The sequence below is a fragment of the Dermacentor andersoni genome, chromosome 1, assembly GCF_023375885.2.
Source record: "Dermacentor andersoni chromosome 1, qqDerAnde1_hic_scaffold, whole genome shotgun sequence".
NCBI classification, from domain to species: Eukaryota; Metazoa; Arthropoda; class Arachnida; order Ixodida; family Ixodidae; genus Dermacentor; species Dermacentor andersoni.
This window is the reverse complement of record NC_092814.1, coordinates 362552473-362624561: the sequence shown is the minus strand read 5'-3', so window position 1 is coordinate 362624561 and position 72089 is coordinate 362552473. Positions and strand designations below refer to the sequence as shown.

The following is a 72089-nucleotide window of genomic DNA, read 5'->3' as shown; positions in this document are numbered from 1 at the left end:
AGCTTTGAAAAAAGTTCAAGTTTTTGGTTTGGATTATGGGCCACAATGCCACACATTACGCAGGCATTCAATGGAAAGATCTGCGTTATTTAGGTGTGCCTCTCTCACAGTATAGAAATAGCAACGCTCATTGGTCGGGAGAAGTTGGCAAAATTCAACGTAAAGTGAATTCATGGCGAGGGCGGAATTTGTCAATGTTCTTTCGTGCTGAAGTGTGTAACGTTTTCTTAGCTTCCCGTCTTATGTATGTGCTGCAAGTACTGCACTGCTCACGACTTCGCCTTCAGGCACTGCATCGCGTATTTGCAACATTTATTTGGAGTTCCAGTTGTGAATCGATGCGGCGCGACAATCTGTTCCTCCCTCTTGAACGTGGCGGTCTAGGATTAGTCCACCTCTTCATCAGGCAAATTATTTCACGCCTGTTTTTCTTTCGAGACAATGACCATCCATTCTTGCATGAAATGTTGCAACTCCGTTTAGTTCATTATATTCCTAATATAGTAGTGTCATCAAATGCCAAAGATGTCCCACAGGCCCCTTGGGGCTTTCTTAAGGAGGTTGTTGACACATTTCTTTTCTTGAGAGTTAGATTCAGCCTGGAGTACGTGTTCACTGCGAGTCGAAAAGCAATTTCTGCGGCACTGGTGGACTCTATTTTCCCAGATCCTTTGTATCGTGCACCTTATTTAAGCAGACCTTATCAGGATATACTTAAGCGCGTCCGAAAAATGTGTGTACCTCCTGGAGTAAAAACATTTTTCTTTAAGTTACATTCGGAAACACTCCCTGTTAAAGGGAAGCTGAAGCGGTTTTCAATTTCCATGAATTGCTGGGGTTGGGAAGAACAGACCTATTCATTTGCGGTTCTGAAATATTTTTCTTTGTTTTGTTAATATAAGGGGCAGAAATAGCTTTCTAAATCCACCCGTGGACACGCCCCCGTCGCTTCCCGGAGCGCCGGGTGAGGTGGTTGCCAGAGGAGAGAACCGGCGAGAGTGACGTCACTCGCGGGGACCGTACTGCCGGACCGGCGTGCTGGCATGTGCTGGCATGTTTCTTCCCGTCCTGCGCTTTACTAAACGACCCTACGAGAGATATGCCGCCGCTGACGTTTGTTTTCTTTTGCGATTTTCGTGAACTGTGCTTGCTTTCTGTGCTGCGTGAGTCCCTACAGCCAAGGGCGCCTAACCTGCCCTCTTTCTGTGCACATTCGGCTGTGCGAACACAGGCGGCCGAGACGATGTGGTGTTTCACATGTTCCCGAAGGACAAGAAACTTGCAGCGCAGTGGGTCCGTGCGGTGAGGAGAGATAATTTCGTGCCGACGAAATAAACTGTGCTGTGCTCGGAGCATTTCCGCGACAGTGGTTATCATCGGAGCTTGACAACGATGCGGGCAATCGGTATTCCAAATAAATCGGCGCGACTGAAGCCCGGCGTTGTTCCGTCTATATTCTCCCACAAGACAAACACCTCGCCACCTCCAAGAGCGGCCTTCGTCAAGAGGAGAAAGGGTGAGGTAAGGGTTTTAATGTGCACACGGGCAATGTTTTAAACAGATGATCACCTGACTGTCGAACAAACGGCCTTACAGCGGCCTTTGACGGCCGCTGTAAGGCCGTTTGATGTGCATATTCCCGGCTGTCGCACATCAAACGGCCTTGCAAACAGCTTGCCGTTTTCATCCTGTTTTTCCTCTCCGCTGTGTCACGGAACACTGTACCACGGCTGTTTGTTCGGTGCTGTTTTGATACGGTGAAATAACTGACCGGGGGTACGCTTGTGCATTACGTGATATTTGCTATTCTTCCTACCACGCGGTGCCCGCAGGTTTAGCTGTTCAGCATTCGTGTTCAAATCGCACGACATGAGGCGTTACGGTAATATTTTCATGCTCGCGATACAGTAGTTGAACTCGGCGTGTAAAAACTTCGTTCCGTAGATTTCGCACTCACAGCTTGCTACCAGCAGCGAAATGCCGCAAAAACAAGCGTCGGCACAGCCGCGCCCGTGGCAAGGCGAACGGGCTCAAATAATGAAGTAACGTTGTGAGGTCTAGCCCAATACAGGCATCGCTGCTGCACAAGAAATGTTTTCTTGCCTTTGTACCTACGGAACTAGCTATGTATCAGGCATGACAAAATTATTATTTGAAAGTAATTATATTACATTACTCATTACTTTCTTATTACAATCATCGATTTGAATTACATTACCGATTACCGCTTTCAAAAATTGTATTACTTTACGATTGCTTCCAAAAAGTTTTCATGCATACAAGAAGCAAAAAGCATAGTTTAAAGGGACGCCAACCTTTCTTCAAGGTAACATACACTTGCCAACATTTCATGCCCTCCCCCCCATGTTCCTCCACGACACCTCACGACACTACCAACGTTTTGGCACCGTACACAACTTACTGGTGCATATTTAACGCAATTAATAAATTACTTCAGCCATGAAATTACAGCCACCAAATAATTCACATTGCTAAATCACTAGACAACTAATCCATCACATAAATTACTGAAAAAGTATTTCAATTACTGGAAGTAATCCAACTGTTGTCATGTTTGCTGATATGAATGATATGCTGAAATTCATCACATCCATACCTTGCACTCTTTCAGGTTCTAGCAGAGCACCTAGAGAACCGAGCCCCTGATGAACCTGTTCCACTACCATCACCAATCGAAGAGTTTGAAGCAGCCAGTGTGACACAGGCAGATAATGTTGAAGAGCTTGAAGTAGCTAAACGCGGCACTTATGTTCGCGATCATGTATCAACACGCAACAAACCATGGAACTTTAGACAAGCAGCGGCAAGGTGCTTGACACCGCGTAATTGCACCCGTGTTTACAATCTAATGAGAAGTTAGTGCTTCGGCTTTCTTCCAGCAGCAAGTTCCCAGTGACACTTTAGCGCATTTTTTCTCCCGTCATTGGAACGTGCAGCTACATGAAAAAGAAAAAAAAACATACGTACCAGCTAAGATTTCCAACGCGCGAGAATGTGCACACATCGCTCTCGCTGTTGGCACACTCAACATCGTCGTTGCCGCCATCGTTTTCCGTATCAGCTGTCGGTTCGAACATGTACGGCGAAAGCAGAAGCTGTCCGAGACAGCGAGAACGTTCCATAATGCTTACAACTCAGCCATAGAATAAAGAACAACTTTGACTCAGCTATGAAGCCAGAACAGAACAGCGTGCTACGCTCTGAAACGGCGGCGCCGACCGGCGACTGCCGCGAATGACGTCACAGCGGCCCCGACCAATCACGGGCAACAGCGGCGTTCGCGCGATGCCCTGAGGCGCTGGTGCGCGTTTTCTTGGAAAAACAGCCGCTTGCGTTTGTTTCCGCCCTTTTTGAACCAGATATTCGTGTTCAGGGGACTCAAAACTGTAGAATGCCGCAGAGAACTCATTTTTTTCGAAAAGTGTTTCAGCTTCCCTTTAACACTTGGTTGAATTCGAGGGGTTGCTTTGTGCCGTGGTCAACAAACTGTCGGCTCTGTCCACGTGCCAAAATCATAGATCACTGCTTCATAGACTGTAGGGATGCTGTATTCTTTTGGGACATTCTCCAACGGACGTTTAAAAAGGACATTGACATGACTCCATATACAATTAGGTTTCTACCGTTTAAGGTTACGGGTTGTCCTCCCTATGACATGTTCATAGTACTTGGTTTACATAGCCTATGGAGAAGTAGACTGTGTGACCGCCATGCCGAAAGCCCGCGATCTACAAAGTCCTGCTTTCGCGACAGTGCTGCTTATGTAAGAAGTGTCTACGCTGCGCAGGAACCTCCGCCAGACTGGATGCACTTGTTGGATGCGTGTGTGTGTTTGCCTGAGTTTTAAGTGTGTAGTTGTGTCCACTTTGTAATACACCTTCAGTTTTCTTTTCCATGTAACAAAGAAAAAAAAAACGGGGCGCGGTGCAGAGGTAGAGTATCTGCTTCCCACGCAAAAGATCGCACGTGGTTCGAATCTCAGCAAGGGGAGGTGCTTTTCTCTTTTTTTTTAATACTTCATGCGTTGATATTTATGTTATTTATACGGCTGCTTAATGCTTGCTTCCGTTGCTATCTAATGAAACAAATAGTCACACATAACATGCTGGAATAACAACAAAATAATTTTTTTTTAACGTTCAACGATAATTATTGCAGCGCCACCTCACGGGCATGAACAAAACTATCCCAACTAAAACATGGCCTCCGAGACCCGCACGCATACACAAGCCTGCCGACGCGCGTGCGTAAAAAATTCCTCACGTGACTTAGATCCTAGGTGCCTAGGGACAGGATCATTTAGGGATTTTTGAGAAGGCGCGATGGTGGCGCCGAGCGACGCCGTGGCATGTTCGTTCTCGGCGTGATCCGACCGCGCGCTGTTCAATGTTGCTTATGTGATTGTGCTTGCGTAGCTTGTGTATTGGTTGTAGGTTTTGTTTTACTTGGCAGAAAGCCGTGAGCAGTGGTGGTGCGGCTTTGGCCTCGGTGAGCTCTGACAGTGCAGAATCTGCGTTGTGTGATCTGTACTTCCTTAATTGACAACTCAGCGGTGGTGACAATTGAAATGTCGAAGCGGCCTAGTGGCTAGCGCCTCGGAAGCGAAGTTCTGCGAACGGCGATGTGGCGTCGCCGTGTCCGACTTTGCTTAACGGATATCGAGGGATGTGCTGCTCGCTACGAGTCATGTAAATGCGACTGCATCGACCGCCCACTGTTCAGCGCTGAATGTGTGTATGGTGTGCTGTGCTTTAAACGAGTGGTGCATCCGTGCAGCCGGAGGAGCTGAGTGGCTTAGGGGTTCTATTTGCGAGTTCACAAGTCTCATTAGCGGCTGTCGCGGGATTGTGGTGAGCTCCTTGCCTAGTATGAAGTTCACGATGCTAACACACAGCGTGTTAACGTTTTTCCGTGCTATATGTCATTTGCATGACGACCGAGTTGAAAACGAGGCATACGTTTGTGTTCTTTGCATTTTTGTGTTGTAAATTACTTCTATTGTGGAAGTTCTGGCAGTATTATTACGCAAGGAGTACGAAAGTAAACATGTAAATATATTTCTGTGTGTGAAATTTTGAATTGTCACGTGGTGGTGACGTTGAAGAACACAGTAGCAATACTGTGAAAGGCAAAACTAGCTTTTATTGGGCGAACCTGTGCCCGCAAAACAGGCTACACTTAAAGCACAACGAGAGCGGCGAACACAGTCGGCGATCGCCGAGAATCTGGGGACGTATTCTGAAACGTTCGCCGCCGCGAAAGTCACATTCGATAAGCCGACCGCCTGCTCACTCGTGACGTCAGCGTGCACTACAAGCGCGCGCTCTCGAACGCTTCACATCGCACGAGAGATCAGAGAGATCGCGCCCGGCGAGTGTAGAACGACTCGGGTGTGTCGTAATCGAGTGCAGTGGCCGTCGCTCGGTTCTGGGCACTGGCCACGGTTGGCTCCGGCCGCTTTATGTAAAGGGAATGGGAGAAAAAAGTGAGAAATGTTATATTTCAATGAATAAATTGTGCTACAACTGACATAGTTGCGAAGCAACATTTGGGTGATATCATAAACCGACGGTTTTTGTTTCTGCGTGTGTATGTCAGTCATCAAGCACCGCCAGAGGGGCGTCGTGTCAACATGGCGCCCTATTTTGAAAATGGGTAGAGCTAAGCAAACACGAAAGGAACCGGCGTAGCGCGTGTGCGAGTTTTATTGTGGCCGTTTCATTTTGAGAATGGGTGTGTGCAATGTTTTCGGGCACCGCCAAGGTCATGCAAAGAATGGCAAAGCTTCAGCGGAGCCCTCGAAGAAGACGCGCGGGACCCCGCTGTATAGTCGTCTGCTGCCCTTCTGCTGCCGTCCGAAAATTCGGTAAGTGTGCGTTGCAAGCGTTGAGTTGTGTAGAGACGGCAGTGTTCATGAGCGTTGTTTTTCTCCGAAATTGCAGGTTTCAAAAGAAAATATAGCAGGAGGCTAATTATTTGTCGGAAATAAAGGCTACCATCCCAGAAAATGTGTTCATTTACTTGGCGGTCTTGCTCGCAGACGGCCAGTTTGCCTGTGTTTGTACATGGACGAAGATCATCACAGCACCATGCCTGCGCGTCAAATCACCATTCGGCAAAAAGAAATTGTGGTAAATTTCATGGAAAGTAACCCCCGGCTTGCTAGTAGGTCGGGGGAATTCGGTGGGGAATTTTCGGCCGCTAAAAGGCAGGATTTATGGAATCAACTGGCGGCACTTCTCAATGCAGAAGGGCCGCCAGTTAAGAAAGAGCGAGAGTGGAGGCTGTGGTGGTGCCAGTTCGTGTACAAATGCAGACGTGACGCGGGGAATCTTTCGGCCGAGCAGAGGTGAGTGAAAAGTAGGCTGTAATGAATGCGGTTCGTATTCTTACGAGCGCACTGTTTCCTTGCAGGGCAACTGGCGGCGGCTGACTCGGGGGCATAAGAGGCCGCGTCCTGCAGCTTGTTGGGGGCGGCTGCACAAGAGGCCTCGGAGAGCCCTTTTTCGTGTCGAGCAGCTCGGAGGTGAGGATACTATTTTGCAAGTGTACTCTTGCGTTTTGCTTTTTGATGGTGATGCCAGTGCCTAAGAAGGTCAGGGAAGTGCACTGTGGTTGCACACAGCAGGAAATACAGAGCAGCCTGAGGTGTGCACAATATGCCATCGTGGTGGACAACACATGCCCTGCGTTGTGCCGTCTACATCCTCTTAACTACTCGACCAATGAAGTGGTAGTGCAGGGTGAAGCAACTCGACCTTGTGTTGAAATTTAAATTGTGTTGTCTGTAGCTGTACACTTTTCAAGAGAGGGTGCAGGTGTGATGCAGTGCAAAGTAGTAGCATATCGCATCTGAAAGGCAGTGTACAGGTGTTACAAAGTCTCCTTCCTTATGTTGGCATATTACTAGGCCAGCGAAACACCATCCGCGGCGCTGGAGACCACAGCCGAAGAGCCGCAGCCGGGCCCCAGTGGGCCAACAGGGAGGCGTCATTCGGCAAGACCCGCCCGGCCACGAAGGTCAAGGCCCAGCGAGGGTAAGCCACTATACGTATCACTTGTGGACACATGCAATGAGCACAACAAGCGTAGGTGTCGTATGCAATCTTTTTTTTTTTTTGCCTGGCCAAGCCGTAGGGTGCAGTTGCGCAAGAGGAGAGCTTATGGTGATGTCCGCACAATGCGTTACACGAAATGTACGCACAGTGTCGTGCATGCTCCAGCAGTTAGTCGTGCCGGCAGGCACGACTAACAGCTGCATTGTTTGGAGGAAAAGCCTGAAAGGGTAGTGATGTTGAGGAAGTTAACATGATGCAAAAAGTTTTGCTTTAGCAATATGTCTAGTTGTTGTCCACTGTCCAAGCTGAGGTAGGCGCAAACCGAAGAGTGCACACAAAGTATAATTTGGAAACGTTTAAAAGAATGGACATGACAGTCAAAGCCTCATACTGGCGCCGCTGACATCGTGATAATCTCTTAAGTCCAAAAAATGAAGTCTTGTATAGTGTACATTGTTTAGCATGGAACTTGTTTCTTCAGAAACGCTCCAATATTATACAGTTTATTGCAACAACGCAGACAGCCTAGGGAGGAGGAGCTGTCGGAGTAACCTGAGCCTCGTTAGCTTTGCACAACCACCAATTAATGAAAGAAGCTATGTAGCAGTGCAGATGACACAGTTTTCTGGATACCGAGCAATGTGCAGGAACTGCCGCTGTTGATTACATTTTCGCTTTCCGACCACCTTGACAGGCTAGAAAGAAGTTCAGTTATTGTATACACTCTTGTGCTAGGGAACTACACTGCCTACATATAGCAACGGACTACTGAGCCGAGGCACCAAATAATTCGCTTGTGTCGCGCTTGCAGTAGAAGTAATGCACATCGACAGTTGGAAGGATTATATGTCCTGTCACTGTGTGAGCCTCTGATGTGTCACGCATGCTCATTCTCCCTATATTTGCAAGCATTCACCACATGTTTCACCATTTTTTTTAAAGCAGCTGGCACACGGAGCAGGGGACCGACGTCAGAAGGAGAGCTGCTCCAGCAGGCAGTGCTGGATGGTGCGCGAACTGTGCATGTTGCGCAGAGCCAAGCCACCACCCAGCGCGAATTGCTTGCGGAGTCCAAAAAGGTATGCACTTCTCATGAGTAATGGTTCATTCAGTATAGTCAGCCATCATAAGCAGTGCTTTCGTTAGGTGCCTGCCTTGAGCACAATTCTTTAAGGGAATGTGTGCTGGAAGGAGGATGGCAGTGACTGGCAGTGTAGTGGTTGGTACTGAGCAGTAGTAGTGCCGTAAAGATTGGTATGTGGTGCGACCAATAGGTTGTAGTGGCATTCGGCAAGTGAAAGACCACAGGGATAGCAGTAACATGTGCTCTCATCGTGCAGTGTTTAGCAGATCTGTGAGGTTAGTGAAATTACAGGCACCAAGTATGTGCGTGGATGAGAGGTTGGATGGCGGGATGTGCTGCAGTGTGAGGACGACACTGTTATTTTGCTGCATGGAATGAATGCATAAGGCGGTTAGTTGCACTGTACGAGGAGCTTGTATTGCTGTTTTATGCATCCCACAAGCCGTGCACTTGTAAGCACGTTATGTAGACTGCAGGATACATCTGAGGGCAGCGCCTCAATGAGTTTGTATTGTTCTGGTAAAGTGGGGTTGGTATGTGCGATTCACATTTGGACGAACGCTGTTGTTGAAAACGAAACAATAACATGAAATATAATTCTGTAATAGCGCTCCTTTGATATGCAGGTCCCACATATAACCAGAACTACTGGCCGAAGTGTGCCAGACATGTTCAGCAACTTACATTGGCAAGTGTGGTCCTAGACGCAACTAGCTCAGTGAAATATTGCAATGCGGGTCTGTAAATGTGGCACGAATAAATTTTGTATTACACCTGCTACCTTAACCTGCGTACCGCTTAGGAGAACGCACTGATATCCATACAGCAAAAACATGTCACTGAACGTTCACACTGGCATTTCCAGAAGTACACCCACTACGACACGTGTAACATAACTGTGAGGCTGCAAGAGGGAACAGTGCAAGTTGGTTCTGTGTGAATACAACAAATCGGACAAGGTAGACTTGTAAGTGCATGACGTAACATTACATAGGTTCTGCAAACCAAACGAACACAGCAGTGAACCCGCGTGAGGACACACCGTATGTGAAGTGCCCTTTTTTCCCCCCTCCTCTCACAGCAAAGGGCCGCAATGGAGAGGATCGCCGACTGCTTAGAACGACTGGGCGGGATCATGGGGCGGCAGGAAAGCCATCTGCAACTGCTCCAGGAGCAGTTCGCCCCAGTGAGCACGCTTGCTGCGGCATTGACAGTTTTCCTGCGGCAACAGAACCTGCCGCAGGGGAACCAGCCGCAGCAGCCCCAGTAATTTTTTTTCCCGTTCATTCCTCCTGTGTCAGCAGGACCTGACACAGGAGGCCATTTATTTGTAATTTATAATTATTGTTACTAATCAATCGCAGCACCTTATGTATTTATTCATTGCTTATTGTTTCTTTTCGTTTCGTGTTGCATGTTCCTTGTTCATTGCTTGCGTGTTCGTTCATGTATCACATCGAATAGGCCTGTACTGTTTGTATTGTTGGAAACATACGTTGGTGTTGGTTCTTTACTATAAACTGCTTGGATGAGCCTTTTCGCTGCACAACAGCGGTGTGTGTACACAGCAGTGCAACATATAAAACCGATGATGCCCTGACCAAAGACAAATGCACTTGTCGAAACGTTGGCTTCCGCTTTCAACATATGTGTACTGGAAAAAGACGAGGCCACTTGCCAAAATGTTGCCTCCTGTGCTCACCTTGTTCTCATTATGCTCATTGAAATGAATGTCCATGTCTCGCGCTCACCCTGTTTTTGTCATGTTAGTGTGACAGCATTACGAGATTTTCGTATAGAGGTATGCAGATTCGTAATGAATTGTAAATGCACAGACACGGGCCATATTCGCAGCAAAGAGGGTCTGCGATGTGTCACGCCATGTAACGCTTCGTTTATTGCGTGTGCACATCTTTTGTGGAGGCACAGCAGTGGAAAAGTTTCGTGCTGCAGGAACATGTCTTTCGTACCGTGCGCAACGTTTGGTGTGTTTTTTTTTTTTCAATGTACACACTGCTCAATGACATTGCAATACTGCACAACAAGAGCGTGTTATTGCTCAGCCGTCGGTATGACTGTGCAATGTTTGTATCGCTGGTAGACGTTGTTCTGCAGTGCGCTGCAGAAATGCAATTATTTCTTTGTGAATGGAATCAGCCTTCGCCTTACATGCATGTGTGTGTGTAGCATCTGCACGGGACGCTTTGGAGTACTTCGTTGTACTTTGTAATTATTTCGTGAAATTTGCATCCATTAGCGCCCACTATTACATACTGTACATACCGGTTTTAACCCTTGCATTTCTTATTGCCACTATGCATCAATGCAAACCACGGTGCCTATACTTGTGCAGCAGTGAACATGTATGCACACATATTCACATGTCGCAGGAGCAAGCAATTTTGCTTTGGCAGCATTTTGAAGTGAGACGTTCGCTTACCACGTAAGTGCACAGATGCATGCAAGCAGTGGGGGTGGCAGGATAAAAGCAGCATAATGCCACCTTGATTGGCCCCACCTCCCCGTAAACAGCACGGCGAGGTGGGAGCAGTCATACATCATCTCCTTTGTGCGTTTCGCATGACCGGTGGACGTTTCGGGTTGCATTAAGGACGTGTTTGCGTCTTGCTTTGCAATGACCGACAAACATCAAAATTTCCTTATCTGTCCTGCTTGGACAGCTGTAACCCGTTGCATGCACGTATTCAGGGAGCGCCATGTCCATGTATGTTTACATGAAGCTGCACCACCTCTGAACATGTTTATATACCGGAACCTCTGCCGGAAAGCTTCGGGCGACAATTTGTACTTCCGCAGTAGCGCTTCCTTCACATCACTGTAGCTCTCAAACGCCTCTTTCGATAAGCAAGTTATTACGTCTGATGCCTTCCTAGGAAGCAAGGCTAACAGATTCTGTGCCCAGAGGGATCGCTCAATGCTATTCCGTTCGCACACGTGCTCAAATTTCACGAGGTATTTGGCCATATCCTCTCCGACGACAAAGGGTGGAAGTTGATCGCGTATTCTTGGAACGTTAGAAGTGAGACTAGGCGCCGGCGAGCTATTTCGGGTCTCCAACTCTTTCATTTTAAGCTCGTGCTCGCGACGTTCCCTTTCTGCCTGCCACTCCCGACGTTCCTTTTCTGCCTGCCACTCCCGACGTTCCTTATTTTTTCCTTTCCTCCTCGCAACGTTCCTTCTCCCTCTTTTCCTCCTCGCGACGTTCTTTTTCTTTCCTCCTCGCAACGTTCCTTCTCCTCCTTTTCCCGACGTTCATTGATATCCGCCCAGGCCTCTTCGGCTTCCTCAGCCGTTACGTCCCCAGTCCTCATGACCTCAAGGATCGCATTCTTTCTTTTGGTTGAGCCCAACTCAATGCCCAACTCCTCACAAATTTGGAGAAGTTCCTTGACCTTGTACTTCTCCATCGTTCACACTGTCCTCCTGCTGTTTACCCTTTTTGAATATACCTGCCGTACGCTACTATAATGCTACTAGTAAGACATATGCAAGTATTTCACCCACTGCCCTGTTTACCCTCTCAGCATCCCCTGGTTTTCAAAACACTCTCACTAGGCTTGAAACACACAAGGTTAACACAATGCAACACCAAATCCTTCCCTAAGCTACTATAACCTGTGTCGGAGAAAGTCTGGTGTTTGAGGTAAACTTCAGGCACTCACCGCGCCAAGGTAGCCGATGCCGGTCAATCCCGTAGCTGCCATCCACTGTTACGACTTTGCACCGGTGCCACCACTGTTACGACTTTGAGGTGGTCCCGTAGCGCTCGTCACCCGTTTCGTGACAGAGCGTTGGTAGCGAAGACTCCGAGTCAGGCGTCGGTCAGAATAACAAAAGGGACTTGATACACTATATACAGGTCATTATACAGGACATGAAGGGATCGGCACTGGGGCCGAGAGCTCACAGCAAACGCGACTGTTCTCGCACGGCGACGTCCGGCGAAAACGCGTGACACATCTCACTCCAGTCGAGAGCGGCACTCAGCTCCCGGTGGGTCGGCGGATCCGGTTTTTACAGGCGGCGCGCCCCGGCTTATAAGCCCCCAGAAACCATTGTCACTCAAACGGCCCAATACAAAGTGAGCACTCGACGGTCGTCCGAGAGGTCCAACCAGCGACCGCGCTGGCCACCCCGTTCAAAGTTGGCGGGCGCGGTGACCTCCAGGCAAGGGGAGGTACGGCGCCGGGCTGTCTGGCACTTGGCGACACGTTTGAACATGTTGCCCGCCGATGCTTCTCCGGCGGATACCACTGCCTGACGGCTCAGCATCTTGACTTGTCAAGGGAGAATTAGGGCGCTGTGCCTTTCGGCGCAGCCCCGGGTTTGTCCAAAGGGCGCTCGCAGGATAAATTCTGCATCTTGCAGATTCGGAATCCGGGCTTGTGGTAATGGCACAACACTGGCGAACGATGCCGAACAGGTGCTCTACTGGATCTGTGCTAAGCCGTGAAGTCATTAAATATTTGAACCCAAGGCTCTGTGTGAGGTATTCCAACAATGAAAGGGTACTGGCTATCGTGACCCTTAAACCTGTTGCAGTGGATTCACTAAGAAAGTGCCGCTCGTCGGGATCACACGCTTCCCACTTCTCGAGGTAGTCAGGAAATTCAGCCAAAAATGCAGTATCAGAGGAAGCTGGCCTGAGTGCTTCGGCGCGAAATCTTGATGTCATCACGGTGATCAGTGTGTTGATCTTGCTGGTTAAGAAATTGAAGAAATGCACGTCAGAATTGTTATCATGTGTGTGTGTGTGTGTGTGTGTGTGTGTGTGTTTTAATTACGTTATGTGAATTACGATCGCTTAATATGGGTGCATGGGCGCGTATAGGTACTCATGCAGTTTCACTGTCTAGAGGCAAGCCATGTGCTGTGGAAGAAGTTTTTTCTGGGAGAGTGGGTGCATGGCTATGTTAGGAAGAGCTGCGCGCATGAAAGGACGAACACAGGATATGACACACACACACACACAGATATATATATATATATATATATATATATATATATATATATATATATATATATATATATATATATATGTGTGTGTGTGTGTGTGGGGATGCGCGACTCTCACGTGTCCCCTGATACGTTGTTTTCGCGCATAGCTCCCGCCTCCTGTAATCCGGCTTCGCCGCGTGGCCTGGGGCCCGTGGCGGTCGGTATGGTTGAAGCGCAGTACGAGAGATGGCGCGAGTGTTGCGCTGCTAACGCCGCCTACCGGCGGGTTTACTTGGGCGCGAAAAGGAGAAGGCTTTTCCTCTTTGGTTCGGTAACGGAAAGCAGCGCGTGCGCCGATCCATGCTTCTGCGAGACCGTCTCGTGAGGCCTCGTGCGAACACGCCACCGTTCGCGTGACCGTACGCGCGAACGGCCAGGCGTTGGTATCCAGCATGGGGCGAACATATTCGCTCGCTATCCGGTCGCGGTGAGTCGGACTTCCTAGATTTGTCGCGCGCCCATCGGCATGTTTTGTGGATAGCAACTCGGCTAGCTGGCAGTGATCTATGAAAGGTGCAATGAATGCCCTTGTGATTGTTTGCATTACTGTGTTGTCGTTCCTTTGTCCCAAGTGTGAGAATCCCACAATATATATATATATACACCGCTTCGACACCAATAAAACCAGTTGATAATTGCGCTCTTTCCGTCTACCTCGTTCCTTTCCTGTGTTCCTCCTTTTACACGCGCAACTGTTCCGAACATAGCCATGTACTATTCGTGAAAAGTCGCTTTGAGGGCCATACGAACTCGTTTTTTGGCTAGATCTTCGCGACGATTAGCTAATTTCAAAATATACGTGCAAGCAACATCTCAAACAACTTTTGTATACATTAACCTTCTTGATTTACTGCACCTGTGCACTTGGTACGGAAGACAATGTCATCTGAATGGGAGATTTGCTGCTGGAGTGTTTTCGTAAGGGCTACCTTTGTGAAATCGTTCGGTTTACCTGCACCTCTACAAGGATGGAGGGAGTCTGCGGCGTACACGACTTTCTTTGCATCATTAACATTGTCGCATATTGTTTCGGACACTTGTTTCTTCCGAACATATGTCCGACAAGTGACCACACTTGGATCAGGCCATTAATTCATGAGCACGGTCTTTTCGATGCTGACGACTTCAGTATCACGGCTGAGGGAGGCCAAACATAAGCAATTCCATCGTAATTACAAAACTTGTGGATTGCCCAGTGCTCGGTTGGCGGGAGGACATCCCCGAGCTCAAATGCCTTGTCTTCGAATTCGCGCAGCTTTCCATTTTCATATGCCTCCAATGTAAGTGACGGTTCAGCTCTTAGCTGGGGCGTTCTCTTTCATGGTAGGCCTTTATTTATTGTTTGTGGGGCCGGTCTTTTTCGCGTGGCCTGCTTGTGTGGGGGCTGCTCGTAGTGATACTCTGAAACAGACGGCAAGATTGTGGGTCCGGCATCAGACCGCAGTGCAGGCTTTCCACGCTGGGCAGATACTTCCTGGCCGTCAATGATATGCACATAATGTCTCAGTATGTACTCTGCCTCAAAGTGCCGCTCACAAATTGCGTCGGTAGCTTCCAAGGGCCAATCGGTGCGGTGAAGATCGCGCTCCCACACTCGGCGCCTTTCTTCATCTTTCGGGACGCCCAAGAGCGAGAGCTTGGCCTCACCTTTCAACCTACGGTATGCGGATTCGCAACCCACTACGCAACAGTAGTTCTTTCGCCGTGATGTACTAGGTGTGGTCATCCTCTTATCTTTCAAACACTCTGCCGGGTTACCAGACAAACCATAGACATACGGGCGTGTACATCGTGCAGGCGGCATCGCTTGACAGACGCAACGAACCTTCAGTCATGGCAAAGCAGTAATTTTATTGTATTCTTTTTTTTACATACTAGGTACAAAAATCAATTAGAGAGAAAATGACGAAATAAACGCAAGCACGACGGTGTGTTCAGGAGACGGCGACGCGTCGCAGACGACAGCTGGGCGCCGCCGAGGCACCGGATTGGCCGGAACGTCAGTGATTTTTCAATGATTTCAATTTCAATGATTTCAAATTTCAATGATTTTAGCATGACCTACTGTATAGGTCGTGGTTTTTTGCTTCACTCTCGCCGCTTGTCGGGGCCTCCGCTGGACTAGAGTGTACTAGAACATGAAGAGTGTCCGGAACGGCCGCTCTTTCATTGCATTCAAAGTGAAGCCGAATGATCGTAACGCGGCCGGGGACGCTGCATCTCTCTCCGATTCGATTATCTCTCTCCGATTCGATTAGGCTTGCATCATTAGTACGACAAGGATGCCCTTTGTCACCGCTCCTGTTCTGCTTGTATTTAGAACCACTTTGTATGAGCATTGTTAAAGAACAAAATTTCCAAGGGTTTAAATTACTGACTAATGAGGTTCGGGTTCTTGCGTATGCAGACGACGTGGCCGTTTTTTGTACAGATAAAGAGAGTGTGAAGACTGCTCTTGCAATTACAGAAGAATTTTGTGCGGCTTCTGGTGCAAGCGTTAGCTTTGAAAAAAGTTCAAGTTTTTGGTTTGGATTATGGGCCACAATGCCACACATTACGCAGGCATTCAATGGAAAGATCTGCGTTATTTAGGTGTGCCTCTCTCACAGTATAGAAATAGCAACGCTCATTGGTCGGGAGAAGTTGGCAAAATTCAACGTAAAGTGAATTCATGGCGAGGGCGGAATTTGTCAATGTTCTTTCGTGCTGAAGTGTGTAACGTTTTCTTAGCTTCCCGTCTTATGTATGTGCTGCAAGTACTGCACTGCTCACGACTTCGCCTTCAGGCACTGCATCGCGTATTTGCAACATTTATTTGGAGTTCCAGTTGTGAATCGATGCGGCGCGACAATCTGTTCCTCCCTCTTGAACGTGGCGGTCTAGGATTAGTCCACCTCTTCATCAGGCAAATTATTTCACGCCTGTTTTTCTTTCGAGACAATGACCATCCATTCTTGCATGAAATGTTGCAACTCCGTTTAGTTCATTATATTCCTAATATAGTAGTGTCATCAAATGCCAAAGATGTCCCACAGGCCCCTTGGGGCTTTCTTAAGGAGGTTGTTGACACATTTCTTTTCTTGAGAGTTAGATTCAGCCTGGAGTACGTGTTCACTGCGAGTCGAAAAGCAATTTCTGCGGCACTGGTGGACTCTATTTTCCCAGATCCTTTGTATCGTGCACCTTATTTAAGCAGACCTTATCAGGATATACTTAAGCGCGTCCGAAAAATGTGTGTACCTCCTGGAGTAAAAACATTTTTCTTTAAGTTACATTCGGAAACACTCCCTGTTAAAGGGAAGCTGAAGCGGTTTTCAATTTCCATGAATTGCTGGGGTTGGGAAGAACAGACCTATTCATTTGCGGTTCTGAAATATTTTTCTTTGTTTTGTTAATATAAGGGGCAGAAATAGCTTTCTAAATCCACCCGTGGACACGCCCCCGTCGCTTCCCGGAGCGCCGGGTGAGGTGGTTGCCAGAGGAGAGAACCGGCGAGAGTGACGTCACTCGCGGGGACCGTACTGCCGGACCGGCGTGCTGGCATGTGCTGGCATGTTTCTTCCCGTCCTGCGCTTTACTAAACGACCCTACGAGAGATATGCCGCCGCTGACGTTTGTTTTCTTTTGCGATTTTCGTGAACTGTGCTTGCTTTCTGTGCTGCGTGAGTCCCTACAGCCAAGGGCGCCTAACCTGCCCTCTTTCTGTGCACATTCGGCTGTGCGAACACAGGCGGCCGAGACGATGTGGTGTTTCACATGTTCCCGAAGGACAAGAAACTTGCAGCGCAGTGGGTCCGTGCGGTGAGGAGAGATAATTTCGTGCCGACGAAATAAACTGTGCTGTGCTCGGAGCATTTCCGCGACAGTGGTTATCATCGGAGCTTGACAACGATGCGGGCAATCGGTATTCCAAATAAATCGGCGCGACTGAAGCCCGGCGTTGTTCCGTCTATATTCTCCCACAAGACAAACACCTCGCCACCTCCAAGAGCGGCCTTCGTCAAGAGGAGAAAGGGTGAGGTAAGGGTTTTAATGTGCACACGGGCAATGTTTTAAACAGATGATCACCTGACTGTCGAACAAACGGCCTTACAGCGGCCTTTGACGGCCGCTGTAAGGCCGTTTGATGTGCATATTCCCGGCTGTCGCACATCAAACGGCCTTGCAAACAGCTTGCCGTTTTCATCCTGTTTTTCCTCTCCGCTGTGTCACGGAACACTGTACCACGGCTGTTTGTTCGGTGCTGTTTTGATACGGTGAAATAACTGACCGGGGGTACGCTTGTGCATTACGTGATATTTGCTATTCTTCCTACCACGCGGTGCCCGCAGGTTTAGCTGTTCAGCATTCGTGTTCAAATCGCACGACATGAGGCGTTACGGTAATATTTTCATGCTCGCGATACAGTAGTTGAACTCGGCGTGTAAAAACTTCGTTCCGTAGATTTCGCACTCACAGCTTGCTACCAGCAGCGAAATGCCGCAAAAACAAGCGTCGGCACAGCCGCGCCCGTGGCAAGGCGAACGGGCTCAAATAATGAAGTAACGTTGTGAGGTCTAGCCCAATACAGGCATCGCTGCTGCACAAGAAATGTTTTCTTGCCTTTGTACCTACGGAACTAGCTATGTATCAGGCATGACAAAATTATTATTTGAAAGTAATTATATTACATTACTCATTACTTTCTTATTACAATCATCGATTTGAATTACATTACCGATTACCGCTTTCAAAAATTGTATTACTTTACGATTGCTTCCAAAAAGTTTTCATGCATACAAGAAGCAAAAAGCATAGTTTAAAGGGACGCCAACCTTTCTTCAAGGTAACATACACTTGCCAACATTTCATGCCCTCCCCCCCATGTTCCTCCACGACACCTCACGACACTACCAACGTTTTGGCACCGTACACAACTTACTGGTGCATATTTAACGCAATTAATAAATTACTTCAGCCATGAAATTACAGCCACCAAATAATTCACATTGCTAAATCACTAGACAACTAATCCATCACATAAATTACTGAAAAAGTATTTCAATTACTGGAAGTAATCCAACTGTTGTCATGTTTGCTGATATGAATGATATGCTGAAATTCATCACATCCATACCTTGCACTCTTTCAGGTTCTAGCAGAGCACCTAGAGAACCGAGCCCCTGATGAACCTGTTCCACTACCATCACCAATCGAAGAGTTTGAAGCAGCCAGTGTGACACAGGCAGATAATGTTGAAGAGCTTGAAGTAGCTAAACGCGGCACTTATGTTCGCGATCATGTATCAACACGCAACAAACCATGGAACTTTAGACAAGCAGCGGCAAGGTGCTTGACACCGCGTAATTGCACCCGTGTTTACAATCTAATGAGAAGTTAGTGCTTCGGCTTTCTTCCAGCAGCAAGTTCCCAGTGACACTTTAGCGCATTTTTTCTCCCGTCATTGGAACGTGCAGCTACATGAAAAAGAAAAAAAAACATACGTACCAGCTAAGATTTCCAACGCGCGAGAATGTGCACACATCGCTCTCGCTGTTGGCACACTCAACATCGTCGTTGCCGCCATCGTTTTCCGTATCAGCTGTCGGTTCGAACATGTACGGCGAAAGCAGAAGCTGTCCGAGACAGCGAGAACGTTCCATAATGCTTACAACTCAGCCATAGAATAAAGAACAACTTTGACTCAGCTATGAAGCCAGAACAGAACAGCGTGCTACGCTCTGAAACGGCGGCGCCGACCGGCGACTGCCGCGAATGACGTCACAGCGGCCCCGACCAATCACGGGCAACAGCGGCGTTCGCGCGATGCCCTGAGGCGCTGGTGCGCGTTTTCTTGGAAAAACAGCCGCTTGCGTTTGTTTCCGCCCTTTTTGAACCAGATATTCGTGTTCAGGGGACTCAAAACTGTAGAATGCCGCAGAGAACTCATTTTTTTCGAAAAGTGTTTCAGCTTCCCTTTAACACTTGGTTGAATTCGAGGGGTTGCTTTGTGCCGTGGTCAACAAACTGTCGGCTCTGTCCACGTGCCAAAATCATAGATCACTGCTTCATAGACTGTAGGGATGCTGTATTCTTTTGGGACATTCTCCAACGGACGTTTAAAAAGGACATTGACATGACTCCATATACAATTAGGTTTCTACCGTTTAAGGTTACGGGTTGTCCTCCCTATGACATGTTCATAGTACTTGGTTTACATAGCCTATGGAGAAGTAGACTGTGTGACCGCCATGCCGAAAGCCCGCGATCTACAAAGTCCTGCTTTCGCGACAGTGCTGCTTATGTAAGAAGTGTCTACGCTGCGCAGGAACCTCCGCCAGACTGGATGCACTTGTTGGATGCGTGTGTGTGTTTGCCTGAGTTTTAAGTGTGTAGTTGTGTCCACTTTGTAATACACCTTCAGTTTTCTTTTCCATGTAACAAAGAAAAAAAACGGGGCGCGGTGCAGAGGTAGAGTATCTGCTTCCCACGCAAAAGATCGCACGTGGTTCGAATCTCAGCAAGGGGAGGTGCTTTTCTCTTTTTTTTTAATACTTCATGCGTTGATATTTATGTTATTTATACGGCTGCTTAATGCTTGCTTCCGTTGCTATCTAATGAAACAAATAGTCAAACATAACATGCTGGAATAACAACAAAATAATTTTTTTTTAACGTTCAACGATAATTATTGCAGCGCCACCTCACGGGCATGAACAAAACTATCCCAACTAAAACATGGCCTCCGAGACCCGCACGCATACACAAGCCTGCCGACGCGCGTGCGTAAAAAATTCCTCACGTGACTTAGATCCTAGGTGCCTAGGGACAGGATCATTTAGGGATTTTTGAGAAGGCGCGATGGTCGCGCCGAGCGACGCCGTGGCATGTTCGTTCTCGGCGTGATCCGACCGCGCGCTGTTCAATGTTGCTTATGTGATTGTGCTTGCGTAGCTTGTGTATTGGTTGTAGGTTTTGTTTTACTTGGCAGAAAGCCGTGAGCAGTGGTGGTGCGGCTTTGGCCTCGGTGAGCTCTGACAGTGCAGAATCTGCGTTGTGTGATCTGTACTTCCTTAATTGACAACTCAGCGGTGGTGACAATTGAAATGTCGAAGCGGCCTAGTGGCTAGCGCCTCGGAAGCGAAGTTCTGCGAACGGCGATGTGGCGTCGCCGTGTCCGACTTTGCTTAACGGATATCGAGGGATGTGCTGCTCGCTACGAGTCATGTAAATGCGACTGCATCGACCGCCCACTGTTCAGCGCTGAATGTGTGTATGGTGTGCTGTGCTTTAAACGAGTGGTGCATCCGTGCAGCCGGAGGAGCTGAGTGGCTTAGGGGTTCTATTTGCGAGTTCACAAGTCTCATTAGCGGCTGTCGCGGGATTGTGGTGAGCTCCTTGCCTAGTATGAAGTTCACGATGCTAACACACAGCGTGTTAACGTTTTTCCGTGCTATATGTCATTTGCATGACGACCGAGTTGAAAACGAGGCATACGTTTGTGTTCTTTGCATTTTTGTGTTGTAAATTACTTCTACTGTGGAAGTTCTGGCAGTATTATTACGCAAGGAGTACGAAAGTAAACATGTAAATATATTTCTGTGTGTGAAATTTTGAATTGTCACGTGGTGGTGACGTTGAAGAACACAGTAGCAATACTGTGAAAGGCAAAACTAGCTTTTATTGGGCGAACCTGTGCCCGCAAAACAGGCTACACTTAAAGCACAACGAGAGCGGCGAACACAGTCGGCGATCGCCGAGAATCTGGGGACGTATTCTGAAACGTTCGCCGCCGCGAAAGTCACATTCGATAAGCCGACCGCCTGCTCACTCGTGACGTCAGCGTGCACTACAAGCGCGCGCTCTCGAACGCTTCACATCGCACGAGAGATCAGAGAGATCGCGCCCGGCGAGTGTAGAACGACTCGGGTGTGTCGTAATCGAGTGCAGTGGCCGTCGCTCGGTTCTGGGCACTGGCCACGGTTGGCTCCGGCCGCTTTATGTAAAGGGAATGGGAGAAAAAAGTGAGAAATGTTATATTTCAATGAATAAATTGTGCTACAACTGACATAGTTGCGAAGCAACATTTGGGTGATATCATAAACCGACGGTTTTTGTTTCTGCGTGTGTATGTCAGTCATCAAGCACCGCCAGAGGGGCGTCGTGTCAACATGGCGCCCTATTTTGAAAATGGGTAGAGCTAAGCAAACACGAAAGGAACCGGCGTAGCGCGTGTGCGAGTTTTATTGTGGCCGTTTCATTTTGAGAATGGGTGTGTGCAATGTTTTCGGGCACCGCCAAGGTCATGCAAAGAATGGCAAAGCTTCAGCGGAGCCCTCGAAGAAGACGCGCGGGACCCCGCTGTATAGTCGTCTGCTGCCCTTCTGCTGCCGTCCGAAAATTCGGTAAGTGTGCGTTGCAAGCGTTGAGTTGTGTAGAGACGGCAGTGTTCATGAGCGTTGTTTTTCTCCGAAATTGCAGGTTTCAAAAGAAAATATAGCAGGAGGCTAATTATTTGTCGGAAATAAAGGCTACCATCCCAGAAAATGTGTTCATTTACTTGGCGGTCTTGCTCGCAGACGGCCAGTTTGCCTGTGTTTGTACATGGACGAAGATCATCACAGCACCATGCCTGCGCGTCAAATCACCATTCGGCAAAAAGAAATTGTGGTAAATTTCATGGAAAGTAACCCCCGGCTTGCTAGTAGGTCGGGGGAATTCGGTGGGGAATTTTCGGCCGCTAAAAGGCAGGATTTATGGAATCAACTGGCGGCACTTCTCAATGCAGAAGGGCCGCCAGTTAAGAAAGAGCGAGAGTGGAGGCTGTGGTGGTGCCAGTTCGTGTACAAATGCAGACGTGACGCGGGGAATCTTTCGGCCGAGCAGAGGTGAGTGAAAAGTAGGCTGTAATGAATGCGGTTCGTATTCTTACGAGCGCACTGTTTCCTTGCAGGGCAACTGGCGGCGGCTGACTCGGGGGCATAAGAGGCCGCGTCCTGCAGCTTGTTGGGGGCGGCTGCACAAGAGGCCTCGGAGAGCCCTTTTTCGTGTCGAGCAGCTCGGAGGTGAGGATACTATTTTGCAAGTGTACTCTTGCGTTTTGCTTTTTGATGGTGATGCCAGTGCCTAAGAAGGTCAGGGAAGTGCACTGTGGTTGCACACAGCAGGAAATACAGAGCAGCCTGAGGTGTGCACAATATGCCATCGTGGTGGACAACACATGCCCTGCGTTGTGCCGTCTACATCCTCTTAACTACTCGACCAATGAAGTGGTAGTGCAGGGTGAAGCAACTCGACCTTGTGTTGAAATTTAAATTGTGTTGTCTGTAGCTGTACACTTTTCAAGAGAGGGTGCAGGTGTGATGCAGTGCAAAGTAGTAGCATATCGCATCTGAAAGGCAGTGTACAGGTGTTACAAAGTCTCCTTCCTTATGTTGGCATATTACTAGGCCAGCGAAACACCATCCGCGGCGCTGGAGACCACAGCCGAAGAGCCGCAGCCGGGCCCCAGTGGGCCAACAGGGAGGCGTCATTCGGCAAGACCCGCCCGGCCACGAAGGTCAAGGCCCAGCGAGGGTAAGCCACTATACGTATCACTTGTGGACACATGCAATGAGCACAACAAGCGTAGGTGTCGTATGCAATCTTTTTTTTTTTTTGCCTGGCCAAGCCGTAGGGTGCAGTTGCGCAAGAGGAGAGCTTATGGTGATGTCCGCACAATGCGTTACACGAAATGTACGCACAGTGTCGTGCATGCTCCAGCAGTTAGTCGTGCCGGCAGGCACGACTAACAGCTGCATTGTTTGGAGGAAAAGCCTGAAAGGGTAGTGATGTTGAGGAAGTTAACATGATGCAAAAAGTTTTGCTTTAGCAATATGTCTAGTTGTTGTCCACTGTCCAAGCTGAGGTAGGCGCAAACCGAAGAGTGCACACAAAGTATAATTTGGAAACGTTTAAAAGAATGGACATGACAGTCAAAGCCTCATACTGGCGCCGCTGACATCGTGATAATCTCTTAAGTCCAAAAAATGAAGTCTTGTATAGTGTACATTGTTTAGCATGGAACTTGTTTCTTCAGAAACGCTCCAATATTATACAGTTTATTGCAACAACGCAGACAGCCTAGGGAGGAGGAGCTGTCGGAGTAACCTGAGCCTCGTTAGCTTTGCACAACCACCAATTAATGAAAGAAGCTATGTAGCAGTGCAGATGACACAGTTTTCTGGATACCGAGCAATGTGCAGGAACTGCCGCTGTTGATTACATTTTCGCTTTCCGACCACCTTGACAGGCTAGAAAGAAGTTCAGTTATTGTATACACTCTTGTGCTAGGGAACTACACTGCCTACATATAGCAACGGACTACTGAGCCGAGGCACCAAATAATTCGCTTGTGTCGCGCTTGCAGTAGAAGTAATGCACATCGACAGTTGGAAGGATTATATGTCCTGTCACTGTGTGAGCCTCTGATGTGTCACGCATGCTCATTCTCCCTATATTTGCAAGCATTCACCACATGTTTCACCATTTTTTTTAAAGCAGCTGGCACACGGAGCAGGGGACCGACGTCAGAAGGAGAGCTGCTCCAGCAGGCAGTGCTGGATGGTGCGCGAACTGTGCATGTTGCGCAGAGCCAAGCCACCACCCAGCGCGAATTGCTTGCGGAGTCAAAAAGGTATGCACTTCTCATGAGTAATGGTTCATTCAGTATAGTCAGCCATCATAAGCAGTGCTTTCGTTAGGTGCCTGCCTTGAGCACAATTCTTTAAGGGAATGTGTGCTGGAAGGAGGATGGCAGTGACTGGCAGTGTAGTGGTTGGTACTGAGCAGTAGTAGTGCCGTAAAGATTGGTATGTGGTGCGACCAATAGGTTGTAGTGGCATTCGGCAAGTGAAAGACCACAGGGATAGCAGTAACATGTGCTCTCATCGTGCAGTGTTTAGCAGATCTGTGAGGTTAGTGAAATTACAGGCACCAAGTATGTGCGTGGATGAGAGGTTGGATGGCGGGATGTGCTGCAGTGTGAGGACGACACTGTTATTTTGCTGCATGGAATGAATGCATAAGGCGGTTAGTTGCACTGTACGAGGAGCTTGTATTGCTGTTTTATGCATCCCACAAGCCGTGCACTTGTAAGCACGTTATGTAGACTGCAGGATACATCTGAGGGCAGCGCCTCAATGAGTTTGTATTGTTCTGGTAAAGTGGGGTTGGTATGTGCGATTCACATTTGGACGAACGCTGTTGTTGAAAACGAAACAATAACATGAAATATAATTCTGTAATAGCGCTCCTTTGATATGCAGGTCCCACATATAACCAGAACTACTGGCCGAAGTGTGCCAGACATGTTCAGCAACTTACATTGGCAAGTGTGGTCCTAGACGCAACTAGCTCAGTGAAATATTGCAATGCGGGTCTGTAAATGTGGCACGAATAAATTTTGTATTACACCTGCTACCTTAACCTGCGTACCGCTTAGGAGAACGCACTGATATCCATACAGCAAAAACATGTCACTGAACGTTCACACTGGCATTTCCAGAAGTACACCCACTACGACACGTGTAACATAACTGTGAGGCTGCAAGAGGGAACAGTGCAAGTTGGTTCTGTGTGAATACAACAAATCGGACAAGGTAGACTTGTAAGTGCATGACGTAACATTACATAGGTTCTGCAAACCAAACGAACACAGCAGTGAACCCGCGTGAGGACACACCGTATGTGAAGTGCCCTTTTTTCCCCCCTCCTCTCACAGCAAAGGGCCGCAATGGAGAGGATCGCCGACTGCTTAGAACGACTGGGCGGGATCATGGGGCGGCAGGAAAGCCATCTGCAACTGCTCCAGGAGCAGTTCGCCCCAGTGAGCACGCTTGCTGCGGCATTGACAGTTTTCCTGCGGCAACAGAACCTGCCGCAGGGGAACCAGCCGCAGCAGCCCCAGTAATTTTTTTTCCCGTTCATTCCTCCTGTGTCAGCAGGACCTGACACAGGAGGCCATTTATTTGTAATTTATAATTATTGTTACTAATCAATCGCAGCACCTTATGTATTTATTCATTGCTTATTGTTTCTTTTCGTTTCGTGTTGCATGTTCCTTGTTCATTGCTTGCGTGTTCGTTCATGTATCACATCGAATAGGCCTGTACTGTTTGTATTGTTGGAAACATACGTTGGTGTTGGTTCTTTACTATAAACTGCTTGGATGAGCCTTTTCGCTGCACAACAGCGGTGTGTGTACACAGCAGTGCAACATATAAAACCGATGATGCCCTGACCAAAGACAAATGCACTTGTCGAAACGTTGGCTTCCGCTTTCAACATATGTGTACTGGAAAAAGACGAGGCCACTTGCCAAAATGTTGCCTCCTGTGCTCACCTTGTTCTCATTATGCTCATTGAAATGAATGTCCATGTCTCGCGCTCACCCTGTTTTTGTCATGTTAGTGTGACAGCATTACGAGATTTTCGTATAGAGGTATGCAGATTCGTAATGAATTGTAAATGCACAGACACGGGCCATATTCGCAGCAAAGAGGGTCTGCGATGTGTCACGCCATGTAACGCTTCGTTTATTGCGTGTGCACATCTTTTGTGGAGGCACAGCAGTGGAAAAGTTTCGTGCTGCAGGAACATGTCTTTCGTACCGTGCGCAACGTTTGGTGTGTTTTTTTTTTTTCAATGTACACACTGCTCAATGACATTGCAATACTGCACAACAAGAGCGTGTTATTGCTCAGCCGTCGGTATGACTGTGCAATGTTTGTATCGCTGGTAGACGTTGTTCTGCAGTGCGCTGCAGAAATGCAATTATTTCTTTGTGAATGGAATCAGCCTTCGCCTTACATGCATGTGTGTGTGTAGCATCTGCACGGGACGCTTTGGAGTACTTCGTTGTACTTTGTAATTATTTCGTGAAATTTGCATCCATTAGCGCCCACTATTACATACTGTACATACCGGTTTTAACCCTTGCATTTCTTATTGCCACTATGCATCAATGCAAACCACGGTGCCTATACTTGTGCAGCAGTGAACATGTATGCACACATATTCACATGTCGCAGGAGCAAGCAATTTTGCTTTGGCAGCATTTTGAAGTGAGACGTTCGCTTACCACGTAAGTGCACAGATGCATGCAAGCAGTGGGGGTGGCAGGATAAAAGCAGCATAATGCCACCTTGATTGGCCCCACCTCCCCGTAAACAGCACGGCGAGGTGGGAGCAGTCATACATCATCTCCTTTGTGCGTTTCGCATGACCGGTGGACGTTTCGGGTTGCATTAAGGACGTGTTTGCGTCTTGCTTTGCAATGACCGACAAACATCAAAATTTCCTTATCTGTCCTGCTTGGACAGCTGTAACCCGTTGCATGCACGTATTCAGGGAGCGCCATGTCCATGTATGTTTACATGAAGCTGCACCACCTCTGAACATGTTTATGATCGCTCTCCGTTAACACAGACTAATGAGGTTTCATTGGCAATGTCATGCATCTTGACCATTGTTGTGTCCCGTTCGCATAACACATAACATCATGAAACGTTAACCTTGTGTGATCCATATGCATCGACACTGTACGGTTTTGCAATGAACGGGTGGTGGTCTCCGTTGCCAAGCAACGGTAACTGCATATCAGATGAACTGATGTCGATAACTGTGTACATCTCTCTCAACTGCTTCAAGGCAGGTCTATTGTGGCTAAATGTGTAATGCGTATGTGCAATTGTGTTTTAGTTTTGTGAAGCGTTTCCTCAACAGCCGAGTTTGTGAGTTGGTGCGAGTACTGCAATCATTAACAGAGCGTTCCACATGTGCACAAGTCCGCGTAACTTGTGCCATGCCATTGTCCAGTATGAATTGTTAGTCATGCAGACAATGCGAGGCATGATTTGGGATTATTGTGGGTGCATTGCGAACGCAGCCCGTATGATGCAGTGTGCATACACATCGATGTGGTGAACTGCTTTGTTCGAAATGTGCCTTATTCCTCGATCATTTGAAGTAGTGCATATTGAGGTAGCGTGCTTACTGTGACAATGTGGTGAACGACAACTCATGACTCGATTTGATTAAGCATTTGTACTCGAGTAAACACGTGTGCCCGAAGGAGGTGCTGCAAGCACAACTAAACTTATATCATTTGAACACTGCAGCACATGATTACGTGCGGGAGGCAAGGGTAATTTATTGTGGTCGTGTAGGTATCAGCAGAACGAGTAACAGTTCTACATATGCGCGCATGCACAGGCCATAATAAAGAAGCAATAACGTAAAAGTCGCACCACAAACAGACAACACTTGCCACACGTACGAGTATAAGGGCAGAACACACGGCACTCCAGCAAACAGCACAGAAAACAACAAAATCAGAAAAATACAATGTCTTGGCATTATCCTGAAATTGACACTGCTCAGCAGTGCATCGATCCTCAGCTTACTTGCGTGGCTTTACCACAGGACAGATAGAATTGTGCGCCACTGTTGGAAGCGTACTAAATGAAATATAATGAATAGAAATGCCACATTCCCAAGCAAAATATACGTGAACACAGAGAGGCACTGCACGTGTGATATTGAATTATATCAAGGTGAAAGTGACATTCTGCGAGACGGCACGCAACATAGCCGGTACGAAATGCAATGTGGCCATACGGAGTGTGCGAACCCCATTAATGACAAAGGTGTTTCGAGAAATGCGGTATCTTGCACACTGGCGAAAATGCGAAGTGTGTAACGTTGCTGAACACTTGTAAACGGAAGGCATGTACCTGGGCCAATGTTTAATATTCCGCATCATTGCCACTCGAATGTGCCGAATGATGTGAGACTGTTTACAGGCTGTGCTGTAACGGCAGTGTGTAGCTGTGACATCAAAGGAATGCCTTTCGGCTTTCCATGTGCCGGGTAAGCTAGGTATTTGAGAACACTTACACCTATAGCCGCAGACCGCTGCATGCTCATGAAAACTATGTATGCATGTGGCAATTCGTTGGTTGACCACCTATCAAGGAAAAGGCGGACACTGCTCAGAAATGGAAGAGTTTGACGCAGAAAACGAAACGCCATGCCGTCCTCCTCACCGTGGCTGCATATCACAGCAACTTGGAAATTGTTACCTTCCTGAATGGAGCGAAGTCTCGCTTGGAAGCTTCGGACAGAAGTGTGTGTCATTGCAGTGACGTGGCATTTGTGGCTAAAAGGAAAAGCACAGAGAGTGGTCAGACCCTGCCAGAACCCCGGATTTCCTCTGGCGGCTGCAAGTCATCGCGAGTGGCCACCCAGGGAAGTTGACGCAAGACACTGCAAAGGAACTCAAGTGGCACAGTCGACTGGCAGGCTCGCTGTGCACGACAGCATGCGGTACCATTTGTATGTGATGACAAGGGGGCAACTTACGTCCGGTAAGACTCGGGAGGGTCACCTACTGGGCTGTGTCCCTAGCGATTGCTGATCAAGCTCGAGAGGCCTGAGGGGCCACAAATGCTGCGGTATTTATTTTCCGATGAAAAGAACTTTGAGCACGACCGAAAACTTTCCTGTCGTAATGGCAGGTCGCTTCGTGCAAGTTCCAATGAGTTAGCTGCAGTGTTCTACACGAAATTTCCATCGTCAGCAACAACGGTAACACCATGCCGGCACGCTGATTTGCAGAAGGTGTCCGCGTTAATGCTGCCGCGTACGTAGAGGTGCTCATCACTGCAACGCCCTGGACAGAGACTGTTTCTAGAGGAAAATGTTACGACGGTCAGCAACACCAAGCCCTCGCTCACACCGCCTGTATTACATAGGAGTGGTTTGCTGACAGCTTCCATGACCCTGTCATTCCCAACTTCAGACCTCCTACCTCTCCACATTTAAATCCACTCGACTAGCTCATCTGGGGCGGCATTGCGAGAGGTGCCAAGAAACAGCCAAATAATACAAAACACTCGCTGAGGGCTGCCATAGTTGCGTGAATGCGAACATTTGTAATGGCCCCTTAACCCCTTCACGCTGCCTCGTGTGCAGTTGAATGTGTAGTTGCTGAGGACGGTGAATCCATTGAGCAATTGTGGGAATAAAGCATTACGGAAGTATTGCCCACAGTTTGGTTACAAAAATCTGTGTTTTGCTATAGATGCTCTCCTGTGCGTGAAGGCAACAGTGTGCTCTCAAATACCTCGCGAACCCGGTACATATACATGCTGTTGAAAACGTTGCATACTTGAAGACGTGCATGCGCGGAAGGGTGGGACAATTTGGGAAAATAGTATGTTTTCAGAGTATAACAATCACATATGTTTTCAGGTGCTGCTCGCAAAATTAGCAAATTGTGAAGACTGCAATGTTGTGCATCACGTGCGTGCAGCAAATGTGAATGTGTAGAGCATGCAACACTACAACAGAGTATGTGCACATTGCTTGTAATTGGTGTTGTCCGATCTGACAGACTGAAAATGGATAACAAAGTGCTATGGCCATTTCTTATGCACGTGCTCATCGTGTGCACCGCATTATGGTCACATCAGGTTCTTGGGCACGTTGCAAGTGCTAGGCGGCGCTCCGTTTTTCGGACGCCTAGCGCCACCTGACGAATAGTTGCTGAAATGTGGTAGGATTACTCACGGCGTTAGCAGCTTGCGCTGCGTGTTTGGCTCCCTCTCAAACGGTAGTGATGGCACAGAACAGCGTGCCGATATTAATTTTAGCCGGGTTTCGGGAGTTACAAGACCATGAGAGGTTCTTTTGAGGAAAGAACTTGGAGAAAGGAAGACTACTATTTGAGGCGGGGCACGTCTACGACGTGAGGGAACTGCTGAACTGACACGGATCGGAGGTTACTGGTAGATGTATTCCGCAAACGAAAATCAACGCACCAGCGAGATGCGTCAAGCTCAGCGTTACTTCGTTATATACGATGTGGACGCGTGAAATTATAGGTGGCATTTTTTGCAGATCGGCGACAGCAGACAAATCGTAGCGGGTAGCTGCGATTGCCGTGCTGGCGTCGCAGGCTGGCGTCGCAGGAAAGTGCAAGCACGCCGCGGCAGTTGCTCTGTACATACAGGACGGCAAACGCGACAGCAAAACATCTCACCCAAGAACGTAAGGCGTACCAACGTCCCGTAAGAGCTACCCGAGCTTTTCTAACGTTGCTCTCCCCAAAAAGGAAAAAGGTGAGGAACTTACCAGCCGTGTTAGACTACGCTGAGAAAAAGTTTTCGCCTAAGTTACTGGAAGTCCGAGACTTTTTTATGTTGCGTTTTTTTCAGAGCGTGCAGAGGAGGTTCCGATAAACCACGTCGTCAAATATTTTGGCGATCTCAACTGCCCCTTAGTTGATATGCTGGCCGCAGAAGGGTGTATGCCAGCTGAGCCAGCTGTAACCCCTCCTCGTAGCTCTCAGCAAGCCCTGGCGCTGTTTGAATGGGACAGGACTGGGAAAGAGTTCCACAGCTTTACTGTGGTACAGTGTGGAAACAAGCTACTTCTTAAACGAATTAACTTCCTCGAGAGGTTTGTATTCCGATGTACAGTAATTAAGTTTTATATCTTTTTCTTCTCTTAAAGAACCTAATTTAAACACAATAAAGTTGTGGTAACTTCTGTAGTGTCTGACTTGCAATGCCTCCCATAGGTTGTCAGGACCGGAGCTACGAGTATACCAGCGCCACGTCGCTGTGCCGCCTGAAGATGCACCTGACCTGTCTGCTAGGACGGCGCTTGACCGTCGTCTTTGGGCTAATGAGAGGTTTCCTAGAATTACTGCGACAAAAGTACGGAGAAGTACCTAGCAGTTGGTCCAATTTCCTTACCCTTAAACAGACTCATTACTCTGATACGAACGTGGTTTTTCCTTGCCTTCTCTTCTGCAGGCTCACAGGATTCTTACCTGCCGTAACAACCTCTATGAGCGTGCAAAGACCATTGTTACCGAGGTGCCCGACATAGGCTACGAGGTGCAGTACAGACTGTTGAAGGAGCCATCAGCTCGTAAGGCGTTTGAAAAGAAGCGCAACGTGAATGTCGCCCAATTCGGCCTGGTAGTTTGTCCTGGAGAGCCGTGGTTTGCGTGCTCCCCCGACGGCATTTTCAGGTAACCACTTTTATCGGGTTATTCTTTCCAATAGAAACTCAAACTTTCAGGGATGAAGACGGCAGCGCAGTGCTACTGGAAATCAAGTGTCCGTTTTCAAGACGGCAACAGAGCTTGACCAAGAGGCCACTGCTGAAATATCTGTGCGGTCAAGACATTCTGGATTTGAGACGCAGCCATTCTTACTTCACACAAGTACAAGTGTGCTTGCACGTGCTCGGTTTGGAGTACTGTTACTTTTACATACACACAGAAGTGGACTCGCTCACTATCAAAGTAATAAGAGACGATGCGTTCCTGTCGTCGGCAGTGCCCAAGCTGCGAAACTTCTATTTTGAGCACTTTCTCAGAGCATTGCATGAATGTGCCGACATCTGAGGTGTTTACATTTTTAGCATTGCCCAAGAGCATAGGTAATATATTAGTTACAAGTGCCACGCCATCGCATTCCCAGTATAGAACATAGACAACAGTGCCTTTTAATAACATTATTTATTTTTACACATTTGATACATTTTATACAGACATGTAGAGTCTTATATGGTGCAGTAAAGCTCGTCATTTTAAGCCTTTGTGTCTATATGAAAATTGTGCCATCAACTTTTTCCCCTTTTTCCTGCTTTATTATTTCTGTAGTTTGGCAAAAATAGGTTTCTTCAGGTTTGTTAGCACTGCTAGCACGTGAGGAATCTCATCAGCATAGCCAGTCAGCTCGTGTGGTATCCTGCGTGTAATGATATCATAAATTTTGAGCCTCTGAATCAGTCTTTCTACATGAATGCGCACGGAGGCGGTTTCATATGTGGCATCCGCTTCAGACTCCGTGAATTGTGGGCTGGTAGCAAAAGGTGGCATCACCAACGTTGCATCCTGCGCGCCAACACCTGTTTTTATGCCTGGAAATCCTTTATCGGCTAAGACGACATCTCCTGGTTCAAGAAGGGACAAAAAACCTGATTCAACAGTTAGCGTTCCATCACTCGTTCTACCTCCAAACCCCTTTGAAAGAAAAGTGATAAGCCCACTCGGAGCTATTCCAACAAGGTACTTGATTGTGTGCCTTCCTTTGTAGTCCGAATACCACATGTTTTGGTTTTCAATTCCTGGAGGCACTTCAGTTTCAAGTTCGGTGCAATCTATGACAACTCTGCATTTCGGATAGTGCAGTTTGAAGCATGCAGGTAAAGTGGCCAGAACAGCTGCTTGTGATGGCCAGTATAGCCATTTCCTTGTAGCAGCATGGATGTTAACAAGTAGACCCTTGAAGATACGAGACGCTGTTGTTTTGTGGATGCCAAAAAGAACACTGAGAAAAGAGAATGGAAGCCCATGCTTAAGTTTGATCAAAAATAACAGAATCTTGTCTTCAATAGACAGCTCATTCAACTTTTTTGGAGCAGGTGGCGGTATGCTTAACAGCAGAGCAAATAAAGAAAAATCAATTGCTGTAAACGCATGAAAGGCGTTTTCATCATGCTGAACAGATCTGAACCCTGCGAAGAAAGGCTCTTTGCACGCCAGCCCAGTGCTTTTGTATGAAAAGCCTGGACTGCATGAGCTGCCCAAGCCTGTGCTGCTCACTGCTTTATGACTGATGTAGGATGACGCATTTCCATCGCACAACTCTGATATAAATGTGAAGTTCATGCTGAAAGTAGCGCTGCCGCCTTCCGTCATTGTTGAGGCCTGAAACAAGCATTTAAAACCAGCTTAGTACATCAGTCACATTAAATGCAACGAAAGGCACAAGTTATACGTTGTCGACTTTAGCTTACATCGAAACGATGTACGTCATCTGCAGACTGGTTGCAGGCGGACGCACTTAAGTTGTCACTGTAAGGCGGGCTGTCCGAAATCTGTGGTTCGGGGTTTGTGACACACCCTGTTTCTTGACTGTCAGAACTGGGTATCTGTCCTGCCTCCTCTATCTTTTGCTCCTGGCGCTTTCTTTTTCTGGCAAAACAAGCGTTATAACACATCCAAACAATATTGGTTCACTGAAGCACCGCGACCACGCAACAAAATCTACTCAACGCAAAAAATCAATTGGCATTAGCCCTTTGAGGGTCGATTTTTTTCGCCAGATGCGACCACCGAGGGTCGATTTTTTTATTGCACATTTAAATTCTTCAGAGGGACCTATTTCGAAAAAAAAAAATTTGCCGTAATTTTTCTAGGGTGACCGTAAAGTGAGAAAAATGTGTTTTGCGTTGGCATATATGTACTGTTTATTCATGAAAAACAATAAAAATAGCAAATAAAGTTATAAGAATTTAAAAAAAATTGGCGCATGCGCGAGCGATAACAGTCGCTCCAAAAAAGAAAAAAAAAACACCTATAAAACGAAAACCGAGAGAGAGAGACGCGAGGAAAGAATTCCATGTATTCCCACATAGTGGCAGCACATGCCAGGCAAGAAAAAGTTAGGAAATTAGCCCGCGTTTTAAACGTACAGACGGCGCCGTAAATAGATCACTTTCGGACCTGTTCGCGGTGCCGTATATTTACGGCATCGACCCTCAAAGGGCTAGTCACACTACCTCAAGCTGAGGGCAAATCTAATATATACTCTACCTCGCGTAACGGTCACTTGACACAGGCCCAGTCGATGTCTTGTACGCAGCGGGAAATATTGAGGGGAAGTAAGCGGGGTGGCCTTCTTTGTTAGCTTTCGTGCCACCGACGAAATGTTTGCTGCATATCCTGCTATGTGCTGCAGGTGTCCAATTGCTGCCATCATCTCTGTAAAAGCAACCGATTCAGCGTTAACTCACTTGACATAACGCCAGAACATCAAACAGCTTACCTCCGCCGTCGGACGAGCGCGATCCAGCGTTGACGCCGTTCTGCTTCATACGGTCGGCTCGGAAACCGGTAAAACTTTGTTCGTGGTGAGTTGCTGTACGTGCTGTTGCAGCCCACTACGCAACAATTCGTGTTGCACTTCTGCATTGCTCAGAAAAGCTGCAGCTACGCGCGAAACACTTGCACAGACACGCTTTCCGAGCGGAATCTGGTCGTATCCAGCCAGATCCGCGCTCGCCGCCGCAAGGGGCGCTCTAGTAGGCGCGGGAACTACGTTCGCAACCTGCCTTTAGTCTTCATTGCATGTGGAGACCCATCATGAGATTGCTTTGTGCCTGTACTGTGATTGCACCGACACGTGTTCGGGGCGCATTTTAGGTTCCGTTAAGTGCTCCTCCACACGTGGTGTACGAGAAGCCAAGAGCCAAGGAAGTAATATCGGGTTTAATCTCTCATACAAACAGGCAGGTACAGTAATAGAGCAGCAACTCCCAGGTTTATTTTATGCGGACGAGATTGTGTTGCTCGCTAACAAGCAAAGTGATTTGCAACGTCTGGCTAATATCTGTGGACAGGAAGGCAACAATTTAGGTTTGAAATTTAGTGTTGGAAAATCAGGTGTTATGGTATTCAATGAAAACAGTGAACAGACAGTGGAGATACAGGGCCAAGAAATACCTCGGGTAACAGAATATAAGTACCTTAGTATATGGATAAACGAAGGCAATGGATATATGGAAGCACAGGAAAAAAATCATAACAGTCAAGGGGAAGAGAAATGCAGCCATAATGAAGCACAGAGCGCTATGGGGATACAATAGGTACGAGGTCCTACGAGGTATGTGGAAAGGGGTAATGGTTCCAGGACTTACTTTTGGAAATGCGGTTGTTTGCTTTAAATCAGGGGTACAATCAGGGCTCGACGGGAACCAAAGGTCTGTGGGTCGCCTCGCATTGGGCGCTCACGGGAAGACTACAAATGAAGCTGTGCAGGGGGATATGGGCTGGACTAGTTTTGAAGTGAGGGAAGCTCGCAGTAAAATTGAGTATGAAGAACGGCTGAGGAATATGGAAGAAAGTAATTGGGCTGGGAGAGTGTTCAGGTATCTGTACAGGCAAAACATTGATTCACAGTGGAGCAAAAGAACTAGGAAGCTTACCAGCAAGTATGCGGCCTGTGGGGTGGGCAACACAGCAACAAAGAAGGTCAAGCGGAAAGTTAGAGAGGCTGAATTAATCTCATGGGTGGCGGCAATGGAAACGAAACCTGCCATAAGTAACTACTTAAGAGGAAAAAACGAAATCAGGAAAGAAACCATTTATGATAACTCAAAGGGAAGCTCATTACTTTTCGAAGCGAGATCGGGATGCCTTAGAACACGCACCTATAAAGCGAGATATAAGAAGGAAGAAGAAGCATGTGCTTGCTGCGGTAAAGCTAGGGGAACGACGGAGCAAATTTTATTAGAATGTGAAGACGTCTACCCAGCGGTCGATTTAGGCACCACTGGCCTCCTTGAAGCCCTTGGGTTCAGCGGGAGCAGTGGTAAAGCAAACAGGTCCGCAATAGACATTAGTAAGGGGCGATTGGAGGATTGGTGGAAGAAAAGTAGGGAAACGACAAAAGACGGAGACGTACAAAAACACAGTTCGCAATAGGGGATCAGAAAATTTGGACGTATTAGTTCATAGTGTTTTTTTCTTTTCTTTTTTCATTGGTTAACCTAGGTAGGATATCAGGCAGCATATTAGCAAGAGCTTGGTGGCGCAACCCACCGCCCCGTTCCAAAGGGGACGCTCATAACAACCATCCCATCCGAACTACGTTCGCAACCTGCCTTTAGTCTTCATTGCATGTGGAGACCCATCATGAGATTGCTTTGTGCCTGTACTGTGATTGCACCGCCACGTGTTCGGGGCGCATTTTAGGTTCCGTTAAGTGCTCCTTCACACGTGGTGTAGATGGTGGGTAGGAATGGAACCTGCCGAGAAGCCAAGAGACTGCAGCTGTGGCGGTGTGATTGTGCGCTCCAGTGCGCGTGAAGAGGGGTCGGCTGTGGGTTCGCTTTCAAAGGTGTCCGGCGCCATTCGCAGAAATTCGTGGTCGGCAAGGCGCTGGCACATACATATAATATCAGCAATGCAGGTCGGATCCTTGGTGGCCAACACATTCAAGGCTGCAGTCACAATGCCTTTGAGTACAAGGCGTACTCTGTCGGTTTCCATCATCGAATCGTTGACATGTCGGCGAAATGAGAGGACATCATCTACATGCGAGGTTTGGGACTTGCCTAGTTGCTGCTTTCGAGAGCGCAACAAACTGCGGGAGGACGAAAACCTTCTTCAAAGAATTCCAGCCGGGGAAGTTGATCTTGTGGTTGAATGAAGAAGCCTTCGCTACGCCCTTGAGTTAGAAGTATATGCGGCGTAGCCTAATCGCCTTGCCCCACCGGTTGCGTGAACTTACCCGGGCGTAGTTGTCAAGCCAATCCTGCACATCTTCACTGTGAAGGCCAGCGAGCAGATGGGGGATCGTGCAAGGGCCCAGAGATGATCCGAGGAGAGCATGTGGCAGACGTAGCCGAGACTGTAGATGGTGGTGTGTGTGATGGAGCGTCTTGCAGCTTGAGGGCGATTAGCTGGCGCAAGCGGCTACCTGAGCGAAGCTCCAGCACGTAGAGCAGGCGAGAAGACGTTCAGGAACCTATGAGCAACCTCCACCACGTGTGACGTAGCAGTTAACACGACCTTGAACACGGCCCGAACACGTTGCAGCACAATGAATGTATTGCCAAGTTTGCATTGCGAGGTTTTCAGATGCGATATGAACTGTGATCATAAGCTGCCATGTGTGCTCAGCCCCAACGTTATGTTGGACTCCTACTGTAAGGTATGCAATGTGCAGCTCGGTGTGGTGGCCACTTTGTGTGGCTGCAACGCGCAACTTCATGCATCTTCTTAAACTGCAAACATGCAAGCTAAGTACCATTGATCTGTTCGCGTGACACATTCGTCTGAACCATGGAGTGCCTATTGGAAAATTGTGATCACAACCCAGGGCAGGTCCTGTCACGCATGCAAACTGAGAACTGTTCGATGCATGCTGACTAAGTGGCAGTGCTGCAGTGGGAAAGCATAATTTGTTACACATCAGAACACCATGTGATCTACATGTGCAGCGTCTTTCACACAACATTTGTGTGATACATGGCGTGAAGTCGTTTTTGTATCACTGTACCTTTCTGTTTACTCGTTAGAGAATTTAGAGAATTGGTGCACAAAGTGAACCTGATTGGGTCGTTTCATGTCATATGCACGTGCATCACACCTTCGACTCAGAGTCGTTAAGTTAGCTGCCAAGGGACATGAAAAATGCGATGGTCATCACGATGTCGCAATACATGTAGCATCATCGTTACACAAAACAGGAAGTTTTGCTCTATGCGAACTGTATCGCTTCACCATGCACATGCTTACTGCAGCAATGATTCCTTCTGGGTAAAGCGGAACATACAATACAGTGCATTGCATGTAAATTCCTTGCTGGGATCACATTTGCAGCTGGCCGTGTGCTTCATGCTCTTCATCTTTGTATCTTGCAATCGAGCTTGTTGCAACATTTCTCATGGAGGCGTAGCCGGAGTTAAACATTTCTTTTCAAGCGTCCTTGCTCTACATTGCACCACCTTCCCAAGTGAATCACTTCAGATGACCACTGTATGATACGTGTAGCGAATTGTCTGCAGTATAAGTTGCGGTCCGCTTGTAATGCCACACGTGTTGCCCTATCGGAGCTATGGCAAAATGGTTTGACCCCTGTTGCTTCACACAATTGTCCAACTTAACTGGCAAGGGTCATCCGCCACCATATGACGGTGGCCATACGTACTTCGAGTGGGCAATGCGTGCTTCTATGCCTGCACATCAATACCTCCCGATTATTTCGTAGTGTACTGCTTCATGCCACATGGCACGTAATCTGAAGCACAGTTCACTTTTGCGTTTACGCCACAGACAAGAAAGCGCGCCTCAATGGGGCCTAGGCTATTTTCAGAAAGCCGAAAGGCCCCATTCTGAGAGTGCATCACTAAGCATTGGCCCCTTCACAGGGCAATGGCGCTCGCTCTTAAAGTGTACCATACTCATCTTCGTATTATGTGGTCAAAAATGCTGCGGCATCTCCTCACAACAAAAATTTCCTCAATGGGCCGAAAGCACTTGTGCACCTTTCTTGCAGTCATGCTTCTGTACCCATAGCGTGGTGTAGTAGTTCATACAAGAATGTCGCATACAAGATATGTGCCGAAATGATCTTTAAATGAGCTTCCAGACTCCTCCAATTAGCAAATGTACGAGGAGGTTCACACACGCTTGCCAGGAAATGTCTGCCTCGCATGTTCCACGCACCTGCTGAATAGAACAATCGGTGGAAACACATGCATTTGCACTGTTTGTGTGTCAAAACTTATTATGGAATAGGATATGAGCAAGCGTGTAATGTGTATGCTCTTTGCAAAATATGCATGTAACGCTGTTGGATGCTGTTGCATTCGATCCCACCTCGGCTCTATTTCCTCAGCTGCTACAAAACGTCGCATGCGTGCTGTGCCTTCATGATGTCAGACACATATCGTGGAGTGGCACATTTGTCCAAGTAACGTCTGCAGAACCGCAAAAGATTCATGCTCTACCTTCCCATGTCAGCACCTCAGCAAGGCAACGTACACGTTTAGTTACGTTTCCTTCACATATCATTGTGTCGCACACACTCCTACACCACCCCAAACATAATGTGTCAAGGGAAACATCATGTCCGCTACACTATCCCACTTGCGAACGGTTGTGTAATGATAGCTGCTTCTATAGGTGGACAGTTGCATTCCTAACCGCCTTGGGGCCAAGGCTTGTCGTGCTTTTACTGAACGAGGGAAAGGCATAGTTTCACGTTTTCTTCAAGTGCCATGGAGGTGTGCAGCACACACGGAGCAAGTCTGTAGCGCCAACGATGCATGAAATTCTATTGCAAACGATGTATTTTTGCCTTCACATTCTCAGAAACGCAGAATGTGTGTCCCCACGCATTGTGCAAAATCCCTTTAGTGCTGCTGGGAAAAAGTGCTCCCTTGCGTCACGTGCAACTTGCAATGTGCACTGGTGCACCTTCACTGCTGCCAACGGTAACAGCTGTAGGGCAACGTAATGCATCATGTATGATGACAATGCTAGGAATGCAGTCTACACAGGCCCCTGGTAATGAGGCGGCGATGGTGAAAAGAAATCATCTGACGCTATGTCATTCGCCAAACGAGCCACGTTGAGCTTGAACACCATTGCAAAAGCTGTAGAACCCGATTGCATTCTTGTATCAACTGTGGGGCCACAGAAGACGCTCGACAACTGTTGCAACACCCCATTGTAGGAAAAAGCAAACACGAGTCAATTTCTGCGTGTCATTGGCACCGCTCTGGGGGTGAGGTATTGGGGGTGAGGTGAGGTATCATTCCATGGCATGGTGGCGCTGCAGACTACGCGGAAGTTCTGTCTTTGCGGCTAAGGCACTTCACCAGCATGGCGCTGGATGGCAGTAATGATTCTTCGATTGGCTACGGTCGCTTCAAAAATATTTGCCACTACCATGGTGCTATGCAGCCATGTTTGCTTTTGCAAACAGACCTTCACGACCAGTCACACTGTCGCAAACAGCTTCCACACGAGGAAAGGCTCAACAGCGATTGGCAAATGGAGACTGTGCCTTGTTTACAGTGCACGTGTTGTATGCTTGGCAATACATGCGATTCCACTTCGTTGAATTCCTTCATGCGCAGATTTCTCATACGGATGCACAGCTGCATTAATTTCGTGCTCGTATTCTGAAGCACGAGGCTATAGCACTGACTACCCACATGTTGCGAGCAGTTTCAACAATGTTGCACAATGCAACACCTAAAGCAATGTTACCATTGTCCTGTCTTCACGTAGGAGCACAATGCTTCTCGTCCCCTTAGGATCTGCTTGACTGTTCTTCCTTGGTCAAGATCACATCGGTCAATGACACACAATACGCGTATGGCTGAACAAGGCCCACAACAGCACATGCATCCGCAACGCGCAAGGATGAGAGAGCCGGTTTCATGGCATAGGAGCATCGGGAGGTAGAGTGCTGCGAAAAATATGATGCTCACGTGCTTCAAAAAGTACGCGTAATCACACTTTTAACGGCATTTCACGAGGAACACTATTGCCGCCCATCAAGCATTGGCAAGTGCACATGACATGCCCTAGTTGGGCTAATTTTCTCTAGCATACACTATCATCGTCGTTCAGTAGCCGGGCGCCGTGATGAAAAGAGAAGCACGAAAGACATCACAATGACAGCAACACTATGAATGTCACCGTATGACACCAACGTAATGTTAATGATGCAACACTGCCACTGCCGTAACATCAGAAAGGCTAAAGAACAACATTAACACACATGCGACAGGCTTGCAGCCGAATGCAAACATGTCAAAGGCGCACCGATGCTGCATTTACAAGGATATTGAAACGACATCACCATTAGGGCAACCAGAATGGTATGATCACAGTTGCATTATTGCAACAGGCACACTTGTGTGACGACAATGCAGTGTTCACAACTGCTGCAAGTGAAAACGACAACGAAGACAGAGAAAACCGCGTTTGCCGTGGCGCGAGACTGGCGTCATCGCACGTGCCGGAGCAGCTTGAGAACATCTGAACAAAGGGCTATCACTGAATAAACGGGCGCAGTGTTCCCGTTCTTGTGTGGCCTTTATTACGCTCCTGGCCGTCCGGCCGGACGCTGTTCCCGCCTGGTAGCAGTCATAACAGTTGATTTATAACAGTGGTGACGAGCAACGAACCAGAACCCTGATGACGGCGAACACTCCTGCCATGGCGTACCAAGTTCCACAGTTCGACGACGCCAAGGACAAGTGGTCGTCGTACTACACCAGAGTCGAGTCGTACTTCGAGGGTGACGGCATCGTCGATGACGCTAAAAAAAGGGCGCTTCTCATCTCGGCACTGAGCTCGAAGCCTATCGACGTACTGAGTGGACGTTGTGCCCCGCGAAAGGTGAGCGAGTTAACTACGCGGAAGCGGTTACCATTCTCGAAGAATTTTACGCACCCCCGCCAAATGAGATAGCCGCAAGCTTAAAGTTCTTTACCCGCATTCAAAGGGAAGCGAAATCAGCTCAACAGGTTATCGTGGAGCTTTGACGCCTGGCTGATAAATGCATATTCGGGACCATGTTGAACCACCTGCTGCGAGACAGGATCGTGTGTGGAATTCGCAGCAGTGACGTGCAGAAGGCACTGCTTTCTCACCAGAAACTGACATTGCAGGAGGCACAACACATTGTGCTTGCAGCACAGGCTGCATGACAGGGTGTTCAGCTTATGAAGCAGACGGAACCGAAAGAAGAGCCCGAGCTTCACAGACTAGCGGGCGATCGACCGCAGCGACAGGCAGGAAAAACCTGTAGTCAGGGAAGTGGATCGTCTCAAAGTTGTCATCGATGTTGAATCCGCTAGCATTGTGAGGCGACTTGTGCCTTTAAACATGCCTAATGTTTCAGCTGTAGGGAAAATGGGCACCTAGCTGCCGTGTGTCGATCTAAGGAAAAGCGACCGCACCAGAGCTTGGCGCTGAGCAGCAGCTCAATGGAAAATGCCGAAGCCGAGCTCTCCGCACAGTTGTATACACTAAAGCCGCAACCAATCGCAGACAACGGAATCGTCAGCCCGGTACGATGCAATTTTTGCTGGGGTGGAGCCGACATCGTGATGGAAATTGACACCGGCTCACTCGTGCACGTGGTGCCCTGGGACGTCTACTCCCAACATCACACAAGCTAGCCCCGCATTGAAGAATCCACCTTGAGGTTGTCATGCTACTTGGGTGCGTTGCCTATAGCCGGGAAGCTAACGCTCCCAGTTTCATTCTGCGGTACGACTGTCACGGCGTCACTGACCGTTGTTCGCGTCTCCGGACCGAGCCTGTGTGGCCGTGATCTCATCCAGGCGCTGAACAACGAAGGGGCCGCGGTTTTGAGCGTGTCCAGCATTAAGGAGCAAGGGCTAAACTTGCAAGCGATCCTGTGTGAGTACGAGGACGTGATTACACCTGAACTGGGTCTGTTCAAGGTTCCGCCCACTCATCTATACATAAAGGAGGATGCAGTTCCAAAGTTCTTCAAAGCCAGGCCACTTCCATATGCATAGCGACAAAACGTTTCATACGAGCTGGACAGGCTTGTTAAATTCAGAGTCCTGTCCCCGGTGGCTCACTTAGAGTGGGCGACGCCGATAGTTCCGGCAATGAAGACGAAGCAGTTCGATTGTGTGGCGATTACAAGCTAACGGTAAATGCCAGCTGTGTGACGGAGCAGTACCCACTCCCGGTAATCAATGACCTTTTTGCTGCACTGCACGAGGGTGGCGTTTACAGCACATTGAACCTTCGAGACGCCTACAACCAGGTTCCCCTGGATGAGCAGTCAAAGAAGCTGCCGGTCATTAACACACATGGGGGATTATTTTGCTTTAATCGCCTGCCATTTGGTGTTTCTTCTGCCCCAGCTATCTTTCAGCGAATAATGGACAGCGTCCTAAACGGTTTGCCGGGAGTCCAGGCGTACTTTGACGACGTTCTGGTTGCCGAGAAGGGGAACAACGGTAGAAAGAACCTCAAGGCAGTTCTCCCGCGCTTTCGAGAGTACGGCATCAAGCTAAGGAAGGACAAGTGCACCTTCAGGATGCCTGAGGTTTCGTATCACGGCCACAAGATCAGTACTGGAGGGCTGCAACCTCTGGAGAAGAACATGGATGCTGTCATGAGGGCGCGAACACCCAGGCACGTGAGCGAGCTGCGTTCATACCTGGGTCTTCTCACGTATTACAGCAAGTTCATTCCCAATATGGCTAGTCTGCTATCACCGCTCTACAATTTGCTCACCAAAGAACGTCGCTGGAATTGTGGCTGTCAACAACGGGAAGCGTTTCAGAAGTCAAAAAACTCTTTATGCAATGCCAAAAAGCTCACTCACTTTGATCCCTCACTGCCGCTGCGCTTGGAGTGCGATGCGTCACCCAACGGTATCGGAGCGGTACTGTCCCATCGCACTGGCAACGTTGACAAGCTTACAGGCTTTTGTTCTCAAAGACTTAGCAAAGGGGAATGGAATTATTCCCAACTGGAGCGCGAAACGTTGGCCCTAGTGTTCGGGGTATGAAAGTTTCGAGACTACCATCTGGGAAGAACATTCACCTTCATCACATCTCACAAGCCGCTGGTGGGTCTATTTCGCGAAGATCGTCCCACGCCCATCATGGCTGCCGCAAGAATTCAGCATTGGTCCTTGCTGCTGGGAGCATACCAGTACAAGATAGAGTACGAACCTGGCTCGGACAACCTGAATGCTGACGCACTCAGTCGGCCTCCTCTAGAAACCACTGACGACACATCAGAGGAGCTACACGAGTTCGTGCACTCGCTGCAGCAGCTAGAAGACATGCCCCTTTCGTCGCAAGCATCGAGACAATTCACCGAGAAAGTTCAGGTACTTGGAAATGTCAATTCCTACATACTTCATGGTTGGCCAAAGAAGTATGCAGCACCCGATCCGTAGTTGGACCCATACTTCGCACGAAAAAGTGAGCTAACCGTTTACAAAGGTCTCATTTACTGGGGTCACAGAGTCGTGATACCCGAGGCTGCTCGTGGTGACATGCTGCAATTCCTGCACGAGACGCACCAGGGAATGTCAGCAATGAAGTCGTTGGCCCGTACTTTCGTGTGGTGGCCCGGCATCGACGGAGCTATCGAACAAATCAGTAGGAAATGTACTACATGCATACAAGCAAACGCAATGCCACCGGCAAAAATACCAGTAAACTGGCCACTAACGCATGAGAATTGGTCACGTGTCCATTTGGGTTATGCTGGTCCAGTGAACAACACCATGATCCTAGTGGCCATAGATTCACATTCAAAATGGATCGAAGCAATTCCAGTGCGTCATGCCACAGCACAAACGACAGTTACATCCTTGCGTGAAATCTTCAGCAGGCTGGGCATACCAAGAATCATTGTGGCTGACAACGGAACTCAGTTCACGCCAGACACTTTCACGAAGTTTGTGGCAGGAAACAACATAAAGCACTTTAGTACGGCACCATATAACCCCCAATCGAACGGGCTTGCTGAACGCGCCGTGCGGACGCTGAAAGATGGCCTCAAGAAGGTTGGGTCAGGTGACTTGTCTGAGCGATTGGCTAAACTGCTTTTTAGCTACCTTAGAACGCCCCTGGATGATCACAGTCTCAACAACTTTTGCGATACCAGATCCGTTCTCGGTTCGACGCATGCCTTCCACCACCCGTAGCCTTCCCTATCAGTCCACAGGCAGATCAAGAAAACAAGCTGATCCCGGGCACTCCTGTTCGGACTCGCAACTTCGGAGAGGAAGAAAGGTGGCTGCCAGCCACAGTGAAAGAAATAAGAGGATCCCGAATGATCACCGATGCAACGGCAGAAGGTGAGCTTCAGCGTCACATGGATCAAGTCCGTCCTCGATACAGTCTTGTTATAACTCAACTGTTATGACTGCACACCTGCTATCGAGTCACAATGTCAGTAAAGCATCATGGAAGTGACAGCAGTGAATGTATACTGCCAACTCAAGAGAAGAAGCAGAGACGTGACAACAATGCCGTGCTGGCATTGAAAAATTGCCAATGGTAACATGACGGTGCCATTACAATGGCAGTGCGAGCAAGACTACGCTGGAGTGGAAATGCTGATAACAGAAACGTGATGCTGATGTTATTGCAATGTTACAAGTGGATGATTGCAGTGGTGTTACGAAGGTGGAATAACTGCTACGATACGGTAACGATGGCATGACATCTAAAGATGTGGTATTGCGGTAGTGCAATATCATGAAGTGACAGCATCGAGAAAACAGCGTTTTGTTTTCAGATGTGGTGCACGCCTCGCTGCACCATGTCATCGCAAACTTCCACCTCCCACGGTACATATAGTGTTTACACTACATATGATGCACACGAATCTTGCACTTTTCTTTCACTGACCCTGCACACAAGGGTGTGGCGTTAGTGGTGCGATGGCACATCATCCATGACAGCAAGGCTGCAATGCTGTGAGAATGGCGAAATTGCATGATGCAAACGGATTCACACGAACGATGGCGTGCTGGTTGTGGAGATGACGTGTAATCACATTCACATCACCTGCCTTACTGATCTGCTCCTATTCCCACTGAATGCAGCGTTTCCTGGCCCTGCGTCTGGTGCTGCCGCAAGGATGCAGCCAGGAAGTAGCGGGGATACCAGTGGCACGACAGCCAGAACACATTATTGTAGCTTCGACCCTTGCATTCCACAAGACCTGTTGAACAAGGCAGCAGCTAGCATAGGCAATGCTCAGCAGCGCAAGCCGTTGCCTAGACACTGTACAAGAAGCTCCACCTTGAAAGAAAGCCGAGAAACATCACCACAAACACAAACACCTCTATCACAATAAGGAATGTTCGCACGTGTAGGTCAGGTGGGGCAACCAACTGCCACAAAACCACACACACGTCTAATGCCCCAGCAGATGGCGGCAGGTGTCGGCACACTGTAGCAGCAAGGAGGCACCACTTGACAGAAAACCACGCACACTACGAGCTCACAAACACACGTGTCAGCACAAGGGAGCAGGAAAGTGGAGGCACTCTCGGCCGAAATGCGGCAAACACTTGTAATGCAGAAGGGGGCGGCGACAGGTGCCTGCACATGGGAGCGGCAAGGGGAGGCGGCAACGAAACCACAAGCACACCCAGCACAGGAGGAGCAAGTGTCAGCACGTGAGAGCGTCTGGCACAAAGCGACGCACACTGCTCGGGCAGAAAGGGGCGGCGGCAGGTGTCTGCACATGGGAGCGGCAAGGGGAGGCAGCAACGAAACAACAAGCACACCCAGCACAGGAGGAGCAAGTGTCAGCACGTGAGAGCGTCTGGCACAAAGCGACGCACACTGCTCGGGCAGAAGGGGGCGGCGGCAGGTGTCTGCACATGGGAGCGGCAAGGGGAGGCAGCAACGGGCAAACTGCTACAGCATAGCGTTGCAGGCGACGTGCGTGGCGAACCGCTCTCTGTACATGCTGCAAGTGGCGATTACGAGCAATCGAGAGTATTGCAATCTGCCTTGCACGTGCCGCCCTCCCGCGCAAATAGAGTGCCCGCCTGGCCCGAGGTGCTTCACCCTGTGTTCCTGCGCTGCTTGAGCCATGCGGACGGTCGCCGTCGTCTCCTGAGTACACGCGGCCCGTATGCGGCACATCTTCGTCAATGCACAGATTGTGCAGTGCCGCACACGCTGCCACAATCGTAGCTGCCTTTTTGGGGCCGTAATGCAAGGCGCGGTGCCGCTGCAGACATCGGAATTGGCTCTTCATGACGCCGATGCAGCGCTCCACCGCTGACCTTGCGGAAGTGTGCGCGGCGTTGTAGCGCCCTTCCGGCGTGTGCGGGGCAGGGTGGCCGGGCGCAGGTGTCAGGATCCACGGCTCTACGGGGTACGCACTGTCGCCTGCACATAGAAAGATAGCAGTCAGTATTTCTGGCATCTTACGCAACATAGGACATCATACACACGCATCGAGTACAGTTTTCTTTTGAGAGCAACTTCGTTACTACTCACCGAGAAGGTACTCGCCGTCTTGGACGGCAATGCGGCCGCTGGCAATGCTCCGGCGAAGCGACGCGTACCGCCACACGTGCGCGTCGTGGCACGACCCAGGGAATCGCGGGTCAACGTGAATGACCCTCAAGTCCGAGTCACACACCTGAAACACATTGCAGACAATTGTGTGACGGTGACGCCAGTGACTGTCCATTAATTGTTTCATTACATGCAATTTCGTTTACAACTTACGACCATTGCATTCAGGGCGTAATAGCCCTTCCGGCACCAATACGTTGCCTTCTGCGCTGGAGGCAGGTTCGGGGCGACGATGGCGATGAACGTGCCATCCACGCACCCAATCACGCCGCCGAGCCTGCCGCGCTGCAAGAACGCTTGCTTAATTGCAGCTCGCTCGCTGGCGGTGCGTGGGAAGGCCACCCATCCTTGCTCCTTCCCAACCTGAACAATGGCCCGCGCGACTTTTGCAATGCAGCCGCTTACAGACGGCTGGGACATGTCGATGGCCGCCTCACTGCCGACTGGAAGCTGCCAGTTGCAAAGAACCTGAGGGTACAGAGGACTTGGTCCTCAACGCTCAGGCCCCCCGCGGTCGGCGGCTCCAGCAAGTGGGCAAGCTCACTGCAAAGCAGCCGGACGGCGCTCTTCGTCATCCGGAAATGGCGCCGAAAAGCTTCTCCCCTCATGGCGAAGGCGTCACGGTTGCAGCGGGTATGTTGTTCCCGCCGTCGCGCGAGGAACCACGCGAGCAGTGCGTTGTTCATGGCAAAAACACTGCCACCCACACGTGTCACTTGCACAAGGGAACACAGCCTGTTATACATCAATGAATAATCGCCTGGAAACAACACATGCACCACGCCATCAAAAACTCTACTATAAGCTACCACCTAACTACCCTGTACTAGACTCCACCAGCAACCGAACGCCAAATGGCGTGTTCGCTTATTCAATATATGTCCGGAGCACCCAATGACACCGTGACGTTAAAATGACGTAGACAGGAACTACCAGGTGGCGCAAGTGAATTTCCGGTTTTGTCAAAGCAGCCATTCAGCGCGCGCCGCAACGGCGGAGGCGTGGCCAGGGCGAAACTTTCGCGGCGGCGAGCGTTTCAGAACACGTCCCCTGACCAGCGGGTCAAGCGCGTCGGCTTTTATACAGCAGTCGTCGAATGTTCCAGGCTAATCGTTCGGACCCACGTGCTTTCCACAAAGTTCTACACCATTCGCGTCACGCGATGAAATCAGATAACACAGGGTTCGGCGACAACAGACAGCCGGGTAGAAGCATCGATAACTTTCCACAAACTTCGCATACATGCAGGCGTGTCCCGCGCTGTGCGATTACATTTGTTAGGCGGCGAAACGTGGTCGCCCGATAAAGATAAGTACACGTGTCAATACGCTTTACGACTGATAAGTGGGCTACACGGCCTGTGTGAATCGGCTACCTTTTGTTGCGACGCTCTTCCGTGTGGTAGACTGATGCATGGTGCGCGTTTATTTATGTACTGTTGTAAAAACCATTTGTTTATTCACTCAGTACAAATGTACTGCTCCTTCGCCTCAGTACATTTTAGTTACACGGTGAAGCATACCAAAAGTGGGAGGGGGCCGCTATCACTCGGCATAGTATGTCCACTTAGGCGACCTGAGAGGCGGCGGGTGCGCGAGTGTATAATTAAAGAACTCTTATTATGTCCAGTGACAGTGGCCCCTTTCCACTTTTATTATGCTTCACCGCAGTACATTGCTTAGGCATCACAGCGAAACATTGGTGCATTGCGAGAAAGGTAATCTTAAAAAGCCCAATTATGCAACGTTTCTTTGTAGCTTGCTACACCGCAATACAGGGGTGCAAATAAGCATCGTGCAGTAAATCATACTAAGAGTGAAAAGGGCACATAGGTTTACACTGTGCTCATTATTTTCAATTTATATAATTTGCAAGTGCATCTGTGCTCGTGGTAAGCTTCATTGACAATTCTTTGTACATTACAAACAATATTGCAGGGAAGCTTACTAAAGCACATTCGCCATTATGGAAGACGTTATTCACTTTCAACGCAGGAGCACAATGCGGATTCATGCCCATGCTTACGGCTGCAGTGAACATGCTCTTTGAGAATTGATTCGTTGTTCATAAGTGCACTGGTACTTTGAGCTGGAGGGCTCAAGTTGATATGGAAGCACGATTTTTATTATGGGGACAAGGTGTTGCCAAGATGGTTGGAGCACAGCTTTTTATCTTTCAGGCACTTTTTCTACTAGAAGATTCCATAGCAGTGTTTCGAGCCTATTTGAGCCAGCACATAGTGTATATAAAAATCGGACACTGATTGGGAACATCACCTATGCTCTGTGCAGTAAACTGTGCACAGGAGAAGTTTATGCCTATATATAGTAAAAATGTAGCACGACCAGACAAAATAAAAGAGGGTGGGCTGCAGCAATACTAAGTTTTAAATGGTGTTTTACCCTATCCCTTGAGTTTTCTGTTTTTGTGCTTTTCATTATGGATCCTCCACAGTAACCACGGGAGTGCCGAACTTGAGCTTGTTAGTTTCAGGTCTTATGGTTGTTGCTAACAGAACAGTGTGATAAACGAACAAGGGCTTGGAGGCTTCCAATGACCTTGCTTGTCTCATGGCGTCACTTCATAAGCACCGTGAGCCTCCAGACCAACTAGGAAGAGAGGTTTGTTGCAATCGCTTCTGAACGGTATTGCCACCAAACCAACAGTGCTCACAATGACAACTTTTGGACAGTAGAATGCTTGCACCCAGCAAAATCTAAGAAGGAAGCATTCAGGATGTGCAAAGTGGGCCTTTTGAAGCTGGCAGCATTGCTGAAGGGGCTTTGCCTGTCTGCCCTCTTCATGGATACACAAAGATGATTTCTCTTTGAGAGGGATTGTTTCAGAGGTCGTTACATGGCAACAATGCTGGGTGTTTAGTAGCAGAGAAGCGTGTCTTTGCCCACTGTCAGTAATCTATTCCTTCTCCAGTGCCACTGTGAAGTACCTACTTTTTGGACGAAATGTGCTCTCCATACATGCATGCATTTTTAGCCTGTAAAGACGTCCATTACCCCCTTGCCTCAAGCTGGTCCTTGCTGATGTCACCTAAGTAAGCATTGGGGAGTATGGCGATGCACACTTATAAAACACTGTTGATACCAGTGAGACCAGACTAATGGAGCAGCTGTTTTTTTTTTACACTCCATCCTCGTTAGTTACATGAGCAGTTCTTTGTACGAAAAGACGGCATATGGTCGTGCATAGCTTGCGCGCTAAGACTTGTTGGCGTGTTATGACACAGACCTGCCTGAGAACCTTAGCACACTGTCTATATGTAAAAACCTTCTGATGCGTTGATGACTTCCTTCTCATTATGGTTAATAGGTTGACCCAGCAACTGGGTCAACCTACTGTTCAACAGGCTTCCCACTAGTTTTCCCAGCGTCTCCTTTACCAGGGTGCTGCTCATAGGTATCTGTTTTCTTGACCTTGCGCTGGACTTCAACCATGGCCACACCTGCTGAACCTATAGCATGCGATCAAAAAAGCGCTATGCATCATGTTGCTCCAAACTCATGACGTGCTACAAGGACTTGAGGAACACCCTCATTTATTTAAGCCCTCATCATACTGTATGAAGCTTTGCATGATAAGTACGACAATTACCATTTGCTTGTTTTTCAGTGTTATACCTGTCCAGCTTTCTGAAAGCTATCCTGAGTGTTTCAAAAGCAAGATCACTGCCGGACAAGAAGTGCATAAAGCAAGGGTCGCTATAACCACATATATCACACAAAATGAAGAAGACCACTGAGTGTACAGGCGGTTTACTCCATATCCAACAAGCTTGGTTCTCCGTTTGCAAGTGAGTAAACTCAACCCCCAAAGACATGGCCTGTGACAAACTGTGCCAGATGCTATGTCTCCTGCAAAGCTGAAGATGTGTACAAGATCCTGACACCCCGCAGCGGCTTCTACACCGGGCAAACAGGCTACTATAAAAACAACTGTTTTTACTAATATGCTAATAACATGAAAACGGGCAGAAATTTGGCTATTCATTGGGCCCAACTGCAGGTGCAAGCCACTCTTCCACAAGATGTGTGTTCACAGGAACTGAAGCTATACAAATGCAGATAAAAACAATGGTGTTTGAAAGTACTAGAGTTGAACTATATTCTGCACAAGCAGTGCTAGCTGCACCGCTGGTACCTTATAGCCACAATTCATGGCTGCACCACCATTCGAAGGCACTATTCTTGAATTATTAACTTCTATTATATTTATGGTGCCCATATATTGCAAGTACATATCAACTGCATTGTGTGCAGTATGGTTAAATGATGTGAACTATGATAGCCATTCCTAATCTGAAATGCAACAAAAGAGCAAATATAGGCAACAAATTGTAATTCAAAAAGACAACCAGTGCACAGGATAAGTGACAGACTTTCTTATTGAAAAAAAAGTCACGTGTCATGCCACCACCAGTGGGTAGCAATCTTTCAAGCTTGGGTGAGAGGCAAAACTTAGCAAAATGCTACAATCACACTCAAATATAAAACAGCCTTGGACACAAAAAAAAAACGACACCATATTGTACAGAATGAAAGGGCAAGACTCCATCCAAGAAGTCTATGGCACCACATACTTGACGTGGTGTCTTAAAATGGAACGTGTAGAGTCTGAAACCAACAAGAAACTACCCAGAAAAGGTTTCGCTAAGTCTTTTAATGATATAAATTGTCAAACTGTCTCATCACTTCTTACAGCTGAAAAGAAGGCAAGAAAGCCCAATAGCATGGCCGCAGAAAATGTCACCAAATAAATATACTTTGCTTGCCAATGATACCTCCGGTTTAGTTGTGGTCTGACTTTGCGCAATAATTGTGTATAAGCTTGTGCAGAATAATTTTGCAGATAGGGAAGAACAGGGGCGCGATCGGAGATATTTTGTTCGATACGCGTTCTGTTCAGTTGCTGCAACGTCACCAATTGGCAGTATGCAAAATTTGTGACAAGGGGACGGAGAGAGCAGCCAATCAGCAAGCGGTGAACTCCCCGGACGTTGCGTTGCCTCGTCTGTCGTCTGCTTGGGGACCATATACTATAAACCGAAATGGTTTTCGCTTTCTAATAAATCAAACGTCTGTATGAAAAATATGTATTTTTATTCTCAAGCTTAAACACGTTCTCAAATAGTAATGTGTACGACTATTACAATTTATTAGAATCAGTTTTTCTGCAAGGTCGCTAGGTGGTGTTGCGCACGGCGCGAGAAAAAAAAAAAAAAGAGCGGTCTACTCGGCGCACTTTTCAAAATGTCGTCGCACCGAAACGTGCCGCTCGGCCCTCGGGTCTCGGCGCGTCAGAGGGAGCTCCTCCTGTCTTTTATGGAGGAGCACCCCGCCCTCGTGACGCCGTCGTACCCACTGGGGCCATCGCTCACAAAAGCCGACAAGGAGGCGCTGCTGGATGCCGAAGGCCCCGCACGCAAGACCGTGCAGCAGTGGCAGGCCTTCTGGCAGAAGCAGCGGTTCTACGCGGACCAGGCGCTGGCCCTTGTCAGGCAGCAGCAAAGGTGAGCGTGCGCGGATTAATTTCAGCCGGTCGTCTCATACGCTCGGTTTGTTATTTACAGGGGCACCGCAGGCGGTCAGCTTGCTGGATTCCACGGCCGCATCCTGCAGCTAACCGGAACCGCGCGGGTGGATGGTGGGCGAGCCGCTGTGTACGGGCGGTCGGAAGCGGTAAGCACTGGCTTAGAATACTATTATCGCCTAAGTGTTTTGAACTAGCACTTTGTGACCGTCAGAAATTCGGCAAGCGAGGTTCAATGCGACGCGGCCTACGGTGACAAAAAGCGTATTATGGTGTGTCGTTTGTCGCGACACGGTGTGTAGCTCACGTTTGGCGTCGAAAATATCCGCTTGCGTGTCGCGTCGAGACGGTAAAAAGTGGGTTCATTTGCCTACAAACGTTTAGGAAAAGTTCACGCTAGGGCGGTGTTGCTTAGAACTTTGTCGGAAACGGTCGAATCTGCAGGGGTGAAAGGACGCCCAAAGTTAATTTTGAGGCATATTAGAGGAACCTACGTGCTCGAAACTGTTTGAGACCATCGACTGAGGGGCATAGCCAGTGGCTGGCGCACCAAACACGCCCCCCCCCCCCCCCCTTCTCGAAGGTCTTTGTGTGGATAGCATGCTATGTTTTCAAACACCCCTCGAAAAGAAAAAAAATCTAGCTGCGCACTGTCCCCATTACGTGCAGACTCGCTACATTAAACCGTATCAGTTCTCAACACATGCTTACAGTTGGTCCCCCCAGATGAGAGCCTGCAGGCGCGAGCTCTCGCTGGGGACTTCCGGCGCCCTCAGCCCATCCAGCCATTGCCCGCCCAGCCTACAGTTTCGGTTGGCGAGACGCCCGGCACCAGTGGCTTGCAGGTGAATTTGCACACATCACATTTTTTTTTCGTTTATTGCACTCAGTGTGCATAAAGCAGTGTCTTACTTGAAGGGGCTTTTCAGAGCGTTGCACGCGGTGCCGGTGGTGTGGCCGAGCAGGATGCGGCCCAGGAGTGCCTGAGTGCTCCAGCTCGTAAGTTGGAGTCGCCTTGTCCTGTTAGCTGTACCAATATTAAGTTTAATGGAATCGCCCATCGGCATGTGATGCTTCTTACCATGTCATTCCTTTTAAACATGAGTTACATAGGCTTCTGCTGTGCAAAAAATAGCATAACTTGTATGCTTTCAGCACCACAACTCCAAAGGCGCCGCCGAGTGCCGCCGGCGGGTGCCCGTGAAGCCCTCCCACGCCTAGTGGAACTGCACACCCGGAGCAGTGAGCAGCAGCAGCAAACCAACACGGTTCGTGGATACTATTTCTGTGCACTGCGGATATATCTCAAAGAGATAGGATGCAAATGCATGTAGCCGAGAATTTTTCTTCAATAAGTTTGAAGTGCAATAAACAGCCATTCTGCCTTGAAATTAAACAAAAACATTATGGTGAATCTGGGCAAATGGAACATAAGAACATTTATGGACGAATATTTGCTATTTTACAATATTCGATGGAGTGTCTTTCTATTGAGTATTTTCTTCAAAATTAATTCGTACCAAACATTTACTATTTGCACACTCCTACAGAAAACCAAACCTAAGTATGTAAGGAACTAAATCCTCAGCATAGTCACCAAGTACAAATGTACATTTTTGCAATTATAACGTTGCATATGCACGCCTTCTTCGATCATTGGTTGGGGTATGTTTTGCATGCTGGAGCAGTAAACAGGACAGAGAATCGCTGATACTGCACAATCGCCCGCCAGGCAAACTGGTGCGTAGCCCTGAAAAGGGCTGTTTGGTTTCTTCTTACGAAGAGGTGTTTGGAGGTGTGAGATGCGTTTGAGGAGGTGACAGGAAATGAATTCTGACACCACTAGGGTCTGTCCAAACAACGGGAATTGGTTGTGCGCAGAACTCGGCACCATTGACGGATGCCGCTGGGTCAGTGGATTTTCAGCGGAGAGGATCTGTTGTGCACGCTGAGACTCCATAAACAGAAGCCCCCAGCGAAGTGTCGGTAGCGAAGAATTCCGAGGTGACATTGGCGACATATTTCTTCGTTTCCAGCTGATTGCGGAGCTCCGGGATGCGGCCACCCGCCAGGCTGTGGCCCTCGAACAGCTGGCAACCGAGGCCAGGCTCCACAGGGAGGCTGCAGGGAGGCAGGCTACAGCCCTGGAGGCCATCCTGCAGCAACAGGGCCAGGCTTTGCAGGAGCTGCGCAGCGTGGGGGCGCTCTCACGGGCCATTGCAGCGGCACTGCGGCGCCCTGCACAATAATTTAAAATTTTGCTATATTCCTTGATCTGCAGCAAAGACTGCTGCAGTTTTTTTTATCTGCAGCAAAGGCTGCTGCAGTATTTTTATCTGCAGCAAAGACTGCTGCAGTGTTTTTTTAATCTGTAGCAAAGGCTGTTGCAGTTTTTTTTAAGTCTGCAGTGCAGATTTCTTGAAATCTGCAGTGAAAGGTGTTGTGTATAGTTTTAAACCTGCAGCAAAAGGTGTTGTGTATAGTTTTAAACCTGCAGCGAAGGTTGTTGTGTATAGTTTTAAACCTGCAGCGAAGGTTGTTGTGTATAGTTTTAAACCTGCAGTGAAGGTTGTTGTGTATATGTTTAAACAAGCACCAAAGGTTGCCTTTTTTGTATACTTTCAAAAATATCGCATTCCACATGAGGGCACTTAAGAACTTGGACTGTGCACTAGGTTTTGTGTCGCGACTTCTGAAATACTTGCGGGAGTTTGTTTTTGTGTATTGCTTCGACTTTGTTGTGCTATGTGTATGTGTCTGTGCAGAGGAGAGGCAGGCGCCTCTTAACGTCTGTACGTATATTAGAAAATGACTCTTTTTTTCTTTCTACCTTACAGTAAGGGCAACTTTCTTTCACTTAACTATATTATATCGCGCAGTTCTGATACAATTTCAGTTCTAAGATGGCGCTCATGTCGTGCATTTAATTTTTTTAAGCATGATTCAGTATTCCCACTTGCCGGCGTTGCAGTCCCGATTCAAACAGGCTTTTTCGGACTACCCGCCAGTTTGTGGGGTGGTCACTTTGGCTCGGTGACAAACTCCGACACCGTGTTCCATTCACAGTTAGGCCGCTGCTTGTGCATAAGTGTTAGGCAACATACTTCATAGGAAGGATAGCAAGTTATTGTGTGCTAAAGAGGACAACAAAGAAGCACATGGCATATGCGCTTATGTTATGCTTCTTATGTTATGCATAAAAAATGTGCACAGTTCATCAGGATGGCATTGTGCACAAGCTTGTGCAGCCATAGGGTCATTAATTAAAAGAACATGGTTTTATTGAGATGGGTAGCTAATGTACAAGATGTTATCATGCCAAAAATATTGCGCCAGACTGGAGAACATAGTAAACTGAGTCGCAGCGTGATGCTCTGGGGAGGAAACAGTGCATTGTATTGCTTGACGTTGACTTGATAATAAGTGACTAATAAATTCACCGTGGCTAATGAGCCCACGCCAATAGTGTGTTTGTAAACTTTGGCATACCGACAGCATTCGTTTCACTTTCTTTTCCCACCTGTGAAAAAAAAATTACGTACCAAGCAGTTGCAGCATTACATTGGCTGCTGCCGACGAGGTCGCAGCAGGCGGCGGCGTACCCTCCGGAGGTGGTCAGTATGCACTCCGCGTGGTCCTTGGAAAGGTTCACCACGCGGTTGCGCTGCTGCTGGCCCCTCCGGTACAGCTCCCGCGGTTGTGGGACCCGCATGGGTGGTGCTGGCGGGTCGACCAGATCTGCAGTCTGCTGTACAGCTGGAGCAACGTCACTGTCGTCGTCCTCCTCTTCCGGGGCAGGCTCACGTGCCGCCAAGGCAATGTTGTGGAGAGCTGCACAAGCGGCAATGATGGACGCCGCTCGATCGGGGTTGTAGAGCAGGGTCCGGTAACGCTGCAAGCAGCGGAACCTGCTCTTTAGGACCCCGATGCACCTCTCCACAACATTGCGCATGGCGGTGTGCTCCTTGTTGTAGAGGCCCTCAGGGGTGCTGCCAGCTGGATGCCCCGGCACTGGTGTCAGGAGCCACGGCTCCAAGGGATAGCCGGAGTCTCCTGCGCAAGGGCAGGGTGACGGTTTAAGCGATATATACTTCATTGTGGCGCACGTTTGCAGCACTTACCAAGCAAACATTCACCAGGGCGCAGTTCTGCTTCAAGGTATGTACGGAGAGGGTTCCTACGCCACACCCATGAATCATGACAGGACCCCGGGAAGCAGGGGTTGATGTCTTCAATCCAGAGGTCTGCATCGCATGTCTGCAGATTAAAAATTAGTGCAAACAGTTGTCGTACAAGTCCTTTAAAGCACTTTCTTATATGAACCTAATTGAATATCCGCACACTGTGACAGACTGTTCGAATACTGCTATGAGCAAATCTCGGTCGGACATGGTTCGTTTCGTAGTTAAAGTTTCAACACGCGGACTTGTTTTCGTCAGGGAACTGTCAGACTAGCCCGCCTGTTAACTGCTCGGAACGTCACAAATTGCTGGCACCCCCGCGTTTACCCACATTACTGTTACGTGTTTCAGCTAATGTCCCGCAACACCTCCAACATGAAAAATTGCAGGCACAAAACCGGAATAAAAGAACTCCTTTAGTGCTATTAAATGGCACATGTATTGCAAGATGTAGCACCCATCATTAAACGTGTGCAGGACGGCAGCACAGGACAGCGAGTACTACGGCATATTCCAGCAGGAGCGGCGTTTTGAATCCATCGAAATCGTGAATCAAGCTTCGGGGATACTCCGCGATCGAGCAACGTCAATTTCATGCGCTGTGGAGACCGCTGAGCCGCAGTGTGTCCCGCACCGCAAGATTTCGTCACTGTTCCATCGCGATGTACCCTCAAAAAGAATCAATTCCCGTTGTGGATAGATCGAGAATACCGCTCCTACTACATTCTGTTGCAACAGTCCGAGTGAAATGAAAAATTACTGCGACACAAACGAACAAAAATATATCACTAAGGATACAATGCAAGAATAATACTTACGATCATGGTGTTCATGGCGTAGAAACCCTTCCTCGACATATAGCTCTGTGTATCCCCGGGGCTCAGGCCTTGGGGCTGCTGTATGGCGATAAGAGTGCCATCAACGCAGCCGAGCACACCGGGGATCCGTCCGAGCCGCGCAAACGCCGCCTTTGCTCTGGCCTTCGCGGCTGTCGTCTGGGGGAAGTCCACCCACCGCTTTTGCCCGCCAACGACAGTTATGGCGTTTGCCACTTCGTGGATAGTGTCGCTGACGGACGACTGCGACAGGCCGATGAATTCTTCACTGCCGACGCCCCGCGCTAGAATGCACTAGAATGCACTAGAAGAAGATTAATGAAGCAGATGCACCCAATCTCTGTCATTGCATGCAAGAAGAAAAATTATTATAGGACTGCCTTCACAAGTGGGAAGGTGATGTGTCAGAACTTGAAGGCGTGGACGCCAGCTATATATACATTATGCAGACATTGAGCAGGTGTTAGCCAATCATGGCACCTGTTGGCTTGATTGTGCTCTTCAGGATCAGTATTCACCACTACTATACCTTCAGTAGAGTGGCTGAAATATAGAATTGTGGACTGCCAATCTTTTGATCGTATGTTTGAATCGTCGCAGCACAATAAGAACTTTATTTGCAATATTCTATAAAGAAATTTGGGAATTGCAGTGACAACACCAGTACATATCAGAACGACCAGGGGAGTTAGCCCATAGCACCTATTACTGTAAAAAAGAAGACTGGCATAAGCACAAGAACTGAGATGGGCACACTAATGGCGTTGTTCTGGTAGCGGTCCACTACTGTGGTGCAACAGTTAATGATCTCGAGTGAGTTCAAGGAGCAAGAATTTAGCCCAGAAAAAATGTTACGCTTAACAGCTGCATCTAGTTGTATCATTTTGCCTATGCAGCTTTATATAACGCTGTCCACACTTGCCTAAAGCACCTGAGTGGCATCCTGAAAAAGAAAATGAGCTTTTGTTATTGCTTTGGAGAAAATTCATCTGTTTTGGCCTAACAGTACATATACGAGGTCTGTTAAAAGTATCCGACCTTTGGCCGAAGAAAAAAAACTGGCATAACTGGAGTATTGGAAACCTAATCACCCTCAAAGTAGTCTCCTTGGGACTCCACACACTTCTCCCAGCAGTGCTGCCGAAGGCCTCTTTTGGAATGGAGTTTAGCTCAGCTGTCATTGCAGCCATAATGTTCTCTATTGTCTGAAATCGCGATCCTTTCAATGACCTCTTGATTTTGTGAAACAGGCAGAAGTCGCAGGGGGCCATAGGAGAATAAGGACCCTGTTGAATTATTACAGGAGTCTGGTTTTTCGCCAAGAAAGTCTGAATCAAGTGCGAGGAATGTGCAGGAGCATTGTCGTGATGGATGCGCCAATTTCCTGTTGACCACAACTCCGGTCTCTTGCGCCGCGCAGTATTACGTAGGCAACGGAGGACATCCTGTAGTACTCTTTGGTGATTGTTTGACCCTGTGGTTTGTACTCGTGGTCTACCACACCGCGGGAGTCAAAGAAAGCAGTCAGCATCACTTTGACGTTGCTGCGCACTTAGCGGGCTTTCTTTGGTTTTGGTGACGTGGAATGCTTCCACTGCGGCAACTGGGATTTATTTGGCTTCCGGGTCGTACCCGTACACCCAAGACTCGTCACCAGTTATTATGGTGTTAATGAAGTTGGGGTCACTGTTTGTGGAATCCTAGCATGTCCTGTGAGACTTCAACACGAAGTTGCTTTCGCTCCACCTTGAGCAGCTTCGGCACGAATTTCGCCGCAACTCTCTTCATGGCCAAATCTTTGGTCATAATTAAATGTGCAGAAAAAGTGCTGATGTTCACCTCTTCCGCAATTTCTCGGATAGTCACACGACAGTCCCGCATCACCACGGTGTTCACTTCGGCAATGCCCTGGCCATTTCGGCATGTTGATGGCCGACCGGAGCGTGGCTCGCTCTCCACCGATGTGCGGCCGTCTTTAAACTGGTTGTACCACTGCTTATTCTGTCTGCTGCTCATAGCATCGTCACCGAAAGCCGTCTGAATCTTCCGAATAGTTTGCACTTTGCTGTCGCCCAGTTTCTGGCAAAATTTGATGCAGCAGCGCTTCTCCAGTCGCTCCGCCATTTTCCTTGCAATAAAAAACTGACGAGGGCACTGTGTACTACCTCATTCAAACGCTGCGTCCCAGCGACTGATGCTATCAGCAGGTGGGAAAAAATTCGCGCATGCGCACTAAGGTTTAAGGTCGGCTGATGCAAGCGCGCTTGTTTCATATCCATCAGGTGTTCGCAAAAAAAATAAGGTCGGATACTTTTCTAACAGGCCTCGTACACACTGTACATACTTGCATTCAGTGTACCTCACATACTTGCATTCGGTATACCTTATCACCAACTCTTAAGTCACCTCCTTACCTCATCAGCGAATCACTCCTGCAACCAAGTGTGCTGGTCCGGGTTTTACCTGTATTTCCACCTGTGCAGTTGGTAAAAGTTCTTTGGCTATTTACTGTAACTTCATATTTCAAACATTTGGTTGCATAAGAGGCTTTGACAACACTGGCAACCCTAATGCCTGGGCACGCTTCACGAAAGGCTACCAGCACCTCCTTGTTACAGACTGTGCCCAAAATTCTTCTTGGTTCGACTGCAACTAAGAACCCATATATATTTCCTCCGAAGCGGCTGGTATTGGTGACGCTTTGGTGCAAAAAGAGGCTATTATCGCACGTGTCAACCTTAGGCCAGAAACCAATCTGGCACAGGTGGAAGTAGCCTTGTCTTTCCCATATGGTAGTTCAGCCTCGCGAGGCACATTCCTTCAGTCAATTTGCACACTGTCAATGTGAGTGAGACTGATGAAAGGTTGGCTATGGTGTCAGGTTTCTTGCCTGATTTCGGTAGTGGCATCATGACCAAGTGTTTCCTCTCGTTGGGGAATTCCAATATTCCAGATTTCATTGATAACAAGCAATAGTGCTTGCTTCCTCGTTTCAGCAAGATTCCTCACCATCTGCGAAATGACACCATCTTTGCCATGTGCGCCTTAAGTGTTGACATGTTCGAGAGCAACAGGTTCTGCCACCGTAAAGAGGCTTTACATTGCTTCCTCGGCAAGTGGTCCATAAGGTGCGTACAACTCTGGTGACTGTGAGGTGGAGGGGGAAAGCATCTGCAGCTTGTTCCGCAAATTACTCAGATGTGCACTGAAGATCGAGCAGCCTGTTTTCAATAGTACTGCAGCATTTGTTTCATCCTTTTATAGCCGAGAATGTGTCGCATCTTACTGAGACCTATACGTTCAAATGACGCATAGTGGTCCATCCACTAGTCTCTGGCAAAGTTTCTTAGCATAACATCTTACCTGCTCAGTTTTGTCCAGAACATTGATCAGGGTTTGTTGCGTGCAGCCGCAATTTAAGTATGAAGTATGCAGCTTGGCTTGCTCACCCCAAAGTTGCAGCAGGCGCTTGTCAGGGCTGGATGTTGCCCCACTAAGCTCTAGTTCGCATGTCGCTCTTCGCAGTGTGCAAAAGATGCATGTTGCTAGCGATTCCTCAACACCTTCACATTCTCCAGGCTCAAGTGCATCACGGAAATGGTCCCAGCCTGAAACCCTGATTTTGTGAATGTGGCACATTTTCACCCCTACATAAAGTGTTATACTGGATAATGGTCGCTGCCTCTTGGGCAGAGTCGCACTGACACTCTGGATGAAGGCCCCAGTTGCCCATCATGCTAGGTAAGTGTACTGCCCTTCTGGTTTTAATGGAGGGTGTGGCAGTTGGGATAATTGCTGTGGTGTCTGCTTCGTCAAGGTGGCATCCTCTTGGTCGTACGTCTTTGCATCCCCAATGTGGGTGATGTGCATTGAGCTCACCTCGACTGAGTATTCTGTGCTCAGGAAAGCGAACTTGAAGATGTCAAAGCCAAGTGAAGTTGCCTCGGCTGCGGTGCCTGGTTTTGGGACAGAGGTAGACCAATGCCAAAACGGCTTCCTTCCACTGCCTTAGCCTGCAGCACACCACCACAACTTTCTGATAAGACATATGTTTATTCAAGCTGTTCTTTCCTTCCCCTAATTCAATATTAGCGAATTTTAGGAGCTGCAAATCAAGCTGACTTTTCAGCTACGTCTGGTAGCTTATTGCGCGGTTAATTTTCTAGTTGGGCATGACATGCTTCGTGCTTAAAAAAACGAACTGTTTAAAGAATTCTTGGCGTAATATTAGGACAGGCAACTCTGAGTGATCACTGCTTTTGTCGCAAAATGTGGCAATGAGCTAGGCAGGTGCTGTCACGACAGCGTAGTGTTTAGGTTGTATGAGTATAGAAGAAAGAAAATTGGAGTTGTGAAGTTCAAAGCCCTATTTTTACAGCCTCTCTTTATACTGCTGACATTAGAGAGCTTTAGATTAGTGGACGCAAGCAGCATGCGTAAACAAGAACCCTGTTTGGGTATTTCTGGGACCCATGTGGTTTGCATAACCAAGCAGCACACGAGTCGCTTGCATACTTTTATCCAATACTATTATTTTCATTGTAATGCAACCAATATCGCAGTAAGTCTGATCAACCTGCATCAATGTGCTAGAAATTTTTTAACACTTAAGGTGTGTCGGTTGAGTGTTTAAAGCACTTCACCACACCCCTGACCCCTAGACTTGTGCTTTCCAGTATTACTTGCTAATCAACTCTTGAGGTGTTTACATTGTTTTTCTGTGCTGTAAGATTAGTTTGACAGTCCAAATAAAATGGTTAAAGTGAAGTTCTATGTCACTCTAAAACTGTTAGGTCTGACAGTGTCAAAGCATTTGGCAACTTTAATAAGCTTCACCTCACTACATATATGTGTTGCGGTGGGACCATTCAGCATGTGAAAATAAAAATACCGGCAAATAGAGAGTTCAAGAGCGGGTGGGGCAGTATCTTCAGGGTAACGGCGACATCAAAGCTGTAACTAGGGCTGCCATACATCCAGTCAGCGCAACACACTGCTTGCTTCATCGCATTACACAAATATGTTGCGGTGAAGTTATTGCAGACGCACATATACACATTCATTCGTCCCAACTTTACACAGAACCCTGCGTCCCATTACTGAAACTACGAGCGCGAAACACGGGCAGAGATGCAGCTGAACATAACAGGGCACAGTAATAAAATCCATCTCACTGTGTTTATCGTGCTCTTAGTACGAATAATATTAAACATCTACGCCGCATTTTGGTTCGTGGAATTCTGCTAGACCATGTGATGTCCTAAAGCTCTGTTAAGTTCAAAGCACTACGCGATAATTGTCGTAAAGCCCACAATAAAAGTAAATCATGCGAAGTCACGAATGGCGCACTAGCGCTGAACACGATTGAAAACATGCGCTGCCTCATTTCAAGGACGCGTGAACAGTTGTGAGCAAACACCACCTTAAGCATTATATTACTTACGTAACGTAAGTCGTGGCGAAGAACACGTGCAATACCTCCGCCTACGACGCCCGTCAAGTAAAGGTGCATGTGCGATGTGATGACGCTGCTGCACAGCGCCAGTTCGCAAATCGCACTGCCGAGGCGCTACGCCACTTGAATATTTCGATCGTCAGCACCACTGAATTCTTCAGAATTACGGGTCTCACACCACCAGAGTTCACCGAGACCAAAAGCCGACATGCCGCACCACTACTACTGCATGACTTTTCGCCAACCAATACTGAACCTACTGCGGAGACGTACGACCAGCGGTCGGCGTGGGCCGGAGATTCAACGATTCAACGCGCCACTGGCGCCATGGCATCACTTGACGCCATCATCGCGCCTTCTCAAAAGTCCCTAAACGATCTTGTCCCTAGGTACCTAGGATCAGGTCACGTGAGGGATTTTTGTACGAGATTTAAGGTTTGTTCGATTCAGAAAAAGGTGCAAGGCACCACAAACGAAAAGGTGCAGGGGGTGCCGGGCTGCACCCACTCGCTGCAAGGTTCAAGGGTGCAGTGCACCGCGGCGGCACCTTGCCTTGCACCCCGTTCAATCGAGCACGGGGGTGCAGGGTGCACTGCTGCACCTCGGGGAATCGAGGGTCTAGGTGCAGTGCACCGTGAATAGGCGCAGAAGGTGCAGAGAAACTTGGCTGAATCGAATAGACCTTTAGACGCACACGCCCACGCCGGCTCGACGGGCTCCGCCGTGCAATCATTGCGCGCTCTTGACTTGTCGTCTGCTAGGATTGGTGACTCGTGCGACTGTGCGCAGACGGCATGTAAAATTGTCTGCGAAACAAAAAGAAATAAAGAAAACAAATATGTACTATTTCTTTATGTTACAGCTGAAGCAAAGCAAAATAAATTATGCAAATGCATTTATGTGTGTTAATTATTCGTCAACGGCCGCCTCGTTGTAGGCGCTCTTTTTTCATCTTTTTGCCGTCTGCTTCGATCGATTTCAACGGCAGCGAAACAGAAAAAAGGCGCCCAGGGCTCGCCCGCTTGCTGTGCTTTTAATGTTTACAGATCCAGCTTGCCCCCTAAAGAGGTGAGTGGAACTTGTAATTGTGACATGCTGAATTAGAAAAGCGCTAACCACAATAAAGTATTGTAGCATATTTTGTAGTATGGTGACATTGAATATGACAGCAACACTCGGCTCCACCGTTGTCGGTAAAGTTCAAACACGGAATTGTTTAACATGAGTAGGATAGCTTTCTAAAACTTTGCAGGTTAAATTAGGTGTTTGCGAACGTGACGAAGTGTTTCGAAAGAACAGGGAAATGCGTACTCGTTGACGATGCTTTATATATTAGCTATAGTGTATGTTTACTTGAAGGTGGGCAGAACATGGCAATAGCCGTGCAAGTAATTACATTAACTTAAGTAGATCCGTGCCATTCGGGCCATTTAGTGTTCCAAATGAGCATAAGCAAACATGTAATATATTTTTTTTCCTGTTTGGAATTAAGATATATTGCTCTACTGTAGCCTTTTTCACGTTGTGCTGCACAGCTAGCCCAGTAAATGTATCGTGTGGTTTGTGTCCTAGGAGCAATATGTATAACTCCAAGAAGCTTTACATTTCGGTAGCACTTGCATGACTGTGGTAATCCCTCAATTAAACCCAGACGGTAACCACCTTCCGCTAAGATTTGGTAGAAAATATTTATTTATTGATTTACCTACCTACCTACCTACCTACTAACTTACTAACTTTTTTTACTTACTAATATATACCTACCATCGGAGTTGCGCAATATGTATTGCAAATGTACTGGTTATATATTGTATGCAATTATGTTGTAAGAAGTGTCAGAAAAATATTGTTAGGGCAGTTAAAGTGATACGATAGCAGATCAGTGAGGGTGTAACAAACGTGGAGATATATGCACTACTTCGTTGTTTCTTTAATAGCCATAAAATTCCACCTACATGAAAACATTCGTGCATTCGCATATATATATATATATATATATATATATATATATATATATATATATATATATATATATATATATATATATATATATAATCTCCTTGAAATGTTAAGCCATGATCAGTGTGAACGTGTTGTCAAAAGCGGTTAAATCTAGTTTACCATGTGAGCCCTAATTGTCAACTTTTTATGGTCTGGAGCGGATTGAACAGATTGTTTTCGATCGAGCGCTTGACACTATTTACTGGCTATCTAACTCAAGCCTCTTCGCTTGCAGTGTACATGAGAGTGATATGTTCTATACATATTTCCAGGCAATGACACCCAACAGGCGGAACTTCTGCTCTGTTCCCGGGTGCGCGGCAAACTCCAGGAGAGTATCCGAAGATAGGAAACGTTCCCTGTTTGTTGTCCCTATGCCCTCAGAGAGAAATGGGAAGACAACTTGCAACTGCGCAAAGGAAGCTTGACAACCATGAGTGCGATGTGCGAGGCACATTTCGAGCCACATCATGCGATCCCGAGACTTTGTCCACATCATAAACCGCAGAGAAGTCAGGCTGTCCCGTGAGCGGCCAAAGCTAGCCGTTGTAGTGGTACCTGTCGGAGTCAGCACAGGGCATCGACTGCAGGGCGATGGATGGGAAGATACCAAGCAGCCGACACATCCTGATCACACCAAACTGTTCGGCACAGCAACCTTGGATGACACTCAAGAGACCAGTGAGCCATCAACGGCCCAGTGCGAAAAGAGAAAAAGGACATCCAGCGCTGCGAGTCTTACGGAAAACCTGCGGATGAAGCATAACAAAGCAGATCACTCCATGAATGACGGTAGTCTGGAGATAGACTGTGTAGGCAGCAATGACGAGAAAAACACGCAGACCCTCCTGTCTCTGATGATGCCTTCAACATCCAGATGGACAGCTCTTCAGTTCCCGAACGTTGGCGGTGTGTTCTACGTGACTTCTAGACTGGCACCACCAGCAGAAATATACCATGAACGAGTTGTATTCCTGATGTATGAGGAAGACACACTGCTGTGCCGGACACACATTAAAGGCACTCTTTACGATGAAAGGAAATGTCTTTCCCTGGCAGATGCGGAAGAACATATAAAGAAAGTTGATGCAATGTCAGTGTGCCGAGGCGCCATAGGGAAAAAATGAGCTTGCTGAAAGCCACATCACGATTACAGCCTCAGGTCTCGATTTCAATCTCAGGTGCCCTGGAGAAGTCTTCTACAGTACAAGCTGCCAGTGCATGGTACCTGACAAAGGTGAGCCGATTGCATACGAGTCAGATGGAGAAAGGTCTCTAAATAAAGGGGTGCGCGCATGCGTCGATAAAATAAATATGGTTGAGCAACCGGAAGCGCAAACTAAGCGAAACTTAATTACGGCATTATTATTGTGTGCTTTTATTTTCATTAGTTTGTTCTGGTTTTCCACAGGAGTAGAAAAGGAGTGACGGGCCACACGCTTGAATATTGGATGCTTGAGCAAAATAATACGCTATATACATATTCCGTTAAAATGATAAATTGTAGCCAGTCACGAACACACTTGTACGTGCGTACGTGATAGAGAAAGCGAGAGAGTACGCGTGTGTTGTCTAGGCCAAATAAGTTGTGCAATCAGCAGCCATGAGGAATGTGCGCCTTTGTCTTAACGTTAATGTTTTAACACAAATAAGCAGGAATTGCGGAGGAAAATATTATTTTAAAGAAATTATAGGGTTTTACGTGCCAAAACCACTTTCTGATTACGAGGCACGCCGTAGTGGAGAACTCCGGAAATTTCGACCACCTGGGGTTCTTTAACGTGCACATAAATATAAGTACACGGGTGTTTTCGCATTTCGCCCCCATCGAAATGCGGCCGCCGTGGCTGGGATTCGATGCCGCGACCTCGTGCTCAGCAGCCCAACACGTGCCATAGCCACTGAGCAACAACGGCGGGTTGAAAATATTCTGTTAATGACAATAAGGTATACTAAGGCTCATTACTGGTAATTCGTGGCAGGTGGAATATGCCGACCGTGTGCCAAAGCAAGGCTGTCCATCATGAAGAGGAAGTATGAGCTGAGCCGTTCCGGCGCTACAAAACGCAGCAGCTACCGCCTTATGAAACATCGTTCCAGCGCACAATTGAACACGGACGAGAAGAGAAAGACAACACGAACGCCGGGTGTTGTCTTTCTCACAAGGAACTAGCCCAGCTGTCCATACTTAGCAGCTACCGCCAACAGACGAACTTGAGACAGCAGCACCGGCGACTGAAACTTAGAATATCGAACCTGAAAGAAAAACTGCAGGCGATGACGAAACAGTGCAAAGGGGTGAAGCAAGCCACATTTGAAGAAAGTATTGAAGGCATGCCTCAAAAGCAGAGAGAAGCAGCACTCCATTTTTTTCCGTGCTTCCAAGCGAAAGAGCACCCGGGGCATGGAATTCACACAGAATTGGATTCTAGAGTGTCTGCTCATGAAGATGAAGAGCCGAAAGCTGTACAACTACATCAGGAAGAACAAAATTCTAGTTATACCTAGTGAAGATACTTTAAGGAAATATTTAAGCTCGTATAAGACTGGGCTTCGGTTTTTGCACAAGAGTCCTCAGGGCCCTGAACGAACAAACCAGAGGGATGGACTCTTTAAGAGGCACGGAGGCCTTCTAGTCGACGAACTGAAATTGTCGGAGCACTTGTCCGTCACATCTGCAGCCACAATTGAAGGTTTGGTAGATCTGGGCCGCTTTACCCCGCAAAGAGAGAAATATGAGCCATGCGACCAAGGCATGGTAATTATGTTTACGCCATTCACAGGCAAGTGGACGCAGGTTCTTGCAGTGTTCGCAACACACGGAAACGTGAAAGGCGAGTTGCTTGCAAAGCTGCTGGTCGAGGCCGTATTTACTCGCAGAAGATGCAGGCCTTTTCGCTGACTTCGTGACGTGCGACGGTGCCACGTGGAACCGCAAGATGTGAAAAGTGCTGGGAATTGGAGCGACTTCAGCCTCTATTAAGTGCAAAATGAGGCATCCGAAAGACGCTGGTCACTACCTCCATTTCTTTTCAGACTTTCCACACTTGGTGAAGTACCTGCGCTACAACCTGCTCTGTTACGACTTCGGGACTCCTGATGACCTGGTACGTTTTTTACGTAACACCGTAACAGCGTCTGGAAGTAAACTTTAGTTGGAAATTGCCGCTTGTGCCCGTCATTTAGTGCTTCAAGTGTCCCAAAAAATCCACTAAAAAATTTAAAGCATACATAACTCACATGTCATGGAATGGCCTCTGACAAAACAAATGGCGCACAAGTACTCAAATGAATCTTGCTATTTTTGTCGCTTTATCGCTTGGCTATACACTTTTCATCAATACAGGGCAACATTAATCAAGCAACATACTTTCTTTTTTTTTCGTTTTAAGTATCCTTAGGCACCGTCAAAAATGTCTACGACATGGATGGAAGCGCCGTGACACTTCGCCTTATGCATGGGAGACGCGAGGCCCACCTGAACCCAAACAACTTCGAGAAAATGCGCGTCACGTACGCCTACCAACTGTTCGGTCCACAAGTAATCCGTGGCCTGCGTTTTTTCCAGCAAGATGTGGAGCAAGAAACAGGCAATTGCATAGAGCCAACCCTGCGGTTTTTTGAGTGAGTTTGCCCAGTATTAGAGGTGGCCACAAGGGCAAAGCGAACGAGGTGATAGCTAAGATAGGAAAACGAACGGAATCGTGTAGATGGTGCCGAGCTGGGTTTTTACACAAGGCGCTGGGGCGAGCGTATATACTGTAGTGTGAGTGCAGCGCACATATCGCAATTCACAAGTCTGTAAGGTCTCGACGTGTATCACTTTACAGAGCCCTGCTTGTTGTCATAAGGGATGACAGGCAAGTGCAGGCGGTCGCTAAGGCATTTTATCCAGTACGTCATCCTGCAGTGCTTCCACTTGGACACTTCAGCCGGCTGAATCTAATCATTAGAACTGCGCAGTGTTATGGTAGGCACCGGACACCTCATCGCCAGGGCCTTTCGTTCCCCTCCCGAATTCATTGGGAACGAGCTGGCTGCGCTTGTTAGCACGCCTGAAGTTTCGCTGTTTTGAAAGCAGAGCGGCGTGTCCAGAAGCATCGCGTTCATCAAGTGAAAGGGCAATTTTGTTTACACACATTCTGTCTCATTTTAAAGTTGCTGGGTTATTTTCTGCTAATATTGCAACTTTCCGCGCCTTTGATCATCTGTGTACAAATTACGGTGTATATATTTTTCTAGAACGAAATTGTACCAGATGGCGTGAAACTAAATAATGGAATGAGACACATGGTTCCGCGCATTGTGGGCAGTATCTGTACATTGTGCGTTATTTTAGAAAATTAGACCGCGCGTAGTAACGGCCCAAACTAAAAAAAAAAGACATTAAAGCGACGCATCTTTTCTTATATTTTCTTTATCTTTTATATATGCAGGATGATCCACAGTATCATCACCATCACGTCGTCTCGGCACCCCAGAAGTGCGTTACGGATGAACTCAACCGCCGTCGACTGCCCCTCTGCCTTCCTTGCGTACGTGGCTGAGTGGGAGGCACACACGAAATGAACACGGGGCTTCATGAGTCAGTCAACAGCAGCAGGTTTACGGGTCACGATCAAAAGCGCACTGCTGCTGTTAGAGTACCTGACGTTCAAAATAGGTTACAAATACCTTATGACTTCCAGGCTCAACCAAGACTCGCTGGGGAGCACTTTTGGTGTAGTGCGGCAGTGCGGCGGCAATAATGACCACCCTACACCGCAGCAGTTTCTAGACACAATGTCCTGCATCAGCTTCTCCAACCTTGTTCGCTCGCCAGACAAGGGCAATGTAGGGCCCAACACGGTTCAAGCTCTCTTGTCTCCCAAAATACGCCCTCGATCCTCACCTCAAAAGCCGGGCCTCGCACATGAACTTGCAAGCATTCCATTTGTAGGCAACGAAGAACTGCTCAAAGATATGTTAGAAGACGAGAACGACCATGCAGCTTATATCTCAGCTAGATTAGATTATGGGGTTTTACGTGCCAAAACCACTTTCTGATTATGAGGCACGCCGTGTGGAGGACTCCGGAAATTTCGACCACCTGGGGATCTTTAACGTGCACCTAAATCTAAGCACACGGGTGTTTTCGCATTTCGCCCCCATCGAAATGCGGCCGCCATGGCCGGGATTCGATCCCGCGCCCTCGTGCTCAGCAGCCCAACACCATAGCCACTGAGCAACCACGGCGGGTTATATCTCAGCTAGGAGTGACCGCAGGCTGGTGCACTACATCAGCGGGTATGTGGCACGAAAATGTGTCTTGCCAGTGAAGTGTACCGCTTGTGAAAGGCATTTGCTCGTTTCTCAAGAAGATGCAGGCAGCACCGTCGCCGAGCTCACCCTGCAGTGCGATTACGGTGGCCTTTTGCACCCGTCGTCAAGCTTGTTTGAATTTATAGCCTTTTTGGAGGACACGTTCACAGACTGTTTTAGCGCACGCCGCGTGCACTACAACAGTATTCTTGATTTGGTGGAAATTCTAAAAGGCAATAAAGTCAAGCTAGTGGGGTGTGAAGACCACTGCGTTCAGCTGACTGAGCGGATCATGCGTTTCTATCTACTAACGAGGTTGCGCTTCTACGTCAAAGGATTGAACCGTGCACGACCGCCTAGGCGTAGATCTGCGCAAGAGAGAAAGCAGAGCAGATGTTCATAATTGAGCCAGCCCCGGCTCTATATCATTAATTCATGCAGTATGCAAATCAGACTTGCACACATCCCAGAAGAAAATTCAACGATTACAATTACTTCATTCGAAAATGGTATTGATCGCGGTTACCAATTACGGCCCCACAAAAGTTATCGAGGAATTACTCAAAATATTGTCACGTTGTCGGGACGGCGTATAATAACATATTCTCAAAAATCCTGACATCAAAACATTAATGCTTTATTGGGCGAACCTGTGCCCAGCAGAACAAGTGGCACTCAAAGCACAAAGACAGCGGTGAGCACATTCGGCGATCATCGAAATCTAATCTGCGAGTCAAGCGCGTCGGCTTTTACGTATGACGCGTCGAAAACTACGGCCGTAATTGCTGGTGTCCGCGTGCCTTCCAAAAACGGCTACACAATTCGTGTCGCGCATGTAATCTACTTATACAAGGCTTGGCGAGAACACGCACAACAGATAGAATCAACGCTAACATTTGTGTAAGTTCGACTTCGCGCAGGCGCGTCTAACGCTGAGCGACAACATTAATTTGTTAGCGGGTGAAATGCAGTCCCCGAGATAAGGATAAATGAGTACGCGTGTCATAATTGATTACTTCTACATTACTTTCCTTCGAACTTTTATTATATGCTAAACAAACCGACCAGCTGGCTTGCCAGTTTCTGTCCGTCCTCTGCGGCCCATTAGCACACATTGGGTAACTTCACTAGCAATATTGATTTTCGAAAATTTCGCCGGTCATCTTCCTTTGTTTTGTAGTGAAGGCATGTACAGCGACGTTGAAAACTCATTCGATGCGCGCACTGGAAGGCAGGGCGGTAAAGTTGTATAGAAGGGATAAATTACGCACAAGATTCATCGTTACTGGATCCAGCATCCAGATCTCGATCAATGAAGGGTAGCGCTTCATTGCTGATGTGACTTAGAAAAGACGCGCCTGGTTGGCCCAAAGAAACGTTGACAAAACTCGCCCTTATGTGATTTCCGCGTATAATTTAATTAAGCGACGTCCTATGTAAGTGTTCGTCGCTCACCAACATCGGTTGAATTCGTTCGCCGTCATCTGGTGGAGTGTTCAGATGAGGAAACAAATGCTTCACGAGCCCCCGGGTTTCCGTACCTGAACATTCACATCCGAGAGGCAGACGCGCACGCTCTAGGTCTCAATTCTACTGCATATTTCCCGGCAAATTTGCTCAGGGTAATTCTCAATGTCGCGTCACCTGTCAGAGCTAGCTTGTCTTGTCAGCAAAATGACTCTTTACGATTGATTATTAATTTACAGTGAGATTTACATACAAAGTAATCATTAAATTACAAATTTACCAGAAATTTCATTGATTACAATTAATGACTATAATTAATTACTTCATTGTAACTAGTTACGTACAGGTCTGATGCAAATGCAGACAAAGTAAATGTCTGTTTTCTTGAGCTCCGTCGGCAGTGTTTTTAGTTGCGCGCCAGCTTTTCATTCATTTGATCGCGAT

The 72089-nt window shown here is 47.9% G+C and overlaps 2 protein-coding genes across 2 annotated transcripts; one reads left to right on the top strand and one right to left on the bottom strand.

Annotated features, from left to right (window-relative positions):
* Positions 1 to 31867: 31867 nt before the first annotated feature.
* On the bottom strand, positions 31868 to 34222 carry LOC126516641 (uncharacterized). Its single transcript, XM_072285971.1, has 2 exons — positions 33818 to 34222; positions 31868 to 33196 (listed from the first exon to the last, which is right to left on the bottom strand). The coding sequence occupies exon 2, from the start codon at positions 32918 to 32920 to the stop codon at positions 31868 to 31870; it is 1053 nt and encodes a 350-aa protein (XP_072142072.1). The 5' UTR covers positions 32921 to 33196; positions 33818 to 34222.
* Positions 34223 to 40963: 6741 nt separating this feature from the next.
* On the top strand, positions 40964 to 43703 carry LOC140219666 (uncharacterized). The gene is made up of 3 exons (XM_072289572.1): positions 40964 to 41146; positions 42666 to 42932; positions 43362 to 43703. The coding sequence occupies exons 1-3, from the start codon at positions 40964 to 40966 to the stop codon at positions 43701 to 43703; spliced, it is 792 nt and encodes a 263-aa protein (XP_072145673.1).
* The last annotated feature ends 28386 nt before the right edge of the window (positions 43704 to 72089 follow it).

Coding starts and splice junctions, on each gene's coding strand:
- LOC126516641 (XM_072285971.1), bottom strand. CDS start 32,920: ATGACGGAAGGCGGCAGCGCTACTTTCAGCATGAACTTCACATTTATA.
- LOC140219666 (XM_072289572.1), top strand. CDS start 40,964: ATGGCGTACCAAGTTCCACAGTTCGACGACGCCAAGGACAAGTGGTCG. Junction 41,147..42,665: donor GACGTTGTGCCCCGCGAAAG/GTGAGCGAGTTA, acceptor GCTATCTTTCAG/CGAATAATGGACAGCGTCCT. Junction 42,933..43,361: donor GGGCGCGAACACCCAGGCAC/GTGAGCGAGCTG, acceptor ACATCTCACAAG/CCGCTGGTGGGTCTATTTCG.